At 39.6% G+C, this 72,089-nt stretch overlaps 1 protein-coding gene across 1 annotated transcript; it reads right to left on the bottom strand.

Annotated features, from left to right (window-relative positions):
• Positions 1-19,620: 19,620 nt before the first annotated feature.
• Positions 19,621-61,996, bottom strand: LOC100591549 (cyclin-Y-like protein 2). The gene is given in 11 exon segments (XM_030798587.1): positions 19,621-20,315; positions 21,828-21,990; positions 31,143-31,305; positions 32,941-32,949; positions 35,723-35,837; positions 37,579-37,630; positions 45,643-45,696; positions 49,799-49,899; positions 57,247-57,281; positions 59,239-59,313; positions 61,774-61,996. Coding segments are annotated over 11 exon segments (1,101 nt in total). The 3' UTR covers positions 19,621-20,204.
• Between the last annotated feature and the right edge of the window lie 10,093 nt (positions 61,997-72,089).

Genomic DNA, 72,089 nt, shown 5'->3' with positions numbered 1-72,089 from the left:
CATTTGCTGACTTTTAAATACTTTTAATTTCCCTATTCAACCTATCAATCTTCCAATTTCTTGCTTCTTTGCCCTAAATGATTGTTAGCTAGGCAACTAATTTGCATGTCTAAAGGGACAACTCTTAGGTGAAACAAGAACATTTATACTTTTAAAGCACAAAGCTAACACTTTAGGGAAAAATATTGGTTTTGTATTTGCTTTTTTTCCCAATCCTTACAATCTGTGAAAGGCAAAAATATTGTATCATTAACTCAAACCAAGAAAAGTATGGTGTAAGTAAAAGTTTAGTTAAGAAAAAACAGAAAGCACCTTAAACAAAGGTATAATGTGTGAGTTTTAAAACAGTAAGAGTTTCTAATGTACACGGGCAGACACCTTACAAATGGAGATTTTCTTAACAGATGTAAATTTATTTTACAAAATGTTTTCAAAACACCCAGTTAAATTCCAAGAAGAGATGTTTTAGTTTAATATGTGGTCTTTTTAACTTAGCTCCTCTTTCTTAGCTAAAATCACCAAGTTCAGGGTGGAGCCCATTAAAGAACAGGGCAAAGAAAGCATTCTTTTATGGCTGGAGTCAGGAAGGATATATCTGAAAAAGATGTGAGCCTATTTTAGCTGAGAGTCTACCTTTTTGTTTTTTTTTTTGAGACAGAGGGCAGCTGGAGTGCTGTGGCACGATCTCGGTTCACTGCAACTTCCACTACCCAGGTTCAAGTGATTCTCTTTCCTCAGCCTCCTAAGTAGCTGTGACTACTGACGTGCACCACCACACCCAGCTAATGTCTGTATTTTTAGTAGAGATGGGGTTTCACCATGTTGGCCAGGATGGTCTCGATCTTTTGACCTCGTGATCCGCCCACCTCGGCCTCCTAAAGTGCAGGGATTACAGGCGTGAGCCACCATGCCCAGCTGGGCCTACTTTTTATAAACATTTTATCTAGGATAACTTTTTTCTCACCTTCAGGAAGGGCATAGTTTAAAAGTTTAGCACAGTTAATTATCTTACCAGTGATTCACTTAAGCCTTTTCCTTTGCCTCTTACTGTCTTTTTAAAAAACAATAAAATATCAAAATCTTTTTATAAGCTTGGGCACATCAACAGTCATTCCTAGATAAGACTAATTTAAAAAACCTCATTTTCAAATACACCTCTTAAAATGCAGTGTTCTTTATTTGGAACATTCCATTGTAATTTCAAATTACCTTTAGTACGTTTTTGCCATTTCTTTAAGAATTTGCTGCTTCTGGGGTCTAATAATACTTATACATGTAAATGTAGCCATAGCTAGGAGGTGGATTATTCAGTTCTTAAGAAATGAAGAATCCCATTTTTACATTGAATCTTGGCTTTGGCACTGTTCTTCTTGATCAATTTAGCCAACAATTTTTCCCTGCCTAAGGTCATAAGAAAAAGAAACAACAGCACTAGAACACAAAAACTCTGTGAATTTCCAAAAGCCAAAGTTTACACCCCCTGTAATATTGCCATTTACTACTGGTTGATGTCTGACCTAGTCAGACAAGAGGGACCTCTAACTGGATTCCATCCAGTTAATTATCAGATCCAATGGGATCCTGAACCCAGTCATATTTCTGTCATAAATTTCTAACCAAGTTTGGATTAGAAATTTGCTCAAACAAACTTGGAGAGCTCAAAACACAAATCCATAATGCTTTGTGTAAGAGTTAAAGAAAGAGAAAAGAAACACAAAATGCGGCTCAACATTAAAGTTAAAGACAGATTTATTTTTGAGAAAATATACCTGAGGGGCTTCTGGCCAATTTTGGTCAGGAGCACTTTCTCTTACAGACTAAGAGTATATATTGGTTTTAGGCTGAGGGTGCTTATCACAAGCTTGGAATGTTTCTGTGTGAGGGAGAAGTTTTATGGAGGGATCGGAATGTCTCTGGGCGGAGAGGAGGTTATCTTGGGGATAACATCTTTCTGACTGGAAAGGGGTTATCGCAACGCTGGCATCTTCCTGGCCAGAGGGAGGTTATCTTGGGGCTAGCATGTCTCTGGTCATTGAGGAGTTTGGAATGTTTCTGTTTGGAGATATTATTTGTGGTTTATGGTTGTGCTGACCTTAGCCATTAGGCTGATGCCCTTTGGATTTAGGCAGTTTTTGATCAAGGTGAACTTTAGAATGAGGGGCTTGTCCAAGATGGCGATGCTCCTACTCTGTCAATCTGGACACCATAGTTACAACAAAGATGAGGGGTAGCATGTTCTTTCTGGCTACTTCTTGCTGATGAAGGGACAGAGAGTTTTCTGGTCTCAGGTTGACTATAGGAGCAGTGCCGTCTGTAGGTGTTTTTGCATAGTTGTCTGTGGAATGGCCATGATCCTGTTGTCTCTACCAAAAATACAAAAACAAAATTAGATCTGACTTTCCCAGGTACTGCAAGAAAGCCAGGGGAGGACAGATCTTACCCATCAGCTGGATGACTATCTGATGTTGGATGTTCTGGTTGGAATAGGCAAAGGGCCTCTTTGACTGGAGCTGCACAAGGAAGACAGACGGAGAGAGAGAAGGGAGGATGAGGGAGGAAGAGGAGTGAAGAGAGCAAAATACCCATTGTGGGCAGTCAGAGGTGGATTCCGGAGACCTGAGGGTTTAGAGAACTTCCCGGGGAATAGCCCCAGCCAGAGCCTTGCAGTCCCCTTCAGGTTAGTTGTCCTCCTCTCGCAAATAGGTCAAAAAGTGAAATGAGAGAAAAGATGGGGTGTGTGGCCAGAAACCCTCAGGATCCAGGAATTAACTCGCGATGAGCTGCCACTGCGCACTGCTTCCTGGGTTGCAAGAGACTCTCTGTCCCCAGAACCCATCCTGGGTTTCCGCACCAAATGTAAGAGTTAAAGAAAGAGGAAAGAAACACGAAATGTGGCTCAACAGTTAAAGACAGATTTATTTTAGAGAAATAAACCTGAGAGGGGCTTCTGGCCAATTTCAGTCAGAAGCATTCTCTTTTACAGACTAAGAGTATATATTGGTTTTAGGGTAAGGGGGCTTATCACAAGCTTAATGTTTCTGTGTGTGGGATAAGTTTTATGGCAGGGTTGGAATGTCTCTGGGTGGAAAGGAAGTTATCCTGAGGCTGACATCTTCCAGCCAGAAGGGGGTTATCTCGGGGCTGGCATCTTCCCGGCCAGAGGGGGCTTATCTCAGGGCTGGCATGTCTCTGGTTGGGGAGTGGTTTGGAATGTTTCTGGTCAGGGATGGTATTTGTGGTTTATGGTAATGCCGACCTTAGGCATTAGGCTGATGCCCTTTGGATTCAGGAGGTTTTTGATCAAGGTGAACTTTAGAATGAGGGGCTTGTCCAAGATGGTGATGCTCCTGCTCTGTCAACTATCACACTGACATAGCTAATATTGTCTGGTGATTTTCCAGATGACAACCGCTCTCCTAAAAAATCTTCCAAAGGAACATAATGATCTGAGTTTGGATAAAAGGCTGACAAAGAGACACCATATTGAAAATGAAATATAATGCTATCATGAAATAATGGCTTTACAATAAAAATTTGACAATGATAGAGAAAGCACAAATAAGTTCCACAAAACTGAAAGGGACTTAAGCCCCTACCTTTGTTGGTCATTCATGCATAATGAAAGATAATTCTGATTAGATTGCTCTTCTCTAGAAAAAAAGCACATGGCTAGTTACTGTTAGTAAGTTTTGTCATCAAATATCGTATGAATCGTGGGCATCATCTTTCCACATATGAAGAACACTACAAATATTCTAAGGGTCTAAATTATAAGAAAATACAAATAGACTAATAACTCCATGAAACAATCATAATAATGTAGCAATGTTGCATTCACTAAGTAACCATTTATGAGATCAAGATTTTACTCTTTCATTATAGATGTGGGAACGCAGCACTGTCAGTGGAGATGTATTCCTGTAAGAAATACAAGACATATAATAAAATATATTTGTAGAAATTCTAATATATTTAATTTTAATTTTAGTCACCCATAGTTTTAATCAAGTAAAACAGATGTCAGGAGATGAATAATTACCTTTGTCAACATAACTATAAAAGGAATACTAATTCTTACTATTTTCCTATTTGCTCCATTATATTTGAACATTGGATAATGTTTGATACTCTGTGTCATACTCATTTTCTTAAATTTTATTTAAAACTTTTTTTGTTTTGAGAAAGAGTTTTGCTCTTGTTGCCCAGGCTGGAATGCAGTGGCATGGTCTTGGCTCACTGCAATGTTCCACCTTCTGGGTTCAAGTGATTCTCCTGCCTCAGCCTCCCAAGTAGATGGGATTACTAGATGCCCGCCACCACTCCTGGCTAATTTTTTGTATTTTTAGTAGAGACAGGGTTTTGCCATGTTGGGCAGGCTGGTCTTGAACTCCTGACCTCGTGATCTGCCTGCCTTGGCCTCCCAAAGTGCTGGGATTACAAGTGTGAGCCACTGAGCCCAGCTTATTTAACTTTTAAAACGATTAAGTTATTAAATTGGTTTACAAAATGTCTCAACACAATTGCAATTTATTAAGTGTATCTCATGTTTCAAAATCCTTCCCTTAGAAAGACATCAAAATTTTTTAAAATCAAAATATGTTTCACAAAATATACCAACACAAAGTATTGAATAATTGACTCTGTAATAAGCCTAATAACAAATGAGTCAATTACAAAAATTTTATCCCTAGCTAGTAGTGACTTCTTCTAAAGGGGCAATTTCAGTAGAAATTGTAAGTTCAAAAAAATAGTATCTTTAAAAATACAACGAAGACATAAAACTTGAAACTTCTAAGTTAAAAAAACTGTCGAGACAACTTTTTTCAGACCAGAATATAAAATGGTTTTTTGATTTTTATTCCCTCACAATCATGGAGAATCAAACCAAAAATAAATATAGAAATTATTCAAGAATGTCAGATATTTTTGAAATTATTTTTATGAAGTAGATATAAAGAAATGAAATATTTGTTTTCATAAAGGGCGTCACACAGGTTTTCTTAGACTATAAATAACAAGAAAGCAGGAACCATTTTCTACATATGTTCCAAATAATAAGTGCTATTAAATGCTCAATCAATATTTCTTCAATAAAAAGCCAGCATTAGTATCAAGTGTTAGAACTAAAAACAACATTAAAATTATTTCAATGAATCATCTTGAAATAAAATTTAAAGAACTATCTTTTTTGGCTGTGCGCGGTAGCTCATGGCTGTAATCCCAGCACTTTTGGGAGGCTGAGGCAGGCAGATCACCTGAGGTCAGGAGTTTGAGACCAGCCTGGCCAACATGGTGAAACCCTGTTTCTACTAAAAATACTAAAATTAGCTGGGCGTGGTGGCACGTGCCTGTAACCCCAGCTACTTGGGAGGCTGAGGCAGGAGAATAACTTGAAACTGGAAGGTGGAGGTTGTAGTGAGCTGTGATCTCACCACTGCACTCCAGCCTGGGTGACAGAGCAAGACTCCATCTCAAAACAAACAAACAAACAAACAACAAACAAACAAAACTATCTTTTTTGCTGTGGTGATTCTTTATCAGGTAATGCATGATGAGGCATAAATGACCAACGTAAAACATTCCAGACTGGAAAAAATCAGTTAAGGGAAACATTTTTTTCCTTTTAAAGATGTTGTAGGACTTTTCCTTAGTTCAGCTAAAGGTGGGGTCCTTGTCACACGGTCATGAAATATTAGGCACACAGACAATTTGAAGGGTGAGAAAAATTGAATGTATTAAGGATAAAGGGGAACCAGAGCCCCTCAGCAGTACGAGAGTCCTGCCAGCACAGGCTTCCTGCTTCACAGATTAAATTCCAGGTTCCACCCAGGAAGGGAAGGGGGCAGGCTCCCCCCACCGCGAACTTCCCAAGGCTCCACCCCAGTGCACACTCCTCCCAGTGTGCAGGCCGGTGGGAGGTTCTCTGATGGCCCCTTTTTACTCAGCTGCCTCATTCCTCCCTCTAAAGAAGTACATCTGACTACCGTTAGAATAAGGATACTGCTTCCTGCTATCAGGAGCAGTTTGGGGACTCAGCTGTCCCCTCAGAGCCCTATCTAAGGGTCCCTGGCAGAAGGGGCCAATGTCCGAGGCTCCAGCTACCTGACCATTCAAAGTTTGATGGCTGAAGGTGAGAAGAGACACAGCAGGTTATTAGAAAACATGTATCAAAATGAAACAAGAGGAGGGGTAAGGACAGCTCAAAAGTCCCAAGGCCTTTGACCACTTTGCACAGGGAGAGGGAAGCCAAAAGCCCAACTGGTAAAACAACAACAACAACAACAAAAAACCTGAACTTTTTGCCAGCATATCGGGCTTCTGGGTTCCCTTACCCTGAGCCCAGTGCAAAGCCAACCAGTTTAAGGTTTGGGAAATTAACTTTTTCCAGTTTGGAGAATGCATCTGAGGAAAGTGTTCCATAGTATGGAGACACAATTACCTATCTGTGAAGAGAGGACAGAGGAGGAGAATGGAAAAGATGTTTTTATCAAAGGAGTCCCAGTGTTTCAGGATGCATTCGAAAGAGTCATAGACTGAAGATGAATGTCTACTCATTTAGAAAGAAGGAAGCAGGCGTGCCTGGCTCCCTTCTCCTCCTAGCAGATATACCCATGGTATGTGAGAGAGAGAAGGAAGAGTGTCCTCTTTCCCACTTCCATCCTTGGATCCCTGAGTCCTGGCAACCTTGACAGGTGCCACCCATAAGTGCCAAAGCAGCTTGCACCCATGAAGCAGGGAAGACCTAGAGAATAAAAATTATCTACTGTCACCCATGTCTCTAACCCACCTACTCTCAGTAGCCTTGGAGTTCCCTAGACCTCATTTATGCCATGGATACTACTCACTCATAAAAAGGAACAAAATAATGGCATTCATAGCAACGTGGATGAAACTGAAGACCATTATTCTAAGTGAAGTAACTGAGGAACAGAAAATCAAACATCGTATGTTCTCACTGATAAGTGGGAGGTAAGCTATGAGGATGCAAAGGCGTAAGAATGATACAATGGACTTGGGGGACTTCGGGGAAAGGGTAGGAAGTGGGTGAAAGACAAAATACAACACATTGGTCAATGTACAGTGCTCAGATTATGGGTACACCAAAATCTCAGAAATCACTACTAAAGAACTTATCCATGTAACCAAACACCACCTGTTCCCCAAAAACCCATTTAAATAAAAAACAAAAATAAAAAGACAAAAAAATTTAAAAGTCTAGGATAGGAAAAAAAAGAGTCTTATGAATCTATAAGACATACTTCTGTCAGCGTGCCTAATAGGTTTACGTATTTATGTGTTGTGTACACAATGTTTCTCTACTATAAATATAAATTCGTTGTCTTAAAGAAAAATACAAGTGCATGAATCAACCATTTTATCAATAAAAAAGACTAGTCAAATGGTTTTTCAAGTTCATGTGACTTAAGTAAATTTTTTTATAAATAAGCTGGCTTTCAAGTTATTGGCAAAATAATATTAGAAATGTTGTAAGAATTATTAGCACTTTTGTTTGCATTTGTTGATCAAGCGATTTCATGATTATTCCTGCAGAATACTGGAAGATTTACCATAAGGGTTATAAAAGTATAAAACCCAGCCCAAGACAGAATGATCTTTGTTTGTGTAATTTATGATAAATAGGACATGGAATATCTTGGTTTAATGAAAACAGCTAAATTCTGAGTTATTGGTAAAAATACCCTTATATTTAACCTTAAGAGTCTCATTTAAATAAACATCTGAAATTCACAGCTATAAAAATGATTAACAGGGAATTCAATTTAAATAATGATTATCAAAGTTTTCATAAATAATCTGAGTAAAAAGGGGGCAAGGTGGCTAACGTCTGTAATCCCAGCACTATGGGAGGCTGAGGCAGGTGGATGACCTGAGGTCAGGAGTTTGAGACCAGGCTGGCCAACATGGTGAAACCCCATCTCTGCTAAAAATACCAAAATTAGCTGGGCACAGTGGCAGGCACCTGTAATCCCAGCTACTCAGGAGGCTGAAGCAGGAGAATCGCTTGAACTGGGGTGACAGAGGTTGCAGTGAGCCGAGATCATGCCATTGCACTCTGGCCTGGGCATCAAGAGTGAAACTATCTCAAAAAAAAAAAAAAAAACTAGGTAAAATATTAAATAAATTAATCTGGTAAGTGTAATGGAGTAAATGCTTGTAAAGAGACTTGCCATATGATTGGGGATCTAAGATTATTAATAGATATTAAGTAGGTAATTTCCAACTTAAAAATACAGGAAAACATTTTTTAAATGTTCTTATTCAAAGGTAAATATCTCTGTTTAATTCAAAGCTTCTTTAAAAGTTATGTATAAAATAAGGTAAAAGAAACCAGGAAATAAGAGACGTAAGAAAGTTAAAGATATAAAGAGGTATTTTTGGTAAAGGTGAAAAGGAAACAATTTTACATAAGAAGGCATTTTGTGTGGTAAATTTTTTGTCCTAAAATGACTAGGTTGTTCAAGAAAGAGAATATTTAGGCAAAACAGAAAGTTTAAGCATGTTGTGCATCATCTACTTAGGTTGTAGAAAGGTTAGTTAACAGAAAGTTTGTGGTTTTTTTAGAAAATGAGGTTGTATACTTTAGTTGGGTATGATTAAGAATTATAATGGTCTTTCTAGAGGTGGGTCTTTGATATTAACAAAATTACATGAATACAAAAAAATTTGGTTAAAACAAGATTTTATTTAAAATATTTATTTATTTATTTATGAGACAGAGTCTCACTCTGTCACCCTGAGTGCAATGGTGCGATCTCAGCTCACTGCAACATTTGCCTCCTGGGTTCCAACGATTCCATCTATACTTCTGAGCTACTGTCCATAAATCATGGACTTCCATAACCCCCTTGCTCAAGTTTAATAATTCGATAAAACTACTCACAGAACTTAGCAGAGAAACTTTCCCTATGTTTATCAGGTTATTATATAGGATACAACTCAGGAAAACCAAATGGAAAAAAAGATGTATAGGACAAAGTAAGGCAGGGAAAAAATGGGGTGGGTAGTAAATCTTGATAAACAGCCATGATTAAGAACCCTCCATCCTTTGTGTTCTGTAGGAACAGCTTACTGCAAATAAATACCCTTTTCATTATGACTTAGATGATGCTTCCTGTTTTAGATATCACAAATTCACAGACTCTCTAAATTCTCATTTTTCTCTCATAAACAAATAATTTTGTCTTCAGTGTTCAGAACAAAATACTTGTTAAACGAACTTTGCTTAAGTTTCTCTCTTTTCCTCAGGCTCCCGGACTCTGGTCCACCTTCAGTCTGAGCTAACATATACCTCACCTTTATGCCCCTCCTAAGAAAAGGCTGACTTTAGGGTGAAACATTCTGTACCCTTCAATCTGATTTTGCCATTTTCCATTCTCCTCTCTTTCTCTCACCTTCCTTCTAATCTTGTTTGCTCCTCTATATGAAACACAGCCCTTTTCTCTCTTGAGATGATTGTAGATCTGATGCTTGGTGCTTTCCCCATTGCAATACTCTTTTTGAATAAAGTCACTTCTTACCTACATCTGAATTTATTTGACAGTATCAAGAAACAGCCTCAGGATAATAACAATTACACCCTCACAGAGGACATCACAACCCACCTCCCATCTCAACTCTCACCATGTCTGCCTGTGCATTCCCAGCTTTCCAGGGCTCTGTAGCTTCACTCAATATAAAGCCTCCTTAATGGCTGCTCTGAGCATGCTGGGACAGCTCCAGGGGAAGCTCCCCAGGAAGAAATGACTATGCTATTCATGAACTCCTTTGACAGGTCAAGATTGGCCTTAGCCTGAAGTCAACAGGCTCAGGTCTCTGATTTCCAGTCAAGGTTATTCATTTAGTTTTTCTTTGTTTGTTTTGCTTTTTGAGATGGAGTTTCACCCTTGTTGCCCAGGCTGGAGTGCAATGGTGTGATCTCGGCTCACCACACCCTCCACCTCCCGGGTTCAAGCTATTCTCCTGCCTCAGCCTCCCAAGTAGCTGAGATAACAAGTGTGTGCCATCACGCCTGGCTACTAATATTGTATTTTTAGTAGAGACGGGGTTTCTCCATGTTGGTCAGGCTAGTCTCGAACTCCCAACCCCAGGTGATCCACCCGCCTCGGCTTCCCAAAGTGCTGAGATTACAGGCGTGAACCACCACACCCACCTACAGAATAGATTTATCCACTATCACAAATACTCCACCGTACAAAAAGAGAAACTGGTTTTTTTTTTTTTTTTGTAAATCACCAATTGACCTACCACAATTTCTTGTGGAACTGTATTAATTTCTCTGCAGGTATAAAGGAAAAGAATTTTTCCTTCTCACTCAGTAATATCCCTAAAACAAAGCCCTGAGATTCTGCTTGAAACCACCCCTGGAAGGTACAGACCTCAGATACTTATTACACATTCTCAGGAGAAGAGCAAATAAAAATAAGAATTTTTAACAAATTAAATATATCATTAGATTTTTTCTGATAGTCACATTTTTTTGAGAATATTTTCCTATCTTTCAAGATCTGTCAATAAAATGCATTGAATACTTAATAAAAATGCAAGTTGAAATAAGAAAACAAATCTTGTCAAGATGACACACTCAGGGTGTGGCAGTACTGGCTGGAATGTTAATACGCCTGACTCTAGTGTCAGGTCATGATATCCTATCATATGGATCCTCCCACCCCTATTCTGCTCATTGAAGTACTCAGTGACCACTCTCTGGAGAGCCTCTTCACTGTGCCCCTGGGTGTGCCTGGAGTGCATTTTTCTTTGCAGGTCATTGCATCATCTTGCTAGAATGGATTTTCATTGTCTTTGGGGATAGTTTTTCTCCCTTCCCAATTCTGAAAAAATCCACATGATAGGAATAATTTCTGTCTTTCCCCTAAATATCACCATTCCATTGGCTGACCAGCAATGTGTCTCCAAGTAATGGAAACTGGGGTTGGAAAAAGAAAATTTTTATGCCACAATGATTTACCTTTTTAAATAAAGGGTAAAGCAGATTTATAATCACCTACCAGTAATAATTTAAAGATTCAAGTTGATTGTCTACAAATAAAATATCACTGGCTCTGATGTGTAAGTTCTGGATTTAACATGACAGTGCATACACTGCATGGGACAGGTACTATACATATCTGGACACCATAAAGAGTATTGAACGCCTGCATTTAAACTACTGAATTAGTATGTACCTCACTTGGCTCAGTAATCCACCTGCACCAAACTCGTATCAAAAGTCACTAAATCTCTCATCTACATTATATATATTCTGTAGATACACAACTACAAAACGTACATACTATACAAACAGTTTGAATCAACATGAAGTCCCATTGTTTTTGACAATGTACCACAGATGGACATTATCATGGCTAAAATCTATATAATATAGATGAGATTATAAATCTGAAGTTTTAACACTAACAAAAGAAAACCCAGAGCATCTTGGTAAGTCTTGTTTTTATTTTCTTCCTGAGAGTCAGTAGAATGGCACCTGTATTTTGTTATGTTAGTCCCATATATTTCTGTTAACTTTATTATTTGCAAAAAAGTTTTGCTTGTATTTGTAGAAAGGTAAAATAATGATTTAAGATTTTTGTTAAATATGGAGATTAGTTATGTATGATAAAAAGAAATGTGCTTTTGTTTATTTGTTGCCAATTAATGTACACTAATTTTTTTTTTTTTTTTTGAGACGGAGTCTCACTCTGTCGCCCAGGCTGGAGTGCAGTGGCGCGATCTCGGCTCACTGCAAGCTCCGCCTCCCGGGTTCACGCCATTCTCCTGCCTCAGCCTCTCTGAGTAGCTGGGACTACAGGCGCCCGCCACCACACCTGGCTAATTTTTTGTATTTTTCGTAGAGACAGAGTTTCGCCGTGGTCTCGATCTCCTGACCTCGTGATCCACCCGCCTCGGCCTCCCAAAGTGCTGGGATTACAAGCGTGAGCCACCGCGCCTGGCCAATTTTAAAATGCATTAAAGCAATAGCAAAGAAAATAAAGAGATGCCATAGAAGTCTCTTTCTCTTCATGTTTGCATGCAGAGATACACTGCTTCCTAAGGATATGTAAGGAGAGATGTGGATTTTAATTTTTGAATCAGATTTTTCAAATGTACTTAAGATATAAGCAGCAAAAATTTTATTAATCTTAAACTCAAGCAAATTCCAATCACAGAAGCAGAACTAATTAAAACATGTTTTAATTGAATATACTTCCTAGGTTTCTCCTAGCAATCCTGTTATTGTTTCATGATCCACTTGAAGAAATAAAGATATGTGGAAAAACAGTCATTGCCCGAGATTGCCCTCCATTTTATAAATGCTCCATTTATGCTGAAACAATCTGAATAGACACGGTGCTTTTTGTGCATCCGGTTGGAGGACAGAAACTCCCAAAACTTTTCTATTCAACTGTTGGATCCACAACTTGCTGTTGAGCTGTAAATCCACATCAGGAAGCCCAGGTAAAAACTGAGAGTTGGCTTCTCCCTGGTAATCTAAACAGATGCTTACTGAGCCTGAAATGCTATTTTCCCACCACCTTCTGCTGACTGCTGCTTTAGCAAAATAAAGATTGGCCATGAATCTACCAACACCACCTCACTTTAAGGCCTGGTATGTCAGCATTCTCCATCATACTCTGAGACATAGTATGTGGGAGACACGACTTTGTAATTAGGAGCTTAAAGTGTTTCAGGAAGACCACATAATCTAGTGAGAAGTGAATTAGCAATATATGAGAGCATGTAATTTCATGCCAAGGCGGGTGCTGTGAACTTGATTGTATTAGTATGTAAGTTAAAGCAGCTGGGAGAGGCAGACCGGAAAATATAGTTGTTAAGCTGAGTCCTGAGAGAAGGGCAATTGCACCTTCCAGCTCCCACATGCAGCACTCATCAGCACATCTTCCCCATGCTTTCCCATTGCTCATATTCCTCCAGTGGAAAAGAAGGGGGCCAGGCACGGTGGCTTATGCCTGTAATCCCAGCGTGGTGGCTCAAGCCTATAATCCCAGCACTTTGGGAGGCTGAGGCGGGCAGATCATGAGGTCAGGAGATCGAGACCATCCTGGCTAATATGGTGAAACCCCGTCTCTACTAAAAATGCAAAAAAAAAAAAAAATTAGCTGGGCATGGTGGCGGGTGCCTGTAGTCCCCAGCTACTCGGGAAGCTGAGGCGGAAGAATGGTGTGAACCTGGGAGGCGGAGCTTGCAGTGAGCCCAGATTGCACCACTTCACTCCAGCCTGGCCAACAGAGTGAGACTCCATCTCAAAAAAAGCAAAAACAAAAAAACAAAACAAACAAACAAAAAAATAAAAACAGAAAGGAAAGGGCAAAGTTTACATGCTGAAGCAAAAGGGACTGCTGGACTTAGAAAGGTGGAGAAATAGGTGGGCCCAGGATAATATTGGTGAGAATGCTGCTTTTTGTTGATTTAGTTACAGAGCTCTTGAGCTCATCATGAATAGAAATAGGGTTGATGCAGAGCGGCTATAAGCATAGACTTGGGAGCCAGGCTGATTGGGAATTTAAGCCCCAGCTTCACCTTTTATGAGCTCTATGATCCTGGACACTCCACCTCTTACTATTCAGTTTTCTCCTCTGGGAAAAACAGATAACAGTACTTAAATCCTAGGATTCAGAAGAGTTCAAGGATTAACTCAGGTTAAGATAAGTGAAACAAGGGAGAAGCAAATGTTCAGACAATAAATAAGAGGAAATTGACAAGACAAGGATTACAATTTGAATCTAAGAATCATTTAGGGTATCTGTTACAATTTTAGATTCCCAGGCCTCAGCCCCAGGAATTGAGATTCATTAGTGCTGGGGCCCAAAAGGCTGTTTTATAAAAAGAAACTTACAAAAAGTCACCAAAATAACTCAGTTTCTGTATGCCCTTACCAGTTCCCCACTAATGTGAACATCTCATGTTGACATGGTACATTTGTTAAAACTAAAAAGTCAATGTTGACACATTACTACTAACTCCAGACTTCATCAGGTTTTCTACTCATGTTCTTTACCTGTCCCAGGATCAAATACAGGATACCATACTGCATTTAGAGAGGCTGCATTTTTCACAAGCTCTTTCAGCTGATAAAAGGGAGGTGGGTGGGGATCACATCTTGAAAGACACTGGGACCTTTAGAGGAATGAACCAAAATTGATGCATCCCCAAGTTGCGGAGGTGAAATGCAATTTTGAAGAGGAGAATTGGTGGAGGAGATGAATATAGAAGCCTGATTTTAGAGGTAGAGATGGAATCCTCTCCATTAGATGAGAGGGGGTTACCTTCAGAATAAGGCATTAATCTCAGAGAAAATAGGTTTTGGAAGGAAGGGGTACAACCTCATACTCAGGCTAGATTGAGAATACACGAGTAGGGTTGTGAGTAGGTCAGAATCAGCAAGTGCAGCAAATTGGGAACAGGTGTTTCAGAGATGCACACAGAGGGCTCACATAAGGGAATTACAAGGGGTCAATTAGCTTGCAAGCTACATACAACCTGCATGTTCCAGAACCTGGTACTAATGTTTTGGCAGTGGGTCACAATGACAAACATCAAGCACTGACACATTGGAAAGTAGCAGAAAAGGTGAGGGTGAGGCTGGGATAATCAATTTTGTTTAAGGAGGGCTCTAAGGGTCTTGGGTGAAACAGGCTGGAAGAAGAGGTGGATAAAACACTTGAAGCTCTGCTTGTGAGTCAGTTGTCACACTGAGGAGACACAGGAGTCACCAGCTTGAAGTGACAGGTAAAGGTTTATAGAATTGAGAAGGTGAAGATAAAGCAATATATTTTTTTAAGAAGCAAGCAGCCTATTTTGGGAATCCATGGAGGTCTTTTGAAGTAGATACTACTCATATTTTACTAAAGACCTTAGGTTCTGGGACTACCACTGAGATTTCCTAATCACAGTCCAATTGCTCAGCTTCCTAACACCAGTTATAAGAGTCACCTAACCTGTTCCTTTTTAAAGAATGTTAACCATTTTCCAATGGACTCAAGATTCTTATAATGTCTATACCATTTTTCTTTTCCAGTTAGTTGTTCTTTCTGTACCCTAGAAATCCTAAACCACAAGCTGATATTCTTTAAATTTCACATTAAGTACATGTTCTGTCACTTGCCAAATGCATTTAAAAGAGCTCAGTAGACGCAAGGCGCAGTGGCTCATGCCTGTAATTCCAGCACTTTGGGAGGCCGAGGTGGGCACATCACAGGGTCAGGAGTTCGAGACCAGCCTGAAGTGGGCACCTGTAGTCCCAGCTACTCGGGAGGCTGAGACAGGAGAATCGCTTGAACCCAGGAGGCAGAGGTTGTAGTGGTGAGCTAAGATTGCACCACTGCACTCCAGCCTGGGTGACAGAGCTAGACTCTGTCTCAAAAAAAAAAAAAAAAAAAAAAAAAAAAAAGATAGACTTCGGTAGAAATTGCCTTAGAAACCTGTGTCCTAGGGGGCAGGCTTCAGTGAAGGGCTCCTAGATCATCTTTTGCATTGCTTGCTGGCACAATGTTGGGCCCAACTGGGTAATAAGTGTCTGGCCATTAGACTTAAGGTCATCTAATCCTTAACTTGATAGATTCTGGGTGTTCTCTACAAATTTGCATAGAAACTAGCACTTAACTGGGAGATTTCTCTGCCAGCTGTCAAAGATGTAGTTCCATATTCAAGGGTGCTGTGTGAGGAAATAATGAAGCCACAGAAATCTTACATGTGGTTAGGGAAAGGGCTGGGTGATGAAAGACTCTAGCTAACCAGCACACTGCAGCAAAATTAGTTTCCAGAAACACTGCATAACCTGAATACAGAATCAAGAATAATTTGGCTTTTGGTTAAGATTGCTTTGGCATTTTTTTTTTTCGAGATGGAGTTTCTCTCTTGTTGCCCAGGCTGGAGTGCAACGGCATGATCTTGGCTTACCACAACTTCCACCTCCCAGGTTCAAGCAATTCTCCTGCCTCAGCCTCCATAGCTGGGATTACAGGCATGCACCATCACGCCCAGCTAATTTTAAATTTTTAGTAGAGATGGGGTTTCTTCATGTTGAGGCTGGTCTCAAACTCCTGACCTCAGATGATCCGCCTGCCTTGGCCTCCCAAAGTGCTAGGATTATAGACGTGAGCCACCGCACCTGGCTGGCATGTTTTTTTTAAATCAAGGAATAGTGTATTTGGAAATGTGGGAAAACTACAGAAAAAAAACTGAACCTTGAGTTGTAATAAAATCAGGATTTAGTGTTGCTTGATTTCAGTAATGTATGGGCATCTAGGTTACATAAAAAGAAATGTGAATAAAAGACCAGGATAAAACTTCTCTAGAAATATTGAGCCCTAAGATTAGATAGTTCACCTCAGAATAAACTATATAAAACTGCCAATAGGCAACTGCTTTTGTGCTACAAAAATGGCCATTTCACTTGGCTCAAATACATATTTCAGATCTTTGTCTTTTCCTTGCAATGAAGATGTAAAAGTTTTAGTTCACACTCTACCAGAGTAAAATTTCACTGGGGTCTGTATTACAAAGGTTAAAATAACCCAAAAATCAAAGTAAATTTGAGCTTTGGTACTCAGATAATCCTTTTCATAGTCTTATGTTAAAGAACTTATCTTTCCCAGGTATCAAACTCTAAGAAAACTGCCATAGTTACCACCTACTAGCAACTTAGTTTCCATGCCCCATAACATTTGTCAGAGAACCTGCCCACTTTCAGTGACATTTATATTCTTACTCTAAGTTGACCCAATTTTCCTTTATCTAAATGATTGTATTCCCTTCTAGAATTCAAGCCAAAGGAGAGAACAATGTTAGTGTTCCTTATTCTATTGATTTACTCTTTTTTTTGAGACAAAGTCTTGCTCTGTTGCCCCAGGCTGGAGTGCAGGCATGATCATGGCTCACTGCAACCCCTGCCTCCCAGGTTCAAGCAATTCTTGTGCCTCAGTCTCCCGAGGAGCTAGGACCATAAGCGGTTGCCACCATGCTTGGCTAACTTTTGTATTTTCAGTAGAGAAGGGGTTTTGCCATGTTGGCCAGGCTGGTCTTGAACTGCTAGGTTCAAGTGATCTGCCTGCCTCAGCCTCCTAAACTGCTGGGATTACAGTCGTGAGCCAGCGCGCCCAGCCCTGACTTACTCTTGAAGTCATGAATTTATGTCCAGTGTCCCTCTGCCAAATTGGTTTTTAAATCTTTGACCACTCATATATGTCAGGACTTCTACTTAGTTAATGGCATATTATAAGGTGCAAACCATCTTATAAACAAGGATTCATCATACACTTTTTCTTCTAAGTGTAATACAGATCATTGATTCTAGTTTGCAATTTATCAAGATAACGTGATAAGTTGAAGATTTTACCTTAGGTACTAAATAATTAAAATGGATAAAAATACACCAATATTATCAGGATTTAGTGAGGATCACTGAAGCTGAGTGGCTAGAATTTTAATTCTAAAAAAAAACCAACAGTGATTTATTTTTAACTAAAATGTAAGCTTGAGAACAGTGTGCTGAAGTCAAATTATGTGGTTTAAGTCACCCTCTGTACAGCAACTTTAATTCTACTTTCTGTACTTCTATTTTGTTTCTGTGTAACTGAAAACTTCAAACACTCTCGTTCTAATTCTACACTATTCTTGGAAATCCTTTCTCTTTGGTATATTTATCTAATTTCATATTCTAATGTGTTTTTCCTCTCAGACACAATAATCAACTATTCAAAGATGCTATCTAATGCACTATGCCACTAAGTGTTGTGGCCAGAGTTATTTTAAGTGTAATAAATTATCTTAAAATTGAGGGCTGGGCATGGTGGCTCATGCCTGTAAACCTAGCACTTTGGGAGGCCGAGGTGGGTGAATTGCCTGAGGTCAGGAGTTCGAGACCAGCCTGGGCCACACAGTGAAACCTGGTCTCTACTAAAATACAAAAAATCAGCCGGCCGTGGCGGCATGCGCCTGTAGTCCCAGCCACTCGGGAGGCTGAGAAAGGAGAATTGCTTGAATCTGACAGGCAGTAGTTACAGTGAGCCGAGATCGCGCCACTGCACTCCAGCCTGGGTGACAGAGCTAGACTCCATCTCAAACAAAAAAAGAGAAAACAAATCTTACATCTTAAATACAGGTATGGATTAAACCAACTTGTGTATGGTCAAGGCAACTTACAAAAATGCTTTAAGACATATCAAGACTGATATAAACCATTTAAGTTAGGCAGAGATGCAACACTATGTGAATAGAAGTGTTATAAACACACTCGCTACATTTTAATTAAATAGTTTACTAGGTTTTCTTTTAATTCAAACATGAGAAATGAAAACCACATCAATTGTAGCATTTATTTTGAAAATAAAACTGCAATCAATACTCCAATCTCTAAGCTCTGCATTCCATAAATGATACTTTTTCAGGAGGTAGGATTCCTAAGGTTTATGGAAGTTCTTTCTAAATAGCAGGACATGAAATATGACACCTGCACCCAGGCTAACATGTGGGATAATAAAACGTATTACATCACCTACTACTATTAGGGTCAAATTCCTTCTAATTTGTTACACGTGAATTAACACAGATCCTCCTCTTTATCACATCTGGGGAAAATAATTTGAGGTGATCAATGCAGATAAAAGCCTTGCAAAGAGCTACTTTACAAGAGAAAAGAGCACTTTATAAAAACACAAGAATTCCAAAAGTCTTCGTGTAATTTTAAGCTTTGATACTTGTAGAAGTAACAATGCTACAAACATTTACAAAACATCATTGAAAAGCTTTTTGTATTTCTTTCACGTTTATTTAGTTTTGCCATTTTTTAAAGTGACAGTGTCTCATTATGTTGCCAAGGCTGGAGTGCAATAGCTATTTACAGGCACAATCACAGTGCACTGCAGCCTCCAAGGCTAGGCCTCACGTGATCCTCCATTTAAGCCTCATGAGTAGCTGGGACTACAAGCATGCCTAGCTCCTGAGTATTAAGCTTTTAATTTATTGTTTCAGTCCTTCTTGAAGATAGCAGATATTGACTGAAACAAAAGGTTAAAAGTTTAACATTCAAATTCTGCAAAATAAAGCCAGAGGCGGTGGTACACACCTATGGTCCCAGCTACTTGGTAGGCTGACATGGGAACATTGCTTGAGGCCAGGATTTTCAGACTGTGGTGCGTTATGATTGTGTCTCTGATTAATCATTGCACTATAGCTTGGGCAATATAGTGAGGCATCATCTATTAAAAATAAAAAGAAGAAATGCAATTACACTTTCAAATGACATTTTGTAAAGATTTACAGCATGTATACATATGCTGCAGTCCTCTGGAGGGCCTAGGCACACTATATTACAGCTAAAAACTGCCCTGGAACTTTCAGGACACCTCGTATTTTATTATTTTTGTATAATCACTGGATCACCATGTTGCTTGGCACTATGAAAACATCTTTGAATACATTTACTTAACAATAAGAAAATTTATCAGCAAATGAGAACCATTATAGTTCATAAGAAATATACCGTAGAGCTTCATAAAAGTAGATAATCAATAACCAATACTTTCTTTTTATGACCCAAAACATGCTAAACTGCTAATAAGAAGGGCTTACAAAGGATATGAATGGCAAATGTTACTTGGCAGCTTTTGCTTGATGATCGCCAGTAACTGTAGCTTCCATGGTAAAAGTAGGAAGGAAGAGCCCTTCCATACCTGACAATGCTGGGACTGCTCCTAGTGGCTTTAGGAGTTGTTAGACTCCCATGTTTTAACAGTGATACTGCACTGATTCCAAATGCATATGCAGGAATATTGGGGAAAAGAAAAAAACATAAAAGAAACAGAAAAGTTATCTTTAAAATCTAAAAAGTTAAACTATTGTTTTAAAAGCCTTACATAGTTCACAGCTATCAGCCCACACACTAAGCAAATATCTGTGCATGGGCAGGAGTCTTCACTTTGGAGTGGTTTTTATAACTCTGTTTACACTAAACAGGACAGAAGAGTGTAAGAGTGTGTTGTTGCCCTGACGAGGTCCCATTCTTTACTACAAAGTGCAATCTTAGTTGTCCTTGAGTTAACTTGAATTGAGGTGTTTCTTCTTTTGAAAATACTAACTTTTCTAGTTCTTTAGCAGGAGAGGTGATATTTTCCTGTCTTTTTTGATGAGGGGTTCAGATGTTACATTACTCCTCATTTCTTCCTTCAGAAGAGGATGGCATTAGCATGCTGAAGATGAATTAAATCATCAGCACTCGAAGACCCGTTCTTGGCAGCACTATAGAAAACTTTGTCTTGTTCCATCCTTGAAAAAGCCTAAGAATGTCAAATAGAAAAGAGGTACAATTTTAAAAAAGTTTCCAACCTTTTAACAATCACCACTGATGATAAGCCACACATGCAAACTCCTTTAGATGTTCAGTTACAGCTACTTTATTTATTTATTTATTTATTTATTTATTTATTTATTTTTGAGAAGGAGTCCCAGGCTGGAGTGCAATGGCACAATCTCGGCTCACTGCAACCTCCATCTCTCAGGTTCAAGCAATTCTCTGCCTCAGCATCCCAAGTAGCTGGGATTACAGGCGCCTGCTAACACGCCCAGCTAATTTTCATATTTTTAGTAGTGACGGGGTTTCATCATCTTGGCCAGGCTGATCTTGAACTCCTGACCTCGTGATCCACCCACCTTGGCCTCCCAAAGGGCTGGGATTACAGGCATGAGCCACCGTGCCCAGCCCAGTTATAGCTACTTTGGCTGAGGTTTACACTGCCAAGTTCTGTCAACTCATTAAGGTAATCTCAGGGCTAGAATTAGATTGCTGGAGCAAAGGGGAATTTATTTTATTAAGTTACTTAAAAATTGGGCTCCCAAAGATGCCACAGTATTGTGACAGGCTTCTAAGAGCAGTATCATGTTACCTGTGCACTTGTTCCTTAAACATAATGAATGTACACTTTTGCAAAAAGTTAGTTTATTAATCTATTCAAACCCTACTCAATGTACAGTAGTTATTACATACTCAAAGCAAATTTTAACGATGCAGGCATGTGCTAGATTGTATTGGAATATCAAAGAAGTCTAATGACTCAAGCATCAAAAGGCACTACTTCACTTGCACATTAATTATGATAGATAATGTATTATTTTAAAATACTTCTCAGGTACCACAGAATGTGCCTATTTTAAATGTTCATCCTTGTCAGCTGTAACTCTGCTGTGTACTTACCAAAAGTCACAAACCATAAATATTACTCTGTCTCATAAAAGTTATCATTTCCCGTAAAATTCCATGTACTTCCTGCATCCAGTATTTGAGACACACACACCTTATACAGTCTAAGTGCAGGTCTCTTGGCTTAGGCACTAATGCTTTGTCTAACAAACCCGTGGGACTGACTGCACTGTGGTATATACAGTAGAAAATGACATAAATTTGCAAACTGAGTAATAAAAAATAGTCAAGAGTGGTAAGTTCATTATGTATGTAGACATTGCTCAGAATACAATAACAAGAAATCATTTATATATGATTATTTGAAATGGTAAAGGTTCAAAAGGGAAAGATTACAAATGAATTAAATTTGATTAAAATATTCTGAATTATGCTCACAAAAGAGAATATCTGTAATTTTCAAATAATGTGGATCCTTGTAAAAACCATAAAAGATACAGGAAATAGAATGCCAAAAAGGTAATAAGCTCTTCAGTATGTTAGTTAATTTTGAAGCTTTCCATTTTTCTAATCACTACTTAATATGACCTAGTCACAGATGTTGGCATTGGTGTTTGACTGAAAACCCACCTTAGTAACTTTGTAGCCTTACCTCCAGATTCCATGCTCTTTCTCTGTCAAGAAGATAAACTGGCAAATACAGGCTGTTGTTGTGTGCCAAGGTGCGAAGATCGAAGTAGAATCTGCTATAAACACTGCTAGTAATGCTGATATTATAATTAATTAGCTTCAAGAATTGCCTTTCCAACTCATTCCTGGGGAAGGAGAAACACAACAAAACCAACACAGGATAATGTTAGTTCAAAAACATTATTCTAGTGTAAGAAATGTGGTAAAGCCATCATGTGCTCTAGTTTATTAGAACACATGAAAGAATTCACACTGCACAGAACCCTATCGATCTAAGAAATACAAGAAAGCATGCAACTTTCCCAGTTCTCTTTGAAAACTTAGAAAAACAAAAACAACATGAATGTAAAAACTGGGTTAATAACTTGATTTTCCCACATGCTTTCAAAGACATATTCCAATTTAATATGGAGAAAAACGACATAATCTTAATAAACGTGGTAAAGCCTTCAGCTTTTTCATTTCTTTGAAAACATGAAAGGATTCAAAACCCTTATAAATACAAACATCCGTGGTAAGGCCTTCAGTTGTTCCAGTTCCACATGAAGAACATAACTCATTTCTGAAATAAAAACTGTGAGTGTATAGAATGTGGAAATGCCTTCATTTACGTGATATTTGCTCCAAGACCCCGATAACACATACTGTAGATAGACTTTACAAATATAAGAAAGCACACTGGATTGGAACCCTAGTAGATTACCAAACACAGAAAAGTTTTCAGTTTTAACAATTTCTTCAACACTTATACGAAAATTTCCCCTACAGGGAAATCCTCTCAGTGTTTCGAAATTGGAGAGCCTGATGCAAACTGATTGTGGCATAATCTTTAAAAACGTGCATAAGTAAATGTTATACTACTTACAAATATTTTGTTTCTCAGTGATTCTTCATTTGAAAGGGTCTCTGTCCTTACTTCCACTTGTTTTGCAAGAGAACACTGAGGTCAGAATTTTGTAGATATTCCTTAAACAATATTAAATGAATTTAATAGGCAGTGTTTTTTGTTAAGTCAGTTAATAAAATTTTTCTGTTTATTTAAAAATATCACACTGAGCTACTAGAATAGCTCCAAATTCTTTTTTGAAACAAATACAGGCTATGCAGGTGGATTCCTACACTAATGTCCAAACAGGGCACAGCTGCTTGGAGTCCATTCTGCATCCAGCACCCTAAGTTTGGGATGAGGAGAAAGGGGACAGCCTTCTCTCTGCACTCATGCAGCTGACTCAGGGCTCATTCTTGAGGGTTCCATTGCACAACTCAGACTCCATGCTCACTCCCAAGGCACCGTGACAGTGATCAGATGACAGAAATGATGGATGCCACTTATTAGCTGTCACTATTACCGGGCAGGAATACTCTTTACACTTCAGACGGTAGAAAGATCAGAGAAACACCTTGGCTAGACTAAACCCATTTTATGACAAGCCTTTGGTAGGGCGCTGGGCTTACACAGTGTTTCTCCTAAGTTGGAAATGAAACCCCAAGGTGCTCAGCACCTGTCACCCCTGGCCAGAAAAGAATGTGGGAATGAGTTGAATGCAGTGAGAGGGGAACAGGCTGGGAGCAGCCCTCTGCCAAGTGATTATTCAGCTGTCCTGGCCGAAGATTTTTGTTTGTTTGTTTGTTTTGAGACAGGGTCTTGCTCTGTCGCTCAGGCTAAATTTCAGCGGCATGATCCCAGCCTTTCAAGTAGCTGGGACTACAGGTTCATGCCACTTAGCTGGGCTACTTTTTTTAAAATTCTTTTTGTAGAGACAGGGTCTCACTTGTTGCCCAAGCTGGTGTTAACCTCCTGTGATTAAGTGATACTCCCACCTTGGCCTCCCAAAGGCTGGTATTACAGACATGAGCCACTGTATCCAGCACTTTGTCAAATGTTTAAATAAATATAAAACTAGAGAAATATTACCACTTCCATAGTAATCCCTGTAAAGACTTAACTATATAAAAACAATTAATACCTCAACAACATATTTGGTTTCTTGGTTTTAAAGTTTTATCCATTGGCTAAGTCAACAAATGCTTGATGGTCTCTGGTATGGAAAGCAGTTAGGATATAAGTAGATACGTGGTTTTCTCATTTGTTTAACTGAAAACCCCACTGAAACTACTTCTAACATTAGTTTCCTATTCATATAACCATAAGACTATAGGAATGTAAATCAGATAATGCTTTAATAATCAGCTAATCAGGAGTTAATTTACTATAGGAATATATGCACTTCATAATCTCTTATGTTTTTCCACAAACATATTTTAAATGTGTAAAATACAGTATTTTATATAATTAACATGTTTATTAATAGAGGCTTAGTTATTGAAGAAAATCATTATGCCTGCAGGATATGTATCTTCTTAGTTTTTTGTTGTTTTTTAAATGGCTAATAGCATACCCTTTACAGGCACAGCAAATTTTCTGAATAGGAGCTGCTCAGTTTAACTTATATGTATGTATGTGTGTGTGTGTGTATATGTGTATATATATATATATATATATATATATACATATAAAATCCTCATAGCTTAGCTGCCACATATAAGTGAGAACATACAATATTTGATTTTCCATTCTTGTGTTACTTGACTTAGAATAATGGCATCCAGCTCCAACCAAGTTGCTGCAAAGGCCATTATTTCATTCTGTTTTATGGCTCAGCAGTATTCCATGGTGTATATATCCCACACTTTCTTTGTCTGCCCATTCATTGATGGGCATTCCATATTTTTGCAATTGTAAATTGTGCTGCTATCAACATGCATGTGCATGTGTCTTTTTCATACGACTTCTTTTGCTTTGGGTGAGATTGCTGGATTGAATGGCAGTACTGTTTTCCATAGTGGTTGTACTAGTTTACATTCCTATCAGCAGCGTAAGTGTACCTTTTTCACCAAATCCATACCAACATGTACGATTTTTTTATTTTTATTTTTATTTTTTGAGACAGAGTCTTGCTCTGTCGCCCAGGCTGGAGTGCAGTGGCGCAGTCTCGGCTCACTGCAAGCTCCGCCTCCCGGGTTCACGCCATTCTCCTGCCTCAGCCTCTCTGAGTAGCTGGGACTACAGGCGCCCGCCACCACGCCTGGCTAATTTTTTTGTATTTTTAGTAGAGACGGGGTTTCACCGTGGTCTCGATCTCCTGACCTCATGATCTGCCCGCCTCGGCCTCCCAAAGTGCTGGGATTACAAGCGTGAGCCACCGCGCCCGGCCGATTTTTTAATTTTTAAATTATGGCCATTCTTGCAGGAGTAAGGTGGTATCACACTGTGGTTTTCATTTGCATTTCCCTGATAATTAGTGATGTTTCTGAAGGAAAATATATTCTAACAAGACAAACAGGTGTTGAAAAGTTTTAAGAAAAATCTGATAAACACTAAATTTTAAATGGTTCAATTTACAGTCCAAAAGAGTTCTTTACAATCAACAGCAGAGGGACAAGATAAATGTACATTACACACTTTGTTGCAATGTTTTACATTTTCTAAAAATCGTGGGCATAGCTCCTGTTCAGAGCATAGATCAGGGTGCTTCTGCGTTCACAAACAGCTTTGTGTAGAACTGGAGCTGGCTTCTGCCACCACTGCTTCTGGAGCTCACATCTGTGGAAACCTGCACATATCTCTGTGTATTCTCTGACCTTGTAATTAGAACTAGAGCCTCACTGGATTAGCTGCAGGTTTTGAGAACAATTTAGCTGCCATTATAGTGGAGCTAAGTGTTCATAATTACAAATTTTGCTCCCTTCAAGAAACCAGTTTACAGACTGATGATAGTAGTGATTATGAGCACTTTAGCTTCTGCAACTTTCAAAGTACTTCTGTTTGTTTCAAATTCATTTTCTGTTACATCCTTTGCTAAAATGGCTACTAGCAATATCACCGTGACAACTCAGTTTCTACTATTAGCAAAGCAGTAATTTAGCAGCCATTTCAAAACCAACCGACCATCACTAGTGAGTCTCTTCTTAGTCACAAGAATCCTCAATTCACTTGTAAATATACAGTGTAGTAATTCTGAATGAAAGTCTTTAAAAATGTTTTTGGGGTATATTATAGGTATATATATTTATGTGGTATATAAAATATTTTGATGATTACAACATGTAATAGTCACATGAGGGTAAATGAAGTATCCATAAATCAAGCATACCTTTGTTTTACAAATAATTCAATTACACTCTTTTAGTTACTGTAAAATGTACAATTAAATAATTCTTGAGTGTGGTCACCCTGTTGTGCTATCAAATACTAGATCTTGTTTATTCTTTCTAACTATATGTGTGTACCTATTAACCATTACCCCATACTCCTCATCCCCCATACTACTTTTACCAGCCTCTGCTAACAGTTCTCCTACTCTATATCTTCATGAGTTAAATTGTTTGAGGCTGGGCACCATGGCTCACGCCTGTAATCCCAGCACTTTGGGAGGCCGAGGCGGGTGGATCACGAGGTCAGGAGTTCGAGACCAGCCTGGCCAGCATGGTGAAACCCCATCACTACTAAAAATACAAAAATTATCCAGACATGGTGGCACGAGCCTGTAATCCCAGCTACTCGGGAGGCAGAGGTAGATGAATCACTTGACCCCAGGAGGTGGAGGTTGCAGTGAGCCGACATAGCACCACTGCACTCCAGCCTGGGTGACAGAGCAAGACTCCATCTCAAAAAACAAACAAACAAAAAAAACTGTCTTAATTTTTAGTTCCCACAAATAAGTGAGAACATGTGAAATTTGTTTTTCCGTGCCTGGCTTATTTCATTCAACATTTCCATCCATGTTCTTGCAAATAATAGGATCTCATTCTCTTTTATGGTTGAATAGTACTCCATTGTGTATATGTACCACATTTTCTTTAGCCACTCATCTGTTGATGGACACTCGGAATGCTTCCAAATCTTGGCCTTTGTGAATAGTGCTGCAGTATACATGAGAGTGCAGGTATCTCTCTGATATACTGATTTCCTTTCTTTTGGGTATGTACCCAGCAGTAGGACTGCTGGATCATATGGTAGCTCTATTTTTAGTTTTGAGGAACTCCAAACATTTTTCCATAGTGGCTATACTTAAATTACATTCCCACTAACCGTGTATGAGGGCTACCTTTTCTCTGTATCCTCACTAGCATTTGTTATTGGCTGTCTTTAGAATAAAAGCCATTTTAAGTGGGGTGAGATGATCTCTCATTGTAATTTTGATTTGCATTTCTCTGAAGATCAATGATATTGATGTTGAGTATCTTTTCATATACCTATCTGCTATTTGTATGCCTTTCTTAGTTTTGAAACAGGGTCTCACTTTGTCACTCAGGTTGGAGTACAGTGGCACAGTCACAGCTCACTGCAGCCTCAACCTCCCAGGCTCAGGTAATTTTTGCACCTAAGCCTCCCCAACAGCTGAAACCACAGGCAAGTGTCATCATGCCTGGCTAATGTGTCCTCTTTTGAGAAATGCCTATTCAGATATTTTGCCCATTTTAAAAATCAGATTAGTTTTTTTTCTGTGGAGTTCTTTGAGCTTCTTAAATATTCTGGTAATTAATCCCTTGTCAGATAGTTTTCAAATATCTTCCCCCATTCTGTGTGTGTCTCTTCACTTAGTTGATTGTTTCATTTGCTGTGCAGAAGCTTTTTAACTTGAAGTGACCTAATTTGCCCATTTTTGCTTTGGCTGCCTGTGCTTATGAAATATTCAAGAAATATTTGCTGAGTCCAGTATCCCAGAGAGTTTTCCCAATATTTTATTTGTTTCATATTTCAGGTCTTAGATTTAAATTTTTTTTTAATTTTTAATGTTTTAAAAAATAGAGACAGAATCTCACTGGTTTCCCCAGGCTGGTATTGAACTACTGGGCTCAAGCAATTCTTCTATCTTGGCCTACCAAAGTGCTGGGATTACAGGTATGAGCCAAGGCACCCAGCTGAGATTTAAATCTTTAATCCATTTTGATTTGATTTTTGTATACGGTGAGAAATAGAGGTCTAGTTTCATTCCTCTGCATATGAATATCCAGTTTTCCCAGAACCACTTATTGACGAGACTATCATTTCCCCATTGTATGTGCTTGGCACCTTCGCTGACAATGAGTTCACTGTAGATGTATAAACTGGTTTCTGGGTTTTCTATTCTGTTCCATTGGTTTATGTGCGTGTTTTTATGCCAGCGCCATGCTGTTCTGTTTATTATAGCTATAGAGTATAATTTGAAATCAGATAATGTGATTCTTCCAGTTTTGTTTGTTTTTTGCTCTGGATAGCTTTGGATATTCTGTCTTTTGTAGTTACATATAAATTTTAGAATTCATTTTTTATTTCTATTTCCATAAAGAATGTCATTTTTTTTTTTTTTTTGCAGACTTGTGGAGGTACCACATTGGTGGTCTGAGATCAGACCTGAAGGAATTCTCTGGATTAGCAGACAGGGACTCACTTCTTCTCTTACTTTCCCACAAATGAGGTCTGTCTCTCTGTGCTAGGCTGTCTGGGGCTCAGAGAGGAGCAATACAAGCACCCCTGTGGCCACCACCTCTGGGACAGCACTAGGTCTGAAGCTGGCACAGCACTGTGGTGGGCCAAGGCCCACTGTAACACCTACCCGCTGCCACCTATTTCACTCAAGGCCCTGGGGCTCTACAGTTAGCAGGCAGTGAAGCCAGCCAGGCTTCTGTCCTTCCCTTAAGCACAGTAAGTTTCCCTGGTCCCTGGATGGGTTCAGAGGTGCTGTCTGGGAGCCAGGGCTGGAGTCATAAACCTTAGACATCTACCAGGTGTTCTGCTCTACCACGGCTAAGCTGGCACTGAATCCACCAGGCAAATCCATTCCCACACTTCCCTCCCCTTTCCCCAGGCAGAGTAGTCTGTCCCCACATATATCATCAACACAGTCCCATGGGGATTACTATCAGGTCACCACTGATTCTCACTCAATACCCAAGTGCTCTCTCTTGTGGTGAATGCTGCCTGGCCTGGAACTCACACTTCAGGGCAGTGGGCTCCCCTCTGGCCCAGGGTCGGTCCAGAGATGCCATCCAAGAGCCAAGGCCTGAATCAGGGACTCCAAGAGTCCACTTGGTGCTTTTCTCCACTGTAGCTGAGCTGGTATCTAAGCTCAAGAAAAATCCTCTTAACTCTTCCCTCAGCTTTTCTCAAGCAGAGGGAGTCTCTCCTCGCAGCCACCACAGCTGGGAATGTGCTGGGTCACACCTGCAGCCAGCACATCTCTGAGTCTCACTCGAGGCCCATGGCATGTACTACCTGGTCACCACTGATGATTCTTCAGGGCCCAAGGGCTCTTTCATCAGAAAGTGATGAATTCTGCCATTACTTTAATGGCAGTCCCTTTAAGGCAGCAAGTTCCCTTCTGGCCCAAGGTTTGTCTAGAGATGTTATCCTGAAGCTGGGACCTGAAATGGGGGTCCCATGACTCTGACCAGTGCCCTGTCCTACTGTGGCTGAGCTAGTATCCAACTTGCAAGACAAAGTCCCCTTTCCTCCCCTCAAGCGGAATAAAGAGGTCTCTGTCAGACCTGTGAGCTGCACTGTCTAGGGTTGGAGGTGGGGTGGGCAAGCACTCCCTAGCTGAGCCAGCTGCTGTCTCTGTAGGTCACATGCCCCTAAATACACTGGCTTCAAGGGCAGCACAGCAGTCCTTGTGGCCTAGACAGACTTTCAGGTTTATTAAGGACCCCAGAGTATTTTATCCCACAGTAGCCAGTAGCCTTTCACAACTCAAGTTCCAACCACCGGGATAAACAATTCCTCCCTGGCTAGGGCTAGTCCAAATGTTTCCTCCATGGGTGGGCATTGGATAAGTGCAGCCTTGTTTTGCTTTCTGCTATGACAAGGCAGCGCTGAATTTAGTGCAAAGTCCCACAGTTGCTGTGCTCTCCCTCCCCCAAGCAGGTAGCCCCTCTCCTCACCACAGGTCCACTGCTGGGACATAGGGGAGGAGTGGCATCAGCAATTCAAGACTGTCTTTTCTACACTATTCAGTGCTTCTTTCAGTGATATGAAGTTAAAACCAGGTACTATGAATGCTTACCTGATTTTTAGTTCCTATGCAGGTGCTTTTTTTATTTAGATAGTTGCTAAATTTGCTATTCCTGTGGGAAGCACAATTGGCAGAGACTGCTATTCAGCCATCAGGCTCCACCTCTGTGACTGCATACATTCTGAAAGACAGTCTTAACTGGAGTAACAGGCAAATGTAAAAAAAAAAGAAAAACAAAAACCCAAAACCTCTTGCCACTGTCTGTCATGACCTTGATCTTCATATGCTGCTCAATGTCATCAAGAGGTATTCCTTCAGGTTTCCCTAAGTGTCACCCACAAAGCCATTCTCATTGTCTAGTGGACACTGTGAGAGCCTCTGCTGGAAATGCCTCCCTGGCTCTGTCTACCTACTAGCTCCAAGGCCCTTCCCGTTACAGCAGTCATGAGGCTATACTGGAAGAAAGACCCCATGAGGCTTCTGCTTCAGCGTCATGTTGGGGCCATCTGTGAGCAACCCCATGACTCAGCAAGATTTCTTGCACTCTCACAGGTAACTCAGGGCCCCCAAAGTGCTGCTGTGATTGTATGAGTGCCCCAGGAACCTCTTGAGTGTGGTGAGCACTGGGTGATGCTCCAGCAATGTTTCTCAGACTGCCTGAGGGGAACACTGGAACTTCTAACTCATCAGCCCAATTTCTAAACACATGCAACACTCCTACTGGGATGGGACAGGGGCACAGGGATCTGTGGCTATTCTGTATCTCAAGGTTTCTATAAAACAGAACTTCAGATAAAAGCAGGGGGAACACCAGAAAAGGCAAATTCACAATGTGTAACTCAGGGTGAAACTACACAGTTTTCACAGTCCAGAGGCCCTAGATCTGTCACTGACCAAATAATTATTTCAAAGGCCACATATGTGCTCCTTACAAAGAGACTAGAACTTGCACACAGCTTTGAAAAAGCCATAAAGATATTTACTGTACTATTATGTTCTGGTAGTACACTGGTAAGGTAATGCCAAAAATATTCACCAGAAAAATACTTTTCAATTTATGAGCAGATTATTAAAACATCAATTTACCAAGACCTACCAGCAGACAATGAAAAATATGAACTATTGTTCTAAAGCTGGATGGAAAAAGTATGTGGTGTTTACGCCCATTTTCATTATCTGCACAACGTAAACTTTAAAAATATTTCTTAAAGTGTTTAAGTTTATGGGAGCACATAAAGTACTGACAAATGGTTAGAAAGTTCACAAAAACCATACAAACTCACATTTCTTCAACTGTAATGTTCTCAAAGAGCTTGCAGTAGTCCTCATTCCACACAGCCATATCACTCCAAACCTTGGAGGCAAGAAGAATGGCTCCCAAGACAATCCTCTTCCAGTTAGTTGGACAAATGTCGATATCAGCATAACTTACAAGTCTATGTAAATCTGCAAAACAGAGCACTGGCCTTTGATTTAGCTCAGTTTAAGTGCTGTGATAAGAATTCTTACGAATGACAGATTTCTTCTGGTTTTGACCAGAAAGTAAGTGCTTATGTTCTACAGAGATTTGCTTGAGCAGGCCAAACAAGGGGCCATATCACAATCATAGGTCAGATACTTCTGCTACCTACTCTGCCCATAGAAATTCACAGCCCAATTTTGGTCACAAGAATGACCGTATATCTCAGCCAAGGGCATCATGAAGACAGGCAGTGTTGTCACCTTCACACTCATAAAAGACAGCAGACATACAGGCCCAGTGTAGATTAAAGTCATTCAATAAATCCTTAAATGCCTACATATGTAATGTCTCACATGGAGCTGGTAGGTAGATGGGAATTTTACAAGTACGTCAAGCTTGAATATGTAAAACCCATGTAATAGTGAGCAAATGTGAACCTCCTTTTCACAAAAACTCACCCTTCTGTGGCACTAGCTTTAAAAACTGCTGGTCAAGAGAGCCTCCCGGCAGCTGCTGTGTAGAGCAGCATGGCAGGAGCAGGTCTGTGGGGTTGTAAAACATTCCCCATATTCAGTTGCTCACTTGGTAAGAAACACATGTGTATAAAGGTTGATCCTTCTCACAGCCCCTATTTTGCACATCTTCATGATCACTTCATAAAAATTTATTGTCTTACATCATCTGCAACTTAGACAATTCTGCTAGTTTTAAGGTGGAAACAGCTGCCAGTCTCTGTATCCCTGGGATTCCTCTACACCTGCCAGGCAGTTGGTGAGACAATCCCATGAATTACTTTACATCTATCAAACATCTGTCCTACAAAGAATTGGGCAAAGTGAATAGCTGAGTAAAGATTAAAGGTGAGCTGTGAGGTGTTGTTACCTCAGAGGGTGCTCTGCAGAACAGTATGTCTGTGAGCTACTTGAACTCTTTACATCGAAACAAAAGGAAACAACTTTATATAAATAAGCAAGTTTATTTCTTGTCTGAAGGGTATCAGATTGCAGAACACTGCCAGATCTGATATTGATCTGAACACTGCCAAACTCAAGTATGTTTTCAAAAACAAATGGCTATTGAACATGATGTTTTACAGATTCTGCTTCCTTTCTCCCAAATTCTGCACTTTCAAGTATTTCAAAAGTGAACCTCCCTCCCAGGGTTCAACTGCGTAGGAATCAGAGACCTCTGAAACAACATGGCAAGTCCTCTACTTCCTGTCCCCTTTCCCGCTAAGCTGCTGACCTGCTGACACTCATCCATGCCACGTGCCTTCCTGGGTGAGTTTGAGAATTCTTTATTCCCACTGATGCCAACTCCTCCCTCAGTGCAATTGATCCCATGTCACTTTTGCAGCACACTGTTCCCACAATCACCTCTTTCTGAAGATTTTCTTCCTCTCTACCGGAAATTTCCTCCAAATTGTGTTTCCTTTGTTCCCATCCCACTCCCCACTCCTCTCCAACTGTGTCCTCTCACTGGTGCTCACAGCACCATCCCCTCATACCAGCTCCTCATCTTCCATCTCTCCTTCAGCTACACTGCCTGCCCCTGCTGACACGACTCTCCCAAGCCTCCTCTTGCCAACAGGCACTTGTCTCTTGTGTCTTCACGCTGACAAACTAAAGCTCTGCATACATTGCCATTTACCTAGGTGTTGGGGCCAAATACCTGCATTTCAGTTCCCCTGCTCCAATCTGTGTGCAATGCCTCTTACGTCAACCTTCACTGGTGGTCTGCATGGTTTGATGGTGACCCATAGTCCGTCACTGCTCACCTGTATTACCCTAGTTGCTTCTTAACCCTCTTCGCTGCCTCCACTCTGCCTCCCAACTATGGCTTACTGTCCCCAAAGCAGCCAGCATAACCTCTTCATTTAGAGCATGGCACTCCCCTGCTCAAGATCTACCACGAGCTTCCCATCAAACTGGAGTAAAACCTTAACTTCTTCCTACGGCCTACAAGCCAAAAGGCCCTGTGAGCCATGGTACTGCCTGAGGGGCCTCATCTCCAGTGTTTCCCTCGTTCTTCACTCTGACTATGCTGGTCACCTTGCTGTTTGTTCCTCAAACACAGGAAACGCATTTCTGTCTGTCTTGGCAGTCATCCTGCTGCCTGTAATGTCAGCACTCTTTCCCGTCATTCCTTCAGTCAGGTCACAGTTCAAATGTCAGCTCTCTACAGGGGCTCTTCCTTATCTACCTAAAATAGCCCCCAATCACTCTGTATCCCTTTATCCTGCTTCCTCTTCCTGCTGTTTCATACTACCTGAGAAAATACTTAAGTTCCATCTTCCTAGAATATAAGCTCATAAAAGCAAGAACTGTGTTCCACCTGTCCTCTCCTCTACCCCAGCACTTAGAAGAGCGGCACAGGGTCAGCATCCAGTGAGTGTTCACGAATCAGTCACTGCTTGGCAGCATTCAGCACTGTGACTACAGCTTCTCCTATCTTGAACTCTTTCTCCTTTTATTATCCTCTTCTGCTTTTCCTCTTCCCACTCTAGTAGCCACTCCTCTAGGGTCTTGTCCCTTAAATGATAACAGTCTTTACCGACCTATTTTCTGTCCATTTTATCTGTTTTTGGGACACGATCTCACTCAGTTGCTCAGGCTAGAGTACAGCCTCCACTTCCTGGGCTCAAGTGATCTTCCTGCCTCAGCCTGCCATGTGCCTGGTGCCACAGACATGTGCCATCATGTCCAGCTAATTTCTTAATTTTTTTTTTTTTTTTTGTAGAAATGGGTCTCACTTTATTGTCCAGTCTGGTCTTGAACTCCTAAACTTGAGCAATCCTTTCAACTTGGCCTCCCAAAGTGCTGGCATTACAGGCATGAGATACCATACCTGGCTTTACTTTTTGTTTTCTCAAGATACAGGGTCTCGGCTGGGCGCAGTGGCTTACACCTGTAATCCCAGCATTTTGGGAGGCTGAGGTGGGCAGATCATGAGGTTAGGAGATTGAGACCATCCTGGCTAACACAGTGAAACCCCGTCTCTACTAAGAATACAAAAAATTAGCCGGGCGTTGTGGCGGGTGCCTGTAGTCCCAGCTACTCGGGAGGCTGAGGCAGGAGAATGGCGTAAACCTGGGAGGCAGAGCTTGTAGTGAGCCAAGATCGCGCCACTGCACTCCAGCCTGGGCGACAGAGCGCGGCTCCCTCTCAAAAAAAAAAAAAAAAAAAAAAAAAAAAAAATACAGGGTCTCATCATCTGGCCCAGGCTGGACTCAAACTGCTGGGCTCAAGTAATTCCCCCACCTCAGCCTCCCAAGTAGCTAGGACTAAAGGCATGAAACCACCATGCCCGGCTTGTCCAATTTCATTCTACACACTTTCTTGGTATTTAAACAGCTGCTGTTGCTCTTCATTCTGTAGCTCTACATCAGATTCATGCTCTAATCCTGTATATCAAAATGATGACTAGACTCTGCTACTCTGCTCTCTCAAAGGCACATCAAGCTTAGCCCACGTACAAAACTCTCCCTTTTCCAATCCAGCTTTCCCTCCTGCATCACCTATCTCTCTACATCTGGAAGCACCACTCCTGCTTCCCTGTAGCATGTGCTAAGAGTTCCAAATGACTTGCAGCTCCTCGAGAAGGCCTGTATCTGGTCCAGTGCCCTTTGAGGGCTTTGATTCAAGTGCACAGCAGGAGTCTTCTCCCCTAGACTCTAACTGGATGTTAAAGAAGTATTGACCTAAGTATTTTTTCATTCCTGGCCATGCAGTTGAGTTTCCTCTATAGGTTTGTTGTGGGGAGGAGTAAGACTAATTTTTAACAATTTGAACAGAATTTATTATTTAAAATATTAGGTTTACAAAAGGAATTTGTAGGGATAATGTAAATGTAATGACACAGCTATGGTTCGGTAGACCAACTGGAACCACATTCCTGGGCAACTTCATGAGCAGGCACAGATGACCAGCAGGGATAAACACACATCATCCAAGGAACAAAGAATTGAGGGCAGCAGCTGTCAATGACAACATGCATCAGAATTGCCTGGGAATATACCCTGGGACTCAGCTTAGACCTACACTGGCATCCCTTCCTGCCCATCGGCCAGATGGTTTTGTTACTGCTCCCCATTCCAAGCCCTCCACATACCCTGGATGTGTGTGCACTGTGTGTGCATGTATTTAGGGATGTGTTGGGGGAGAAATCAGAAATCCCTCCTGCTGCCTTTAATAGCAATTGTTCTGTGATGAGAAAAGCAATTGTGACATTTTAAGCCATAATGATGATTCAACTAAAATGTGTGTATTTGCTTTCAAAAGTTTCTCTTAAAATTCTGAGATAATTTCAGAAACCTACTGTATTAGAAAACAGGACCATATCACCCTGTTTACAAGAAGAATTTCTAAAGCTGCTTTATAAATAAAAAATATCTTACCAAACTTATGATTGCAAATTCAGCTGTTAGCCTCATGGCTTTAAACAGAGTATGAACAAATCTGAAAATCAATTTGTGTTCAGGACCATACTTAAAATATTCCTCCAAAACCTCTTTTCACTGAAAGAAGAAAGGATGCAATGTAAGTATCCATTGAAGGAAAAACCTGAGGTGCTCTTAAGACAGCAGTGTTCACATTTGTGCCCATGTGTCACTTATGATAATTTTGATTGGTGAGATGTCTTTTAGTTTTTTACAATATGAACAGTAGGATCCTGAAATACCATAATGATTTAATACTCATCAACATTCACTTAAAATACCTATTTATGGTATTTCTGAGCTTAAGCTCAGAAAATGTTTATATTCTTTTTTACCCTTTCCCTCACATAATTCCATCCAAATGTAAGCTACTAGTAGGCTTTAATGTCTTACTGACTGTATGTCATTGTTCTCTGCAATAAACTTTGAAAAAATATAGTTTCCTGTAACCAGGAGGCTCTAAGCCTGTGCTGATAAACACAATAGTCACTAGCCACATGTGTCTATTATGTACCTAAGGAAGTACATTTTTAAATTTTTACACCATGTAAGTTGATATAAACAAATTATTTATTTTTTGTTTGTTTGTTTGATTTTTTGAGACAGATTTTCGCTCTTGTTGCCCAGGCTGGAATGCAATGATGTGATCTTGGCACACTGCAAACTCCGCCTCCTGGGTTCAGGTGATTCTTCTATCTCAGCCTCCCGAGTAGCTGGGATTACAGGCACATACCACCATGCCCAGCTAATTTTTATATTTTTAGTAGAGACAGGGTTTCATCATATTGGCCAGGCTGGTCTCAAACTCCTGACCTCCGGTGATCCACCCACCTCAGCCCCCCAAAGTGCTGTGATTACAAAGTTGTGAGCCACCGCAACCAGTGAACTTAAATTATTTTTAACCCTCTTCATAAAAATCATGAAGTTTGTTAAAAGTATTTACATATATTGCTTGATACTATTAACAATTATCTTTTAAAAAGATATGTTTTCTGTTACTTGGATAGTATATTTACTCACATTAGCTCACTAATCAAACATACCTGCAGATCAGTTCTTATTCCAGCATGTTCTTTTTACAATACTTTTAAAATAAGATGACTAGATGCCACATGAAATGGGGAACAAGACTTAAAGAAAGATGCCTTTGACTGCGGGTATGAAACAGATACAAATCTATGATGAAAATACAGAATCAGGCCGGGCATGGTGGCTCACCCCTGTAATCTCAGCATTTTGGGGGGCCAAGGGGGGCAGATCATGAGGTCAGGAGATTGAGATCATCCTGGCTAACCCAATGAAACGCTGTCTCTACTAAAAATACAAAAAATTCACTGGGTGTTGTGGCAGGCACCTGTAGTCCCAGCTACTCAGGAGGCTGAGGCAGGAGAATGGCATGAACCCGGGAGGCAGAGCTTGCAGTGAGCCGAGATCGCACCACTGCACTCCAGCCTGGGCAACAAAGTGAGACTCTGTCTCAAAAACAAAAATGAAAGAAAATACAAACTCAATAAAAGTGACACTTACTGGGCCGGGTGCGGTGGCTCATGCCTGTAATCCCAGCACTTTGGGAGGCTGAGGTCAGGAATTCAAAACCAGCCTGGCTAACATGGTGAAACCCCATCTCTACTAAAAATACAAAATTAGCCAGGTGTGGTGGTGGGCACCTGTAATCCCAGCTACTTGGGAGGCTGAGGCAGGAGAATCGCTTCAACCTGGGAAGCAGAGGTTCCAGTGAGCCAAGATGGCACCATTGCACTCCAACCTGGGCAACAAGAGTGAAACTGCATCTCCGAAAAAAAAAAAAAGTGACACTTACTGTAAGTGGGCGTAACCATTCATCAAATATGCCCAAAGATCTATCTGCATCTCTATAAAATAAGAATGTGTATTACTTCAAAAACTGTTAATATCTTAGTATAATATCCATTTGGTAAAATAATGCCTCCTGTGTGCCTATGTGCTTTGGTGTTTACTTCACCAAAGCAAACAGCTTTTACAAATTCTCCATGATACTGACTTGCAGAGGGTTTCCTGACCTCTTCTTCCTCAGCACAGCATGCCCTGTACTGTAAAGTCTTTTATACCATAACCAGTCAGAACTGCCTGTAAGTATTGACCCTCCCTAACAGGCAATGGCAATAAACCAAACACATTTTCACTCCTCTAACCACACACTGAAACACAAGAGTGTTTTACAAAGCAGTAGTGGTGAGCAATAATCTCTTTAGAACTTTAATAAATGTAAATGTGATTCACTTTTGCTAGCTTCCTTTAATTTAAACTACTGAAAATAATAAATACATCATGAGAATATACTACAGAGAACTAAAGGGAAACATCAGTTTCATTTAAAAATACAACTGGGCCAGCGCAGTGGCTCACACCTGTAAAATCCCAGCACTTTGAGAGGCCAAAACAGGCAGATCACTTGAGCTCCTTTAGGAGTTCAAGACCAGCCTGGGCAACATGACAAAACCCTGTCTCTACCAAAAATACAAAAAAATTATCCAGGCATGCTGACACACATCTGTGGTCGCAGCTACTCAGCAGACTGAGGTGAGAGGACTGCTTGAGCTGAGATCATGCCAGTGGACTCTAGCCAAGCAACAGAGTGAAACTCGGTCTAAAAAAAAGGTACAACTATCATTCTCAAAAATAAATGAAGCAGTCACTCATTCACAAGGAAATGTGTCACTCATGTCACAAGGAAAATAAGTATTTGTTTCCAATGATAAAATTTAAGCTTTCCTGAGGACTTTGAAAAATTTGTTCCTTCTACTGTAAGCTTGACGGCTTCGCAATACTTAAAGACGTTTTAAAATAAGATTGGTGGTTAAATTAAAAAAATGATTTTTGACACAATAAAACATAAACCAATATTTTCCAAATAACTAATGCATAATATTATAAATGCAAGTATGTGGGGAAAGAACCATTTATTGTGCAAGAAAGATCGGTGAGTACTGAAAATACATTTGCTAATATGTAAAATGCCACTGTAACTAAGAAACTAGCACTTGTGAAGTTTTGATTTAGTATTAAAGAATACCCACAACTGTCTTAAAGCTTTAAAAATACACCTTTTACCAACTACATATTTGCATGAGGCTAGGTCATCTTATTGCTTCTTTAAAGCAAATTGCAAAGAAAGAGCTAGAGAATCCAGCTGTCTTCTATTAAGCTCAACACTACAGATTTTCAATAATATAAAGGCATGACACAATTTTTACTCAACTTTTTATCATAGAAGTTATATTTTCACCTAAAATTTTATGTTAACAACATTGTTCTTAAGGAATATTTTCTATTGTCACAACATGGGTCATGGGTTACTACTGACATCTAGTTGGTAAAGGCCATCAATGTGGCTAAATTTTCTGTAATGCACAGGAGAGTCTTCACAGCAAAGCATTATCTAGCTCATAATATCAATAGTGCTAAGACTGTGAAATCTAAACTAAAAATAGATTTTGAAAAAAATCTCAAGTTTATATTTCTATCAGAGTAAATATCAATATAATCAACATAAAATCATACTTATTGGGATACTCAATCACTTAAGAATTTAAAAAGTCGCAGGTGGAGCCAAGATGGCTGAATAGGAACAGCTCCAGTCTACAGCTCCCAGCCTGAGCGACACAGAAGATGGGTGAATTCTGCACTTCCGTTTGAGGTACCAGGTTCATCTCACTAGGGAGTGCCAAACAGTGGGTGCAGGACAGTCAGTGCAGCGCACTGTGCGTGAGCTGAAGCAGGATGGGGCATTGCCTCACTTTGGGAGCACAAGGGGTCAGGGAGTTCCCTTTCCTAGTCAAAGAAAGGGGTAACAGATGGCATCTGGAAAATTGGGTCAGTCCCACCCTAATACTGCGCTTTTCCAACGGGCCTGGAAAATGGCACACCAGGAGATTGTGTCCTGCACCTGGCTCGGAGGGTACTATGCCCATGGAGTCTTGCTGATTGCTAGCACAGCAGTCTGCGATCAAACTGCAAGGTGGCAGCGAGGCTGGGGGAGGGGCGCCCGCCATTGCCCAGGCTTGCTTAGGTAAACAAAGCAGCCAGGAAGCTCGAACTGGGTGGAGCCCACCACAGCTCACGGAAGCCTGCCTGCCTCTATAGGCTCCACCTCTGGGGGCAGAGCACAGACAAACAAAAATTCAGCAGGAACCTCTGCAGACTTAAATGTCCCTGTCTGACTGACAGCTTTGAAGAGAGTAGTGGTTCTCCCAGCACTCAGCTGGAGATCTGAGAACAGACAGACTGCCTCCTAAAGTGGGTCCCTCACCCCCGAGCAGCCTAACTGGGAGGCACCCCCCAGGAGGGGCAGACTGACACCTCACTCGGCCGGGTACTCCTCTGAGACAAAACTTCTGGAGCAACGATCAGACAGCAGCATTTGCGGTTCACGAAAATCCGCTGTTCTGCAGCCTCTGCTGCTGACACCCAGCCAAACAGGGTCTGGAGTGGACCTCTAGCAAACTCCAACAGACCTGCAGCTGAGGGTCCTGTCTGGTAGAAGGAAAACTAACAAACAGAAAGGACATCCACACCAAAGACCCATCCGTACATCACCATCATCAAAGACAAAAAGTAGATAAAACCACAAAGATGGGGAAAAAACAGAGCAGAAAAACTGGAAACTCTAAAAAGCAGAGCACCTCTCCTCCTCCAAAGGAACGCAGTTCCTCACCAGCAATGGAACAAAGCTGGATGGAGAATGACTTTGACGAGTTGAGAGAAGAAGGCTTGAGAAGATCAAACTACTCCGAGCTACGGGAGGAAATTCAAAACAATAGCAAAGAAGTTAAAAACTTTGAAAAAAAATCAGATGAATGGATAACTAGAATAACCAATGGAGAGAAGGGCTTAAAGGAGCTGATGGAGCTGAAAGCCAAGTATCGAGAACTACACGAAGATTGCAGAAGTCTCGGTAGCCAATGCGATCAACTGGAAGAAAGGGTATCAGTGATGGAAGATGAAATGAATGAAATGAAGCAAGAAGGGAAGTTTAGAGAAAAAAGAATAAAAAGAAACGAACAAAGCCTCCAAGAAATTTGGGACTATGTGAAAAGACCAAACCTACGTCTGATTGATGTACCTGAAAATGACGGGGAGAATGGAACCAAGTTGGAAAACACTCTGCAAGATACTATCCAGGAGAACTTCCCCAATCTAGCAAGGCAGGCCAACATTCAGATTCAGGAAATACAGAGAACACCAAAAAGATACTCCTCGAGAAGAGCAACTCCAAGACACATAATTGTCAGATTCACCAAAGTTGAAATGAAGGAAAAAATTTTAAGGGTGGCCAGAGAGAAAGGTCGGGTTACCCACAAAGGGAAGCCCATCAGACTAACAGCTGATCTCGCGGCAGAAACAATACAAGCCAGAACAGAGTGGGGGACGATATTCAACATTCTTAAAGAAAAGAATTTTCAACCCAGAATTTCATATCCAGCCAAACTAAGCTTCACAAGTGAAGGAGAAATAAAATACTTTACAGACAAGCAAATGCTGAGTGATTTTGTCACCACCAGTCCTGCCCTACAAGAGCTCCTGAAGGAAGCACTAAACATGGAAAGGAACAACCGGTACCAGCCCATATAAAAACACGTCAAATTGTAAAGCCCATCGAGGGTAGGAAGAAACTACATCAACTAATGAGCAAAATAACCAACTAAGATCATAATGACAGGATCAGATTCACACATAACAATATTAACTTTAAATGTAAATGGGCTAAATGCTCCAATTAAAAGACACAGACTGGCAAGTTGGATAAGGAGTCAAGACCCATCAGTGTGCTGTATTCAGGAAACCCATCTCATGTGCAGAGACACACATAGACTCAAAATAAAGGGATGGAGGAAGATCTACCAAGCAAATGGAAAACAAAAATAGGAAGGGGTTGCAATACTAGTATCTGATAAAAGAGACTTTAAACCATCAAAGATCAAAAGAGACAAAGAAGGCCATTACATAATGGTAAAGGGATCAATTCGACAAGAAGAGCTAACTATCCTAAATATATATGCACCCAACACAGGAGCACCCAGATTCATAAAGCAAGTCCGGAGTGACCTACAAAGGGACTTAAACTCCCACACAACAATAATGGGAGATTTTAACACCCCACTGTCAACATTAGACAGATCAACGAGACAGAAAGTTAAAAAGGATATCCAGGAATTGAACTCAGCTCTGCACAAAGTGGACCTAATAGACATCTACAGAACTCTCCACCCCAAATCAACAGAATATACATTTTTTTCAGCACCACACCACACCTATTCCAAAACTGACCACATAGTTGGAAGTACAGCTCTCCTCAGCAAATGTCAAAGAACAGAAATTGTAACAAACTGTCTCTCAGACCACAGTGCAATCAAAGTAGAACTCAGGATTAAGAAACTCACTCAAAACTGCTCAACTACATGGAAACTGAACAACCTGCTCCTGAATGACTGTTGGGTACATAATGAAATGAAGACAGAAATAAAGATGTTCTTTGAAACCAATGAGAACAAAGACACAACATACCAGAATCTCTGGGACACATTCAAAGCAGTGTGTAGAGGGAAATTTATAGCACTAAATTCCCACAAGAGAAAGCAGGAAAGATCAAAAATTGACACCCTAACATCACAATTAAAAGAACTAGAAAAGCAAGAGCAAACACATTCAAAAGCTAGCAGAAGGCTAGAAATAACTAAAATCAGAGCAGAACTGAAGGAAATAGAGACACAAAAAACCCTTCAAAAAATTAATGAATCCAGGAGCTCGTTTTTTGAAAAGATCAACAAAATTGATAGACTGCTAGCAAGACTAATAAAAAGGAAAAGAGAGAAGAATCAAATAGATGCAATAAAAAATGAAAAAGGGAATATCACCACCTATCCCACAGAAATACAATCTACCATCAGAGAATACTACAAACACCTCTATGCAAATAAACTAGAAAATCTAGAAGAAATGGATAAATTCCTCGACAAATACACCCTCCCAAGACTAAACCAGGAAGAAGTTGTATCACTGAATAGACCAATAAAAGGCTCTGAAATTGTGGCAATAATCAATAGCTTACCAACCAAAAAGAGTCCAGGACCTGATGGATTCACAGCCGAATTCTACCAGAGGTACAGGGAGGAACTGGTACCATTCCTTCTGAAACTATTCCCATCGATAGAAAAAGAAGGAATCCTCCCTAACACGTTTTATGAGGCCAGCATCGTCCTGATACCAAAGCCTGGCAGAGACATAACCAAAAAAGAGAATTTCAGACCAATATCCTTGATGAACATTGATGCAAAAATCCTCAATAAAATACTGGCAAACCGAATCCAGCAGCACATCAAAAAGCTTATACACCATGATCAAATGGGCTTCATCCCTGGGATGCAAGGCTGGTTCAACATACACAAATCAATAAATGTAATCCAGCATATAAACAGAACCAAAGACAAAAACCTCATGATTATCTCAATAGATGCAGAAAAGGCCTTTGACAAAATTCAACAACCCTTCATGCTAAAAACTCTCAATAAATTAGGTATTGATGGGATGTATCTCAAAATAATAAGAGCTATCTATGACAAGCCCATAGCCAATATCATACTGAATGGGCAAAAACTGGAAGCATTCCCTTTGAAAACTGGCACAAGACAGGGATGCCCTCTCTAACCACTCCTATGCAACATAGTGCAGGAAGTTCTGGCCAGGGCAATCAGGCAGGAGAAGGAAATAAAGGGTATTCAATTAGGAAAAGAAGAAGTCAAATTGTCCCTGTTTGCAGATGACATGATTGTATATCTAGAAAATCCCATTGTCTCATCCCAAAGTCTCCTTAAGCTGATTAGCAACTTCAGCAAAGTCTCAGGATACAAAATCAATGTACAAAAATCACAAGCATTCTTGTACACTAATCACAGACAAGCAGAGAGACAAATCATGAGTGAACTCCCATTCACAATTGCTTCAAAGAGAATAAAATACCTAGGAATCCAACTTACAAGGGATGTGAAGGACCTCTTCAAGGAGAACTACAAACCACTGCTCAATGAAATAAAAGAGGATACAAACAAATGGAAGAAAATTCCATGCTCTTGGGTAGGAAGAATCAATATCGTGAAAATGGCCATACTGCCCAAGGTAATTTATAGATTCAATGCCATTCCCATCAAGCTACCAATGACTTTCTTCATAGAATTGGAAAAAACTACTTTAAAGTTCATATGGAACCAAAAAAGAGCCCGCATTGCCAAGTCAATCCTAAGCCAAAAGAACAAAGCTGGAGGCATCATGCTACCTGACTTCAAACTATACTACAAGGCTACAGTAACCAAAACAGCATGGTACTGGTACCACAACAGAGACATAGATCAATGGAACAGAACAGAGCCCTCAGAAATGATGCCGCATATCTACAACTATCTGATCTTTGACAAACCTGACAAAAACAAGAAATGGGGAAAGGATTCCCTATTTAATAAATGGTGCTGGGAAAACTGGCTAGCCATATGGAGAAAGCTGAAACTGGATCCCTTCCTTACACCTTATACAAAAATTAATTCAAGATGGATTAAAGACTTAAATGTCAGACCTAAAACCATTAAAATCCTACAAGAAAACCTAGGCAATACCATTCAGGACATAGGCGTGGGCAAGGACTTCATGTCTAAAACACCAAAAGCAATGGCAACAAAAGCCAAAATTGACAAATGGTATCTAATTAAACTAAAGAGCTTCTGCACAGCAAAAGAAACTACCATCCGAGTGAACAGGCAACCTACAGAATGGGAGAAAATTTTTGCAACCTACTCATCTGACAAAGGGCTAATATCCATAATATGCAATGAACTCAAACAAATTTACAAGAAAAAAACAAACAATCACATCAAAAAGTGGGCAAAGGACATGAATAGACACTTCTCAAAAGAAGACATTTATGCAGCCAAAAAACACATGAAAAAATGCTCATCATCACTGGCCATCAGAGAAATGCAAATCAAAGCCACAGTGAGATACCATCTCACACCAGTTAGAATGGCGATCATTAAAAAGTCAGGAAACAACAGGTGCTGGAGAGGATGTGGAGAAATAGGAACACTTTTACACTGTTGGTGGGACTGTAAACTAGTTCAACCATTGTGGAAGTCAGTGTGGCGATTCCTCAGGGATCTAGAACTAGAAATACCATTTGACCCAGCCATCTCATTACTGGATATATACCCAAAGGATTATAAATCATGCTGCTATAAAGACACATGCACATGTATGTTTATTGCGGCACTATTCACAATAGCAAAGAGTTGGAACCAACCCAAATGTCCAACAACGATAGACTGGATTAAGAAAATGTGGCACATATACACCATGGAATACTATGCAGCCATAAAAAATGATGAGTTCATGTCCTTTGTAGGGACATGGATGAAACTGGAAAACATCATTCTCAGTAAACTATCGCAGGGACAATAAACCAAACACCGCATGTTCTCACTCATAGGTGGGAATTGAACAATGAGAACTCATGGACACAGGAAGGGGAACATCACACTCTGGGGACTGTTGTGGGGTGGGGGGAGGGGTGAGGGACAGCATTAGGAGATATACCTAATGCTAAATGACGAGTTAATGGGTGCAGCAAAACAACACGGCACATGGATACATATGTAACAAACCTGCACGTTGTGCACATGTACCCTAAAACCTAAAGTATAATAACAATAAAAAAAAGAATTAAAAAAGTCTCAAAGACCAAAGAAAACACAAATAATTTGCTTCGATATTTTAGTAGGCACAATACAGCTTATGATGTCTAGAGCTGTAACCTAACACTGAGCTTAATGTCATGCAAAGTAATTAGCTAGAATAACAAGACAGGTTTAAAAAAGCTCATCTTTGCTTGATATGATAATATATTGCCAAGGTCACACTGTGGAAGGAAAAAAATATTCATAACAATAAATGTTATCATTTGTTAGGCTTGAAGACATTTTTTAAGAGGTGGGCAGAGAAAACTCTCCTACCAGCTCTGAAATTCAAATCTTATAGTTCAGAACAGTATCATAAGGGCACTTTCTTATTTTTGTTTCTTGGCTTTCAGCAAAAATATGAGAACCAAAATGCAAGGCAGTATGCTTTTAGAAGACATGTTTCTGTTGATGATTATAATATATAAATAACAACATATTTCCCTGTTATATGCTCTTCTACCCACAAAATCTTTCATCCCATGCAATTTATTTTATGCATTTATCTATTTTTTGACCCAGAGTCTCACTCTGTCACCCAGACCGGAGTGCAGTGGTGTGATCTTGGCTCACCAAAACTTCCGCTTCCCAGGTACAAGGGATTCCCATGCCTCAGCCTCCCAAGTAGCTGGAACTACAGGTTTGCACCATTATGCCCAGCTAATTTTTCTATTTTTAGTAGGGACAGGGTCTTGCCATGATGGCCAGGTTGGTCTCAAACTCCTGGCCTCAAGTGATCTGCCTGCCTCGGAACTCCAAAAGTGCTGGGATTACTGGCATGAGTCACCGCACACAGCTTCATGCAGTTTACATCTATGTGTGCATATGTTTAAGCCACACAGTAGTGTTTTCTTGTTAAGATGTTAGGCCCTGCATTTTAGTTTAGTTCACTGTCTCCTACCACCCATTTTTAATTATTTCCCTAAAAATACATAATGAAAGTGCTTTATAACAAAATTATTTGAAATCACTTTTGCATAATTATTAAAAAATATATTAGTAAACATAAGGCACACAGGAAATCAATGATAGGTGCAGTGATCCTAAAATATGCAGTGCTGACAAGGCAGTATACCACAACACGGTGTAGTATGAATGGCAGCTACCTTCAATTAGTTTAACTGAAATATTTATCAACAGATACACCTCTTCAGATACGTGTAACTGTATTCCTAAGTTACTCACAGATGCTGTGTATCACAAAACAAGAGGTTCTCTTACATAAGTTATGTACTTCCATTTGCCCTCAGCATCTAGAATGAGACTCAAAATAACTGAGGGAAAGAAAATCTGAATTTTAATAATAGGTCTATACAGTATTACACTTTTTAAAAAGCCTGTAACATTAGCGTTTAAGATGGATATGTCTACAGTGCTTCGAGTAGTTTTCATCTCTAAAATCATTTTAAAATCACAGAATTTGAAGTACATGCTGGAGAGGACCAGTGACTTTACATGACATTTAATCCAATATTCATTTTACAGATCAGGGAAACAAACCTTAAAACTGACTTGCCCAAGGTCCCACCAAATAGGAGCAGTTTCTTGTCCTAAACTAAAATTAAGCAGTGTCTCTCAAACTTTGCTGCACATTAAAATCAACTGAGGAGCTTTAATAACTGCTTCATTTTCAACATGAGACGTTTTAATTTAATTAATTAGCATTGGGTAGGACTTTGGGCATCAGGGTTGTTGTTAAAAATTTCCCTGGTGACTTCAAAGTGCAGCAAAGTTTGGAGTGATTGAGTTGGCATGAAAATCAGAATCTTCTGGGATGCTTTTCTTCACAAGAAGATGCCTCACATCCATTCCTATTTTCCTAAAGGGCTTCTCAGTGCCTAGAGATAGAGGGAAGGTTGAGGTGGGAAGATACAAATGTTTGCAGACATGTATTTTTGAAAAAAAACCTTGCAAAAGTGATTGTAGTGAGTTCCATCTACCCCACTGACAACAGTGCACTACTAACCTGTAATAAACATTTTTCAAAATCTTTTCTTGAAGCCAATTTGCCCTATTAATTTGCTCAATAAACCTTTATTTCACTAATAGTGAATATACCAAATGATAATCTCTCAAACTTGTTGATGGGAAATTAAAACTTACTTTACTTTCAAAAGTAGACTTCTAAAAATTAGAATAATGAGGAAAAAAGCATGAAATTTGTTTGAGCAAGATTAATGTTTAAAACTACCTTTAAATTGTGTGCTAACACATCAAAACTTTGAATTCAAAAGAAGCCAGGGATACAAACCAGAGTGATTTTTTTTTTTTTTTTTTTGGTCAAGGATTTAGAGGTTTGGCTGAATACAGACATTTAGTGATTACTCAATAGATCCCAAAGCTCAGGACTTGAGACAGGGTTTGAATCCAGTTTTCACTGAAACACAATTTCATCTCTACTACTGTGATAAGGGAGAGAGGGAAGTGACATTATTATGAGCGTAAACTTGCCTCTTTGTTGTTGTAGTTATTGGTTTTAGAAACGGAGTTTCACTCTTGTTGCCCAGGCTGGAGTGCAATGGTGCGATCTCGGCTCACTGCAACCTCTGCCTCCTGGGTTCAAGCGATTCTCCTACCTCAGCCTCCCAAATAGCTGGAATTACAGGTGCCTGCCATCATGCCCAGCTAATTTTTGTATTCTTAGTAGAAACAGGGTTTTGCCATGTTAGCCAGGCTGGTCTCAAACTCCTGATCTCAGGTGATTGGCCTGCCTTGGCCTCCCGAAGTGCTGGGGTTATAGGCGTGAGCCACCATGCCTGGCAGCCATGTTTTTTTAAATTATACTTTAAGTTCTGGGATACATGTGCAGAACGTGAAGGTTTGTTACATATGTATACATGTGCCATGGTGGTTTGCTGCACCCATCAACCTGGTATTTCTCCTAATGTTATCCCTCCCCTTGCCTCCAACTCCCCGACAGGCCCTGGTGTTTGATATTCCTCTTCCTGTGTCCATGTGCTCTCATTTTTCAACACCCACTTATGAGCGAGAACATGCGGTGTTTGGTTTTCTGTTCCTGTGTTAGTCTGCTGCGAATGACAGTTTCCAGCTTCATCCATGTCCCTACAAAGGACATGAACTTATTCTTTCTTATGGCTGCATAGCATTCCATTGTGTATATGTGGCACATTTTCTTTATCCAGCCTATCATTGATGGGCATTTGGGTTGGTTCCAAGTCTTTGCTATTGTAAATAGTGCAGCAAAAAACATACATACAAAAAACATACATGCGTCTTTATAGTAGAATGCCTTATAATCCTTTGGTTATATACTCAGTAATGGGATTGCTGGGTCAAATGGTATTTCTGGTTCTAGATCCTTGAGGAATCACCACACTGTCTCCACAATGGTTGAACTAATTTACACTCTCACCAGCAGTGTAAAAGCATTTCTATTTCTCCACATCCTCTCCAGCATCTGTTGTTTCCTGACTTTTTAATGCTCGCCATTCTAACTGGCATGAGATGGTATGTCATCGTGGTTTTGATTTGCATTTCTCTAATGACCAGTGATAATGAGCTTTTTTTCATAAGTTTGTTGGCCACATAAATGCCTTCTTTTGAGAAGTGTCTGTTCATATCCTTCACCCACTTTTTGATGGGTTTGTTTTTTTCTTGTAAATTGGTTAAAGTTCCTTGCAGACTCTGGATACTAGGCCTTTGTCAGAAGACATTAAGATTCTAAATTAGCACTTTCTAAACTGTGTTCTAAAAATCAATACCCATAATCCAAGGAGGTGATAATGATGTACACTGGACAAACCCAATGGAGCTTGTGGTGGTGTTGGTTGTTGTTCCTTTTAAAATAAACTTCATCTCAGGGTGCTCTCAAAGTGCATCTTTGTGGCCCATGAGGTTCTCATGCACAATGGGAGAAAATCAAATGCAGATACACTGTGGTGCCAGAAGAGAAAAAGCTGTTCCTTCTTCCAAGACTAATGTCCAAAGTAGTACACATTAATTTAGTCCTGCAATGCACTGAAAAACTAATATTTCACAAAAATCATTCAATAAAGGGAACCTATCCTTCTCATTGTGTTCAACATTGTCTTAAGGCATAAAGGCATCAAATAAATAGCTACACTTTTTCAGGGATTGCTTATTTGCTGATTTTTCCTTCCACCATTGATGTCTAAGATTAAAAGAGAAATTGATACTTAATATTTAGAATCTAATATATAGTTGACTCCAATTTCTTAAAATGATTGCTGAAGAGGACAACCAAATGGCTGAAATAATTTTTGAATAAAGGAGTCTATCCCTTGGCATTATAGTCGTACTCACGATTTTAGTGTAATTGTAAGATGAGGCTGGCTGGCTGTGCTGTCATCAAGGAATATTGTTGAACATGAACTGTATTGTTGAGTAAAATGCTCAGTAGATACCTGAAGGGGAAGGGAAGTATAAGATAAACTTATCAAAGTATATTTTTTCATTGGTTAAAATGTCAAATTTTTCAAAGCACTAGGATATTTCTTACACTCCATGAACTGCCTGAGTGTGGTATCATGTGCACTCTATAGAAAACCCATCGGAGGCTCTTAACTTCCACAGAGGATGTTTGAGATACGGATTATAAAATGCTACCCTTAATATGTACCTATCATCAAATCTAACAAGGATTTTATGAATTCCCTTTATAAATAATGAGAAAAGTTTAAAATAAGATTTCTTTTTTTATAGTGACATAAAACTGCTGAGAATTTCTATTTCTGTTAATTATTTACTACAGTAAAATGTAATTTATTGAGTAATATTGGTATTAGACCATTTTACTGCAATGAATACAAGACTAAGACTAATGTGTTTACTAAGTTACTAATCCTAAATGTATTATTTCAGGCGATATTGTGACAAAACAAGTGTTTCAGATTCAGAGGCTCGTGTACCAGGGCTGCTAGGCCACCAACAAGTGGGGAAGACATAGGTTTCTCTAGTCCTGTTTTCTTATGTGGAGGATAAAAAGAGTATCACTTAAATATTCTCTCACACCCTGAAAACAAATGACGACTTAAAAAATTTAACTTTCACTTCATGTTTAAATAAGACTGCCATGACATGACTCAAATAAGACTCTCAGAGAATACTTTCCATTCATTTCAAAAACTTGATTAATTTTATTCTATATATCATTTGACCTGCACCTAGGCATTTTCCTGCTCTACCCCTGTTCTCTGTCTGGAATAATGCTTTTCTCCTTCCTTGTTTCAACAAGCTTGACTCCATCTACCCTCTTGGATCTCTTTGCCAGTAGCCTCACCAAAACATGCTTTTTTGTACACTAACTGATTACAAGATACTAATTCTAGCAGAGTATTCTCCTCATGAGAAAGTACGCCTCTCCATAAGAGTAAGGGAGAGCCCTAACTGTTCCTACCTCCATCTGCTCAGCATAAAATTTTGAATAAATCAAAAAGTTCAAGTGTTTGACAAATTAATTCAGTTATAATTTGGAAGGTAAGTCTTACTACATTTAATCACAGCAAGAACACTACTAATGGTTTACTGTTTATAGGTATTATTTAAGGTAGTCACAAAATAGAAACAAATCTAACTTCAGTCAGCATAAATCACAGAGTATGAAATTTCACAATCTTTAACAAGAAATGGAAGGGTTTACTTAGTGGTTTTAAGGTTTAATGACAAAAGCTAGAAAATAATCATACCTCATATTTTAGTAAGTCAAAACCAAAGCCTTACCATCAAAGGTCCAGTACCCTTTGGACGCCAACGCCCAACCACTGACTTTTTCCACTGTACCTGCTGCCTCTCATTTTAACCCATTAAAAACACTAAAGCTGTTTTCCTTGTAGAGGTCCTTCACCTCCTTGCTTAGTTATATTCCTAAGCTGGTTTATTTATTTATTTATTTATTTTGCAGCTGTTGTAAAGGGGTTGAGTTCTTGGTTTGATTCTCAGCTTGGTCGCTGTTGGGGTATAAGAGAGCTACTGATTTGTGTACATTAATTTTACATCCTGAAACTTTTCTGAAGTCATTTATCAGTTCTAGGAGTTTTTTGGAGGAGTCTTTGGGGTTTTCTAGGTATACGATCATATCATCAGCAAACAGTGACAGTTTAACTTCCTATTTACTGATCTGGATGCCCTTTATTTCTTTCTCTTGTGTGATTGCTCTGGCTAGGTCTTCCAGTACTATATTGAATAGGAGTGGTGAGAGTGGGCATCCTTGCCTTGTTCCAGTTCTCAGGGGGAATGCTTTCAACTTTTGCCATTCAATATTATGTTGGCTGTGGGTTTGAAATGGATGGCTTTTACTACATTGAGGTATGTCCCCTGTATGCTAATTTTGCTGAGGGTTTTAATAATAAAAGCATGCTGGATTTTGTCAAATGCTTTTTCTGCGTCTATTGAGATGATCATGTGATTTTTGCTTTGAATTTTGTTTCTGTGATGTATCACATTTATTGACTTGCATATGTTAAACAACCCCTGTATCCCTTGTATGAAACCCACTTGATCATGGCGGATTATCTTTTTGATATGCCATTGGGAACTACAAAACATTGCTGAATGAAATTATGGATGACACAAACAAATGGAAAGATATCCCATGCTCATGAATGGGTAGAATCAATATTGTGAAAATGACCATACTGCCAAAAGCAGTCTACAAATTCAATGCAATTCCTATCAAAATACCATCATCATTTTTCACAGAACTAGAAAAAACAATCCTAAAATATGGTACCAAACAAGACCCCATATAGCCAAAATGAAACTAAGCAAAGAAACAAAACTGGAGCCATCACATTATCTGACTTCGAACTATAAAATAAGACCATTGTCACCAAAACAGCATGGTACTGGTGTAAAAATAGTCACATACACCAATGGAACAGAATAGAAAACCCAGAAATAAACTCAAATACCTACAGCCAACTTATCTTCAACAAAGCCAACTAAAACATAAAGTGAAGAAGGTAAACCCTATTCAGCAAATGGTGCCAGGATAATAGGCAAAGCCATGTGCAGGAGAATGAAACTGGATCCTCAACTCTCACCTTATACAAAAATCAACTCAAGATGGATCAAGGACATAAATCTATGGCCTGAAACCATAAAAACTATAGAAGATAATATCAGAAAAACCTTCTAGACATTGGCTTAGGCAAAGACTTCATAACCAAGAACCCAAAAGCAAATGCAATGAAAACAAAGATAAACAGGTGAGACTTAACTAAAGAGCTTCTGCACAGGAAAAGGAACAATCAGCAGAGTAAACAGACAACCCACAGAATGGGAGAAAATCTTCAAAATCTATACATCTGACAAAGGACTAATATACAGAATCTACAAGGAACTCAAACAAATGGGCAAGAGAAAAAACAAACAATCCCATCAAAAAGTGGGCTAAGGAGATAAATACACAATTCTCAAAAGAAGATATGCCACTGGGCAACAAACATATGAAAAAAATGCTCAACATCACTAATGATCAGGAAAATGAAAATCAAAACCACAATGCCATACCACCTTACTCCTGCAAGAATGGCCATAATCAAAAAATCAAAAAATAATAGATGTTGGTGTGGATGTGGTGAAAACACTTCTCTACAATGCTGGTAAAAATTGAAACTAGTACAACCACTATGGAAAGCAGTGTGGAGATTCCTTAAAAAACTAAAAGGGGCCGGGCGCCGTGGCTCACGCTTGTAATCCCAGCACTTTGGGAGGCCGAGGCGGGCGGATCACGAGGTCAGGAGATCGAGACCATCCTGGCTAACACGGTGAAACCCCGTCTCTACTAAAAATACAAAAAATTAGCTGGGCGCTGTGGTGGGCACCTGTAGTCCCAGCTACTTGGGAGGCTGAGGCAGAAGAATGGCATGAACCCGGGAGGCGGAGCTTGCAGTGAGCCGAGATCGTGCCACTGCACTCTGGCCTGGGCGAAAGAGCAAGACTCCGTCTCAAAAAAAAAAAAAAAACAACAACAAAACTAAAAGTAGACCTATCATTCAATCCAGCAATCCCACTACTGGGTATCTACCCGGAGGAAAAGAAATCATTATACAAAAAAGATACTTGTACATGTATGTTTGCAGCAGCACAATTTGCAATTATAAAAATATGGAATCAGCCCAAATGCCCATCAATCAACAAGTGGATTAAGAAATACCATTCAGCCATAATAAGGAATAAATTAATGGCATCCCCAGCAAACTAGATGGAATTGGAGACTATTATTCTAAGTGAAGTATCTCAGGAATGGAAAACTAAAGATCATATGTTTTCATTCATATGTGGGAGCTAAGCTATGAGGATGCAAACGCATAGAATGATACAATGGCCTTTGGGGACACAAGGAAAAGGGTGGGATGGGGGTGAGGGATAAAAAACTACAAATTGGGTTCACTGGATACTGCTCAAGTGACAGGTACACCAAAATCTCACAAATCACCACTAAAGAATTTACTCATATAACCAAATACCACCTGTTTCCCCCAAAACCTATGGAAATAAAAATATATAAATAAATAAACTACAGCATTCTTCCCAGCAAATATAAAATAACATGAAAACTCAAGTTTACATTTTCCTCTCTCCTTTTTGGCAGGACAAATTTTAGATATGTTTTTAAATAATAACTTTTTTCTTTTTCTGAGACAGGGTCTCCCCTTGTTGCCTAGGCTGGAGTGCAGTGGTGCAGTTACAGTTAACTGCAGCCTCAAACTCCTGAGCTCAAGCGATCCTCTGCCTCAGCCTCATGAGTAGGCAAAACTAAAGGCACATACTACCAAGCCTGGCTAATTTGTTATTTAATGTTTTTGTAGAGATGAGCTCTTGCTATGTTGACCAGGCTAAAAATAAACAAATTTTAATTAACTTAAATATTTCTAACACTTTGGGCATTCATGAAAACAGCTCCGTCTATGTTGTGAGGTAATGGGATAATATGGCAGTGAAAGTTTGAATAAAAATATTAAACAAGGCCTTAGGAGAAAAGTATAATATGCTTATTACAGATACATCACTAAAAAGTTGTCTGGGTTAATACCATTAGTTATATTGAAACTAAACTTTGATTCACATGTAAATATAGGTCCTAAATTTGGATTAAATATAATAGATTGACCACAAATTTATTTCCTCTGCCTCTGGAAGTCTCGTTAGTCATACATAAAATACAGGTTACACACAGGATCAAGAGAGAAGGTTGACAGAGATGATTTTTAATAAATGCTGGGACATAAAAAGTACATAAAGGAGTGGTAAATAACACAGAAGCACAACTTAGGTCCCTATAGAAAGTGACTGGAAGAGAAGCAAGCCAGTTTGTCTTGCAGAACTAAAGGCAGGCTGTGAACTTACAGGCAAATGGAACTTTGGAAAATAGGGTAAAATGTAAAACAAAAGCCAGCGAGGTCAGAAAATCTGTGGTTAGAGCCCCAAGTCCACCTGTCCACCCATCCGATAAGAAACTTAGATGTGTGTTCTCTGGATATACCAAATCTGAGAATTTCTAGGTTCAGAAATACCACGGCTTAAACCTGAGATATAAAGAAAACTGTACACCAAAAATAGAACTCCAACCTGCTTCCCCAACTCTGCTTTTGGAAAGCAAGTAGCCATTCTTTTACTTCTCAGGCAGAAAATTGGGAGATTCTTTCTCAGAACAAACTGAACTGGCTCAAATAAAGATCCCCAGATAATACACTGAAGTCCCAAAAATGAAAAGCTAGTTTGGCTTCCAAAACCTCACACTGAGTGCCACCAGTTAACAGAAGTCCTGCTTCCAAATAAAGCCAGGGACCATCACACATTGGAGGGAAGCCTTCAACAAGAGACATCAAAACAACAGAATAAAGGGATTCATGGACCAGTCAAAATCAGGAGCAAAACTTGGATGAAACTGGAAAACATCATTCTCAGTAAACTATCACAAGGACATAAAACCAAACACCGCATGTTCTCACTCATAGGTGGGAATTGAACAATGAGAACTCCCGGACACAGGAAGGGCAACATCACACTCCGGGGACTGTTGTGGGGTCGGGGGAGGGGGGAGGGACAGCATTAGGAGATATACCTAATGCTAAATGACGAGTTAATGGGTGCAGCAAACCAACACGGCACATGGATACATATGTAACAAACCTGCACATTATGCACATGTACCCTAAAACCTAAAGTATAATAATAAAAAAATAAAAAATAAAAAAACTACAAAAAAAATCTAAAAACACTCTGAAAAAGATATAAAATTCAATAGAAATATTAGAGTAAAAAGTCACAGAAACTGAAAAATCGAAGGGGAAAAATTAAAAGCCAATGCAGGTATACTGGTCTAAGCAGCTGAGTGCCTGAATAACAAGGCTATCAGAAAAAAAGGAGCAGAGAAAATAAAAAAATTCTCAAGAAGAGATAGTCTTCAGACTTAGTAGCCTCAATAAAATGAAAAGATTCCCACCAAGCTATTATGAAATTTCAGAATCTCAGTGAGAGAGAATCTTCTAAAAAGCTTCCACAGAGACGTAAAACCTGGTTATAAATAATGTATCTCACAACGGCAATAGAGTCAAGAACAACACTGTAATGAGAGCACAATTGTGAAATATCTTCAGAACCATAAAGTTTAGATTCAACCTAGAAGTTTACTCTCTATCAAAATGGAGGGATTTTAAGACTGGCCAGATCCCTAAACATCTCTGCCCGGGAAAATGTGCTCAAGTACAACTAGTGAGCATAACAGGACAGAAGGAAACAGAATCTAGGACTCAGGTGATCCCACACAAGATGGCAGTTATGTGAGATCCCAAAAGACTTTAAGGCGCTAGCACAGAAAAGCAAACCTCAAGCATATCTAGGGAAAGCCACTCTATATTGAACTCGGATGACTAAATGCCAAAGAAAGTTACCCCCAACCCCCAACAAAAAAAAAAAAAAAAAAAGGAACATTTGTGTTTTAGCAGATGGAGAGTATCTTTGAAAAGCATGTGATAAATGCTGCAACACTTGGGGGAAAAACAGCTGTTAGAAAACAGGCAAATGAATATACTCAGAAAATTAGCTTCAGGCTAAAAAAAAAATGGATGTGAAAGCAAACAGACCAGCCAGGGGCTACTTAATGCATTTGGCTGGGTAAAGTAACATAAGCTAGGGAAAAAGATGATCCAGAAAAAGTGCCGAAATGCTCAGATTTCGGAACTGTTTCAGAGAAAGAATGAAGGACATATAATGCAGAGGCACAGTGAAAACATCATATGACTTAGCAGTGAATAGAATTTGCATAGTCATAATCATGTAAATATTACTGATTTAATTAAAAAGTGTGCTACAATTGGAAGAAACAGAGGGAGAAAAATAAGGTCATGGTGTAGTGAGGAAGGAATGCTTTCACCTGCTACGACAAAGTCAATAGACAGTGCTGATAGTTATTCTATTTTTGTTATTTGTTATTCTGTATTTGTTATTTTGTTATTTGTTAATTCTTAGCTATTCTATTTTTGTTATTTGATTAAGAATATGATTAAATATTTAAGGCAGATCTTTATACCACAACCAGACTATTGAAATTTAACTTAAATGTCAGAAATTCTTAAAAGGTGGACACACTAAGCTGAAGACTTCTCTGGATAAATTTGATACTTAGGAAAATACAAAAAGAGGTCCATGCTATCACAACTGTGTCCCCATTATAATTTAAAGGAATCACGAGAGACGTATTTTTATATCAAACTATCAATTTCTTAACTTTTTGACTGTTTACGTACATGCTTTGTATAGTTGCTTTTTCTTTTTTCTTGTACTAAGAATGAAAAAGAAAATGGTCACTTCTGATACAAATACCATAAAATAAGAGTAGTAGTTAATGTCTCACTAATTACTCCTAAATGATGAAAAATTCCATTTAAAAAATTACTTTCAACAATTTGTATTTAAATTATCTGGCATGGTAAATCTCATAAAGTAAAATCTAATAACTTAGTTTTACTTTTTGACCTAGTTTACTTTTTGTTTCTGTTACATACAAATGAAAGAATCCTTGTGCACAAAAGGGCAAAAAAAAAAAAAAAATGAGGCCAGATGAAAAAGTTAGCTAATAAAAAAGTTTAACTGTTGCATATATGAGCCATGAGTATTTTCTCATTCTGCATTTACACATAGCTTACTTTATTTGCCAGAATCAAAGCATTAACAGCTCTAAGAACTACTTTCTAGCCAGGCACCTATCTCTGGATGCACCAGAATAGCTGTAAGCATCTTGAACCACACTTAGTGATCATCTACTAATACGTCACTAAAAACAAAACAACTGGGAAGTAACTTATCTTAAATTTAAATTTTAAAATGACTATACAAACCTGATTGGACATGGTGTCTGCAGCACAAAGAATCATTTTTTTCTTAAAAAAAAAAAAAAGGCCAGCATAATAAAAGCTCCAAGGGGACTTGGGCCATGCTTTGTTTCCTACACCACCTCCACCTTTGATGCTGGAAGGGCCTTGCAGGCAAACATTCCTACCACTGAAGAGTAAGGGACATGGAATAGCTTTTGTTTTACCTCTTCCATGCTCTCTATGTGTGAGAAGCCCATAGCTCTGGAAGGAACTGGGAAAAACAACTCTGACATGGTTTGGGTATTTTCCCCCTTCCAAATCTCATGTTAAAATATGACCCTTAATGTTGGAGACAGGGCCTAGTGGGAGGTGTTTGGGTAATGGTGGTGAATTCCTTATGAATGGCTTGGTGCCATCCCCATGGTAGAAAGCAAATTCTCATTCTGGTAGTTTAAAAGAGTGTGACACCTTCCCTCTACCTGCCTCTCTCTTCTCACTGTGTGGAACCTCCTGCTTCCCCTTTGCCTTCCATCATGATTGTAAGCTTGCTGAGGCTGTCACCAGAAGCAGATGTTGAAGCCATGCTTGTACAGCCTGAAGATCTATGAGCCAATTAAACCTCTTTTTGTTATAAATTGCCCAGCCTTAGGTACCTCTTTATAGTAATGCAAAAACAAACACAAATTCTAAACAGAAACAACTTACTCAAGACAGGCAAAGTCTACTCAAAACTGCAAAAAGAAAGGTTACAAACTCCCATATTTTACTGTGCTGCATTACTTCTCATATTATTATAGATCCTCACTTGTATTCTTGCTGCTTAAGTCAACTGGAAAACTTGGCTGTGTATGGCTTTTTAGCAAACAAATGAGGATTTAACATAACATTAAGGAAAATAAGCAGAAGTAGGGCATGTTTAAATTTACATCAGATGAAAAGGTTAATAACTTAAAAGTTTCGAGAAGCATAAACTTGGATGTGATAAATGCATGTGATCAGAGGACTGTGCAAGAGGAGGCCAAAATCACAGATTCAATCTCTGTTGATGAACAACTATGTTTTTTTTTATTTGTTTAAATGGAAACCAAGCTGAAGCCTAAGTTCTATCTTTAAAATGTACTCTTAGGAGCAAGGGAAAAGGGGCAAAGAATTATAAATAAAGATAAATCTATGACTCCTCCATCACATGACAAATTCTGTTGATAAAAAGATGGCAAAATGTATAAATAAAAAGTTTACATGATTTCACTAACACAGTAACAACTAAAAAAAGTCTATCATGTATTAAAATAAGACAAGTGAATATGTGAAAAGTTGAAAAAATTAAACCAATATGAGTTTTTCTAAATACTTTGTATAATACACCTGATCAAACAACAAGAGTTTTCAATCTTTTTCTTGGCAGAAAAAACAATGTTGTCTCACCATCTGTTTGAGATTTTCTCAGGAATATTGTGCTTGCCTCTGGATGGTCAGAAGGGTTGGGCTCCAAAGGTGTATCTATAGAGGGAGAGAAGAAAAAAAGATGTGATCATTTATAAAAATTTATTAACTCATTTATTTGACTGCTGCATTTAGGCTATTTCAGTACCTCTACTTTTATTCTTATCCATTGAAATGAATGTATAGACATAAGATAGAGCCAGGCAAGATGGCACATGCTTGTAGTCCAAGCTACTCAGGAGGCTGAGATGGGAAAATCACTTGAGCCCAGGTCAGGAATTTGAGGCCAGCATGAGTAACATGGTGAGACCTTCCTTTATTTATTTATTTTTTTAAAAAAGGTAAATTTGCCTTTAAGGTGTGTAAAATCAACTGCATAGAATAAAACAAGATGGCAGTATGTTTTAAAAGACAGGTCTATTTTATAGGCAAAATATAAGATGTATTCTGGAGTTTTAAAAATTTTTAAAAAGTAAATTCAGCATATCTGTCTTTTCCATGTCATTCTGAGGACATGGAACCTTAGTTCTGTGGAGTAGCTGCCTTCCATAGTCACATGAGATCTCTAAGTCTTCTTCATTAGCAAAATGTAGGGAGAACATATATAGGCCTTATTTGTTATTGCAAAGAGCCAAATGAGACATACATAAACTGTGCAGTAATCCTAAAGAATGACAATAAAGAGCCTTTTTTGGGCTCTCATCCAACACTACCCATCTATTAACTGGTGTGTAAAATCACTCAGAGGCTTTCCTTACATCACCAAGTGGAGTATGTTTACACAAGTACTTACATGCTTTGTGTATAAAGGTATAATGAATTAATTCACATATTTGTTTATTCTAAATTCTTAAATATCTTGAAAAGTGAGTATAGTACTCCAAGTTACAAAGTCACACTCATCATGAGTCTTAATTATTCTACCTCTGAAAAAAATAAAAGCCCAACCAAAGTTTTTTTTTTTTTTTTCACTTTAAGTTCTGGGATACATGTGCAGAACATGCGGGTTTGTTACATAAGTATACATGTCCCATGGTGGTTTGCTGCAGCTATTAACCCATAATCGAGGTTTTAAGCCTCACACGCATGAGGTATTTGTCCTAATGCTCTCCTTCCCTTTGCCCCCCACCCCCTGATGGGCCTCAGTGTGTGATGTTCCTTTCCCTGTGTCCATGTGTTTTCATTGTTCTTTTTGCTTAGGATAGTCTTGGCTATACGAAGCCCAATGAAAGTTTAAATAGAAGAGCTATAAGACATTTCCTCTACAGTAATAGATCTCTGGCTTTAAATGAAACCAAAAAGCCAGTGGAATTAATATCTTTATGATACAATGTTTTCTATTTGGAAAAATTTAGTTTTTATTCAAGAACCATATTGTTACCCAGAATTCTTTTTACTTAGATTCACCACTTTGCAAAATTGTAGCGGCAAACCAACTAAGTGTTTTCTCTTTTCTACCCCCTCCCATCCCCCGCCTCTCCCAGCAGTGTAGAGACTGAAAAACTCTAACTTTCTTATCTTTGAACAAGATGCTAGTGTCAGGAGGGGGAAGGACAAAGGGGAAGCCATGGCAACAAACACTCTTACACAGGCAAGGTCTGACATTTTAACCTTCAATCTTTATATTACACATTCAAAGTCTACATTTACGTTTTATGTCTTTTGAAAGTTTTGACCACGAATCATCCCCACCTCTCTTTTAGAACGAGGAGGTAAATAATGTCTGTTAAGTTGCCAGAATAAATCTGGAGACACATTTTGTGTTAAAGTAAGAAATTTAAAGTAATCAGAGCCTCATAAGTCAACTCCTTTGGGGGAAGCCCCCACACCCATTTTTCTGCAGCCCTGGCCATGACATTTCACACCTTTCCCAATTACTTTAAGCACCCTGCATTTACTTTCCTTCTGTGTTCAAATTAGAAGAAACTAAGCAGCTTCTATCAAGGTGACTTAAAGCAACCCATATAGTCTCTCCTATGGCAACCTGCATTCTGATTTTAAATAAGAAATCCCCAAATATTTCAGAATGAATAGTCCTGAGACTTGGCTACTTTAACAAAGGAAACAATTAGGCACTTACCTGGTTCCTTCACTTAGGTACCATCTGGATAGGTATAAAGAGAATGGGATGGGTACTGGAAAGTTGGGATATTTGAGTTTTTATTGAGAAAAGGAAGAGAATATTCCAAAGAAGACCTCAACAAAGTCCCACAGGATACTAAATAGAGCTACATACAAGAACAGCCATAAATAAATGGTCCCATGCCAGAAGGGGAGAATGAGATGAGGGAGCAAGAACTGGGAGTTTTGGAGGGAAGGAAAAAATTAACTGGACTCTGTGGGAAAAGACTAAGGGGTGGGAACGCAAGGCAAATCCACGTTTCGTTCCTGGACAGCCCTAGGATAGCTGGCTACAGGCAGAAAGGAGCCTGAGGTGGAGGATGCCTCCGAGAGGAACCTGGGGACAGCAGCAGCCAGAAGTGTGCCGAGGGCAGACAGCACCTGTCACCTCCTTACCTTCAGGCATCTCCTGTTCACAGATGTGGTGCATGTGGAGGCCCTCACCAGCTTCAAAAGTCACCTCACCAGGCTTTACAGCAGCAGCCACAGGCACTCCTGCTATCAGGTCCCCAGCCGCTGCCTCATAGATCTCAGACTCACAGTGACACACCGACCCCTGGTGCTTGTGCAACTCGGGGCTGGCCCTGGGGCACACACAACAGGTCAGTATGTTCCCCATAGGGCACCTCTACTCCTGTCACCACCTGTGCCTCTGCTCACAGCTTTGGCCACACATTCCCGCTGCCCTAGGCCGAGGCTATGCTGCACTTGCAGAGATGGTCTTGCCCACTGCTCGCCTGCCCACCTCACAGCCTGGCCCCGGCCCCTGCTGGGGCTGTGGGCCAAGGCCTGTGCCCCGCCACCTCCCCTGAGCTGACTTGTCTGGGAGGGTGAAGACCAGCCGGCTTATTTAATAGGTTGTGAACCCAACAAGCACTGAAAGACACAACAATTGCCTGAAGAGAGAACAGATGGAGGTCCTCCTCCTTCTGCAGTCACCTACAGACTGAAGCCCACTGGCCCAGGTGGGAGCCCAGGCTTGTGGCTCACAATGTCCCACCCCACACTTCACAATGCCCTCCCCGACAGCTCACAATGCCCCACCCTGGCTGCCACCCCTCCCCCACAGCTCAGAATGCCCCTGCCTGGGCTGCCCCACCCTGTGACTTATGCTGCTGCTGCTCTCCTGGCCCCTCCTGCAGTGCCAGTGGGACTAAGATTTTCATTCATCACCACCTTCCTGAGCTTTCTAGTCCTAAGAAAAGCATAAGGTGGTTCCTTACTTGAAGCCATCTTCCTCTATGAATTCTATACAAACCCTCAGTTAGTAGAGTGGGTCCCATTAGCAATCAACTTGAGCAACTTTTATTTGCTGACTGAATGTAGATATGCCTCAATTGTTGACTGCTTTTGTAACGAAATACTCCTCTCCTGTCTTCCAATGAGTGCTAGTTTTTGTCTGCAACTTGACCATAGCAGTCCCTGGGGCCCTAGCTCTACTCTCAATAAAGAATTATGGCTGTGTGTCTTGAATCACGCCTTAGGACCCATCCTGCCTCCACCTCTTTCTCCATAGAATAGAAACCTAACTTGTCCCTCCAAGTTCTGAAATGCTGAAACTTACCAATTCCCTTTTCTCCCCTCTGTTTCTTCCTTCCATGGCAAGGACTTTCAGATTTTCTCTCTTTTACTGACAAAGCATTAAGCATGATTTTGTCATACAAAATAGCCATAAAGTGGGATACCACAGTCCTAATTCAATAAAGATGAATATTCAACATCTGGCAATCAGTATGTGCCTGACAGTGTTCTAACTACGCTATGCTCATTTAACCCTCAGAACAATCTCATTTTACAGGTTTTACAGAAGATATTGAAATGGAGAGGTAAGTTATCTCCCCAGGGTCACACGACTGCTCAGGCTGGGGCCACGATTTGATCCCAGGTAGTATGAATTCCCCAATTACTCAAGCGTGATTATCAGAAAGTGTATTGGTCCATTTTCACACTGCTATAAAGAAATACCTGAGGTTGAGTAATTTATAAAGGAAAGAGGCTTAATTGACTCATGTTCTACATGGCTGGGGAGGCCTCAGGAAACTTACAATCACAGTGGAAAAGGAAGCAGGCACTTCTTGGTGGCAAGCCAGAGAATGTGAGCATGTGAAGGAGCAACGGTCAAACGTGTAAAACCATCAGATCTCATGAGAACTCACTCATTATCATGAGAACAGCGTGGAGAAAACTGTCCCCATGATCCAGTTATCTCCCACTGGGTCCGTTCCTCAACAACAAGATGAGATTTGGGTGGGGACATACCCAAACCATATCAGAAAGTAAAGGTAGAAGTCAAGCTTGGAGGGAAAGTGACATAGTAGATTAGTACATTTTTAAAAGAAGAACATTTTTTTTTGATGTGGATTTTAAAATGCCTCCCCCTCATTCAACATTGATTAAGTCCCTTCTACATGCCAGGCACTGTATGTGTGAAACAGTCCTTTCATATCTTTTTTTTTTTTTTTAGATGGAGTCTTGCTCTGTTTCCCAGGCTGGAGTGCAGCGCAGTGGCGTGATCTAGGCTCACTGCAAGCTCTGCCTCCCAGGTTCACGCCATTCTCCTTTCTCAGCCTCCCAAGTAGCTGGGACTACAGGCACCCGCCACCACACTGGGCTATTTTTCTATTTTTAGTAGAGACGGAGTTTCACCGTGTTAGCCAGGATGGTCTCGATCTTCTGACCTCGTGATCCACCTGCCTCAGCCTCCCAAAGTGCTGGGATTACAGGCGTGAGCCACTGCATCAGGTCAAAACAGTCCTAACTTTTAATGCTCATAGGCAGATACAAAACCAAAGGCTTAAGGAGTCAGTTTTCTGAGACCACACTTCTGGACAGGGTATAAACCTGGGATACAGGCCCACCTCTGTTTGACCCCAAATTTGATGCTGGGATGGTTTTAATTTTATTCTGAAAATTTGAGTCATTGAGCCATACAAAGGTGAAGAGTCTCTGTCAGATGTGTGTATAGTGGTCTGTATAATAAGGAAGGACTGAAGGAAGTAACAAGACCAATTAAGAGACTTTATCTAAAAGAAGAGTAATAATAAAGGCAGTGGCAGTGACAAAAGTCGAGGAAAAAGTTTTCTGATCATTTCAGAGACGGAATAGGAATTGCATGGTCAAGAGATGTGAAAGAAGAGGGGAAGTAGAGAGAAAGCAGAGCTGCTCAGGCTTTGCTGGGGAAGACTGGGTATGTAGCGGTGCTTTCCTCCTGGCAGAGAATGTAGGAAGTGAAATAGGTAAGGAGGAAAAGATAGTTTTTTACTCTCAGTGTCACATAAAATGGAATTCTATGGTCAAAAGTTGAATATAAATCTCTGTAGGCTAAGTCCATTTGTGACATCCCAACATACGTTTTCAAAAATACACATACTAAATCAAATCATTAAGAGTAACTGGGGAAACTTTCTAAAATTTGCATACTAATAATGTCACCATTTTTCATTTATTACTTTCATGGGGCAATTCTGAATCTATGGTTATAGCAAATGAGGCATCTTGTATAAAATAAAGCTACTACATGAAACAAAACATTTAAAATTCTATTGTCCTCAGAGAATACATAATGCAACTGAAGCCATGGGCATGGAAGTGATTACCTTGAGAAGTTGTGTATAGTAAGAAGAATTGGGAAGAAAAAAAAAACCTGGAGAATAGGGTGATTTCCACGGCATTAAGTGAAGCTTGCCAGAGTGAGCACTGGGAGTCAAGAGACCTGCATATAAATCAGGAATGGCTGCCTCTGTAAGTCATTAGAAAGGAAATGATGTCTGCTTTTCATTTCTATAACAGCAGCACCTAACACAGTGCCTGGTCAATAGGTACTCAACATGTATTATCTCAATGCACAGAGTCAAATGTTGCCAGGAGGGCAGGAAAGCTACAAACTGGCTATGATAACTTAGTGATTGGGCTTGTGTGTGTGTGTGAGTGAGCTGGATGTCAGGTAATGGGTAAAGTATTGAACTGGAGGTGAGAAAACAATGACACAAACTGAGGGCTTCTCTTTCCAAGTATTTGGCTGAGAAGAGAGATGTAGATAGTAGTTAAAGGGTAAATATGGTAAAGAAAGCCTTTTATTCCAAGATTCAACAAAAAGAATGAGTATACTTCTATGTTAAAGGGAAAAAGCCAAAAGAGAAAATACATTTTTGAGTTTAAAAGAGAAGGGAGAACGAATGCACAAGGGCCCCCAAAAGGCACAAGTGCATGCAATCCGGATCAGGGCAGATTAGCTTTGGACTTCTACAAAAGCAAGATGGGAGAAAGGACCATGTCATTCCAGTGATATTTCTGGTAGAGGAAAGGTTTAGGAAGAGATCTTTTGATGACCTTTATTTTAATAGACTTTTCAAAAAACTGCTGTGGGAAAAAGGATACCATGTATAGAAAAGTCTACAGTTCTTGATACATCTAACAACAACAACAAAAAAGCTTGATACACTAAACAAAACCCAAATAATATCTTCCCTAAAAGTGGATAACTGGAAAAGCAATTTGAGCATAAACCAAGGAGTTCAATTACCAATAAGTATATCAAAAAAGTGAAACATGGGTTTAATTTTTCCCACAAGGAGTTAAAAGAAGAAACAACAACTTTCGGGGAAGAGGAAAAAAGAAGAAGAAAATTATGTGCAATTCCAAAATGTGTGAATATTTACAAACTCTAACATAAGTTCACTACAAAAAGGGCCAGAAGAATCATCATCGTAGGAAGCAATGGGTAATTTCAAAAATCAGGAAAGAAGGGATGATTCATATGTAATTCAATTTTGTTGAAAATATTTAAGTTCGAGGACAAAAATAGGTGATAAGTTGAAATGTGGGAAACCACAGTGGAAAAAAAAAAGAATTCAAGAAAGTTCAGTTTCAGTAACCAATATCTAGTAAAACCCTCAGGACCTAGTGGCTACAATCTGCATTAATAGCATCTGAAGACCTAGAAATATCATTAGATACCATTTTGGATAATTTTTGTAGACTTGAGATGATGTCTATTTAAAGTTACAAAATAGTGCCTGCACTTAACAACAGACACACTCAAAAACAGGTATCCATGACTTTACTTTTACATTTTATTTTTTTGAGACAGTCTCACTCTGTCCCCTAGGCTGGAGTGCAGTGGCACAATCTCAGCTCACTGCAACCTCTGCCTCCTGGGTTCAAGCGATTCTCCTGCCCTCAGCCTCCTGAGTAGCTGGGATTACAGGAGCATATCACCATGTCCAGCTAATCTTTGTATTTTTAGTAGAGATGGGGTTTCACCATGTTGGTCAGGCTGGTCTTGAACTCCTGACCTCGTGATCTGCCCTCCTCGACCTCCCAAAGTGCTGGGATTTCAGGTGTGAGCCACCGCACCTGGCCCACAGATATCCATGACTTTAAAAATGGAAGAATTTTAAACTCTCTAAACAGGAAAATATTGGGAAGCATGGTTATGAAAATAGATTTTAAAACATCTTGGTTGAAGACGATATTGAAGTACATTAAGAAAAATCCTATACTACCATGACATTGGCAAGTCTGAGAGAGCAAAGAGAAATAAGTTAGAGTACTGTGCTTTGAATTAATCAGGAGCTTGATTCTGTGAAATGAGCTGAGACCTTGTTTCTTTATGGCTCCAAAGTAAACTAATTAATTCATCCATTCATTCAATACCTATTTAGTACCTGAGCCCTTAGCAAACATGCAGCACACTGTATGTAAGTTCTGGGGATATTGCTTGGACCAACATAAACAAGGTTCTTATTCTTGTAAAACTTATCTTCCAGTAAGGGAGTTAACAGACCATGTTGCCTGCTTTACCTAGGATGACTACTGATCTTCAGCTATCGGATCTTCATTCCAGACAATAGGGTAGAGGGAGTAAAGAAGGAAGGTTTTTTAGAAGGTACTCATAGCACAGTGCTTACAAATTATTGGCTTAAAACTTAGTCACAAGACCATACCTAGCTGCAAGGGAGGTTCAAAAGACATAATCATACAGCTAGGGTAATGAATACAGAAGAAACAATTGGATATGGAAAGGAAACTAGCATGCTATTCCACATTCTCTAAAGAAAGATTAGGGAAGTTTTGGGTTAAAGCAAGAATAATCACAATAAAATTTTACAACTCTTTGCAAGCATATATGAAAACATACAAAAAAGGTTGTAATGATCTTTTCTTAAGCTGAGAGGACATAAAAAATGAGAAGAATTAAATTATAAAATGAAACTTTGGTTTAGAGGTAAGAAACATTTTATGACAGTCAAGAGATCAGGGTTGTATGGTATATTATGTGAATGTTGTGACTCATTGGTTTCATCTTGGATATAATAACTTGACATTTTGTAAAAGTCATTTTTCATGAGAATTTTTTCAGGTGCCCTATAAAGTCATGTCCCATCAGAAGTGAATAATAATCTTCCATATTCATGAGATATCTTAATGGCATCTTCTACAGTCATCCATTGTTTAGTTTAGGTAAACCTGGGAATCACTTTTGGGTATTGTCTCATCCAACTTCTGTTACCCACCCCCATCATAAGTCACGAAGGTCTTGGATATTTTGTGCTCTAGCAATTAATTCCTCATGAATCCTGTAGTTATTTGCTATTCCAGTCATTTGTCCTACTTTGCTTCCCTTAAGCATAATGAATTTGCCACCATTAACTTCTAAACCATATGGAATTTGTACATGTGATTTGACTTTGTGAGCAAAAATTCTATGGATGTCTTGAAATTTGTGCCTAGTATAAAACTTTATTTTCAGTAGAGATTATATTTCTGCACTCAGGCAGCTATGTAACTTTCACTGTTATTGCTGGTCAGGCTTTGCAGACGTGATGATAACCTCCTAGGTTCTCTGGAAGAGGGACATATTCTTCAGGATGACGTTGTAATATTTTGTTAGGTAAAATCTTTTATCTATCTAAGTCAATAGTTCATAATGTCTTGAGTAACAAGACTAGTACTTTTTATTTTTGTTAGCTCTGTGAGTTAATGTGACCAATGCCTGAGTTTGAGTAATCAGGCCAGTATCAGACTGGTCTTTGCCAGAACTTTTTGCCTAATACATTTCTCTATTGTTTTCTAGAGGTCACAGGATGTTAATACGGGTTCTCGAATGCTATTTTTTAAAATGTTTTGTGAATGACTAGCAACATGGTAATTTAATTTTCAAATATAATTTACAAGTGAAATGTGTAGGACTCCAATAAGGCACAATGACCTAGATCCTGAGTATGAGCCCGTCGGAAGAAGCAAATACTGCATTGAACAAGCTCACTCATGTCTGCTTACACCAGTCACTTTTGAACACTCAATGGCAGGCAGGGGGAATGACCTGTGGTTGGCAGATGTCCACTCAGTATGACCCTGGATTGGACATATAGTTACCTTGGGTCAGGCCAGCCATGTGTTGTTGGACTATTCCTTGGAGATACACTCTTAGTGACTTGTTAAAGTACCTGAGTCATTAGATGCCTGTAGACTATGCCCACTGATATTTGCATTAGGTGCAAGCTGCCTAGCTGTGCTGACACTGACTGAAGCTGTGAGGTTTCACAATGACATGGCAGCCAATTACATATGCTCAGATGTACCATGTATCAAGAGTTATTCACATAATCAATTAGGCAATATCATTCTACACACAGGCAGTAATAAAGGGAGTAAAAAACCACAACAATGACTCAGGAGACCAATGTACCTCTAGAAGAGTCCAGTGGGTCCAGAAGCCCTTTGGATACTGGTCAGAGGCTCCTTTTGGGCAGAGATCACAGCAGCAGCCACCACGTATGGAGAAGTCCTTAGAGTTCTCATGGACAAAGCTTCTGAAGGCATCTTGGACAAGACCTTGTCTTTGCTGGTTTTATGATCCTCTGCAGATGGGTCCATTCTCATTTTCTCAGCCACCTTTCACTTCCTATCAGTTCATTTCAGGTCTCTCATGATCCCAGGCAGCAGTATTTGTTATCATCTCAGTCCATTCATACATGTTTATCCCTTTGGGGATGAGGGGACAACTTCATTGTGGACTTAATTCTACTGGAGATGAGTGACCTCATTTTAAGATATTGGGGTCACAAATTATTATCACATATCATCAGGGCAGACAATAGCTACAACCTGGGGCTGAAAGCAGATAACTCCATTTATTCTGGAAACATTCTGTCATGATTATGGTGCCAGTTACCGTGAGGGACTTCATTTTTTCCACCTATTTTTTACAAGGTTTGAGTCTGAACTGCTAATATTCTACTGATTTATGGATGAAGGGACTGACTGCACCATTCCAGCCTTTCACAGCACTTGCACCAATACTTCCATTTTAAGAGTTTTCCACCTTGTCCAGAACTACAGTCCATTAATCCTCTCATTTTCTCTCTTAAGAGAATAAACAACACATCTCATGTACATACCCACACCCCTCTTCTCCCAAGTACCAAATACACAAAAATCCAATCTCTCTCCAGCTAAGCAATTTTAGATAGTCACTTTCTCATAATTACTTTAAGCTCCCTGACTCAATACTTGTCTTTTCTCTGGCTAAATCTCATCCCTGGATGAGCACCACTTTGTGTTGGCTCAATGACACCACTCAGCTGAACCAGAAAAATATCAAAAAGTGGTCAGAGGTGTCAACATAAATTCAAATTACTTACACAACAAATTGGCCCTAAATATTTCCAAAAATCAATAAAAGTTTTGTTTCTCCAATGACATTATTTCTTCAGAAACCCAACATGTATAACCAATCTTTTCTATGTTCCTCTAACTTTTATTCAACTTCTTTCACCTGAATATCTTGCCATATCACTCAAGGAGAAAATATATCCCATTAGGCAAGAGCCGATCATCTTCCCATCACCTAAGAAAATTATATGCACAGGATGCACCCACCTCCTCTTTCTCTGCCTTATCATGTCAGAAAAAGTACCTCTCCTTTTCTCACAAGGCAAATCTGAGATAAAAGATTTACATGGCCTGTAATTCCAGCACCTGGGGAGGCCAATGCAGGCAGACTACTTCAGCCCAGGATTTTGAAACAAGCCTAAGCAACTTAGGGAAACCCATCTCTAAAACAAATACAAACAAACAAGTAGCTGAGCATGGTGGTGTGGTGGCACATGCCTGTAGTCCCAGCCACTCAGTGTGGGGAGCACTGAGGTGGGAGGATCACCTGAGCCTGGAAGGTTGAGGCTGTAGTGAGCTGTGATCACACCACTGCACTCCAGGTGGGGCAACAGATATTTTTAAAAGGATCTTCTCTGTTAAAAATGATCAAATAAACGATGGCTATGAGGTTGAGGTGGCTCCAGTACGCTCAGTTCCTCCTTCAACAAGCCAAAACTTGACTCAATATAAATAATAAAAGGAAACTTAAGCTTAACCAATCAGAAACCACCAACTACCATCTGACCAGAGACTTTCCACTGTGATGTTCCAAATGAGGCCACTGCTCCACTTTACCCAATCAAGTATTTTCTTTTTCTTCCATATTCGCCATATAAAATCTTCCCCCACCCTCCCTAAGCCTCTCTGTTGGAGCTCTGGGATGCTTGCAGTCTCGGGCTGCCTGGTTTATACATTTCTGAATGCTCAAATATACTTCATAATGTTTCAAAGAACCTAGTTGTATCTTTTAACGGCTCTCATGGTTATGTCATTGTTTCTGGATTTTCAAGTTCTACTTCCTTCATGGGATTGATTCTCAGCATGTGAACACGTTCTCTTCTACCATCGTAAAGACTCTCCTAATATGGGCAGTTTCTTACAAAACTATACACACTCTTACTATGTGATCCAGCAGTTGCACTCCCTGGGTCTTTATCCAAATGACCAGAAAGCTTATGCCCACACAAAAACCTGCACACAGATGTTTATAGCAGCTATTAAAATAGCTGCCAAAAGTTAGGAGGAACCAAGATGTCTTTAAGTAGCTTAATGATAAATACAAATGTGATATATTTAGAAAATGAAATATTAATCACCTCTGAAAAGAAATGAGCTATTACTAACTGTGTATTACACACTAAATGCATATTACTAACCGAAAGAAGCCAATCTGGAAAGTTATCTACTCTATGATTCCAAGTATATAACATTCAGAAAAATGCAAAACTATGGAGAGTGAAAAGATTGGTGGTTAGGAAAAGAAAGGATAAATAAATAGAGCACAAGATTATTACAGTAATGAAAATACACTGCAGGATATCATAACAGCTATAATGATACATTCATTATACATTTCATTCTCATTATACATTTCTCCAAACCCTTAGAATGTGTGCCATGAAGAGTATCGCTCTGGGTGATGATGATGTGTCAATGTAAGTTCACTGACTGTAATAAATATTCTACTCTGGTGTAGGAGGTTGTTGGTGGAGTGACCCAAGAGTGTACAGGAATTGAGGGCATATGGGAACTCTGGATTCTGCACTCCATTTTTCTGTACACTCAAATCTACTCTAAAATAATAATGTATCTTCAAAAATCTATTACTATCACATAGCCCTTTTCAAGTCTCCAACTGTTCTGAGCCCGTTCTATTAAATCTCAGAAAACACTGGTTAATAAGCTAGCTCTGACCCAACTGGCAAGAAGAGGCAGAAAAGACCCAGGCCAGGTGAGTATATTGCACATGCATGCACCAGGAAACTGGAGGAAGCTTGGAGACCCTTTAGCCTGGTCCTGAGCCTGTTGAAACTGCAGTTACAGGCACAGATGCC

The sequence above is a fragment of the Nomascus leucogenys genome, chromosome 18 (assembly GCF_006542625.1).
Source record: "Nomascus leucogenys isolate Asia chromosome 18, Asia_NLE_v1, whole genome shotgun sequence".
Classification (NCBI taxonomy): domain Eukaryota; kingdom Metazoa; phylum Chordata; class Mammalia; order Primates; family Hylobatidae; genus Nomascus; species Nomascus leucogenys.
The sequence above is the reverse complement of the archived record's forward strand: the minus strand, read 5'-3'. Positions and strand labels throughout refer to the sequence as shown.